The sequence below is a fragment of the Solanum verrucosum genome, unplaced genomic scaffold (assembly GCF_900185275.1).
Source record: "Solanum verrucosum unplaced genomic scaffold, falcon-dt-bn FXZP01000094.1, whole genome shotgun sequence".
In the NCBI taxonomy this organism is placed as follows: Eukaryota; Viridiplantae; Streptophyta; class Magnoliopsida; order Solanales; family Solanaceae; genus Solanum; species Solanum verrucosum.
The window spans coordinates 2,184,636-2,256,724 of record NW_026019970.1 but is presented as its reverse complement, the minus strand read 5'-3'; the positions used below and the strand labels follow the sequence as shown (position 1 = coordinate 2,256,724).

At 35.1% G+C, this 72,089-nt stretch overlaps 2 protein-coding genes and 2 pseudogenes across 2 annotated transcripts; 1 reads left to right on the top strand and 3 right to left on the bottom strand.

Annotated features, from left to right (window-relative positions):
- Positions 1 to 19,023: 19,023 nt before the first annotated feature.
- LOC125817020 (putative pentatricopeptide repeat-containing protein At1g12700, mitochondrial) lies at positions 19,024 to 26,328 on the bottom strand. The gene is given in 5 exon segments (XM_049496608.1): positions 19,024 to 19,259; positions 19,262 to 19,820; positions 25,374 to 25,873; positions 25,876 to 26,254; positions 26,257 to 26,328. Coding segments are annotated over 5 exon segments (1,686 nt in total). The 3' UTR covers positions 19,024 to 19,083.
- A 9,444-nt stretch (positions 26,329 to 35,772) lies between these two features.
- LOC125817116 (uncharacterized) lies at positions 35,773 to 36,381 on the bottom strand. Its single transcript, XM_049496688.1, has one exon. The coding sequence runs from the start codon at positions 36,379 to 36,381 to the stop codon at positions 35,773 to 35,775; it is 609 nt and encodes a 202-aa protein (XP_049352645.1).
- Positions 36,382 to 39,411: 3,030 nt separating this feature from the next.
- On the top strand, positions 39,412 to 44,329 carry LOC125817115 (TMV resistance protein N-like; annotated as a pseudogene).
- An 8,972-nt stretch (positions 44,330 to 53,301) lies between these two features.
- LOC125817114 (uncharacterized) lies at positions 53,302 to 57,778 on the bottom strand (annotated as a pseudogene).
- Between the last annotated feature and the right edge of the window lie 14,311 nt (positions 57,779 to 72,089).

The window sequence follows — 72,089 nt, the reverse complement described above, 5'->3', positions numbered from 1 at the left end:
CTATAAATAGAGGGATTTCCTCTCATTTTAAAACCACGAAAATTCTGAATGTCTTCTTCTTCACAATTAAATTTTTGTGTACTTTGCTCCTGTTGAGTGGCTCACTGACACCATTGCTTATGTTACAGATCCTGGTATGTCTTTTTACAGTCATTAATTTATGTTTATGTTATTAAGAATAAATAATAAGATGTAATAATTTTCATTTCCCTTTACATTATTAATATTTGTTACTACGCAATTTTGTATGTAAGATAATATAGTGTTTTAGTTTAATGACTGATAGATTTTAAGTATTATTTTATAAATTTTATGATATTAAATTCCCGCGCAAAGCGCGAATAATTTTACTAGTAATAATATAAAAGAAGATCGAACCCCAAATTATCTTCAAGTTACATTCAGTAACTTGAATCGAGAAAACTAAACAATCACCCATTTATACGTATAAACCACCTGAGCATCTTTCCAAATTTCAATTTCTCAAATGGAAAAGAAATTGATCACTAATTAATGATGACATTCAGATCTTGACCCCTAAATCAACAAATCACAAACAAAATTAAATAAATTCGTCCACCCTTATAAATCCAAATTCCAAAGCCATTAATGCCTACACAACTTACTATTATTATTGCCTTATCCATTCCTAATCCTCTATTCTTTATATATGTTACTCCCTCCGTCCACTATTGTTTGTCAGGTATACTAAAAATAATTGTCCAAAATTAATTGTTAATTTAAACAATCAAGAAATAATTAGTCATTTTTTTTCCAATTCTGCTCTTAATAATTACATAACTACTAGTTTCAAAAAGTAGTCATTTTAAAGTTACAAGACTAATTTAATAAGCAAAAAGTTGCTTTTACAATTTTCAAAAAGTACAAACCATTTTAATAATGATTGATAGTAAGATTATATTAATCAAATTACACTTTATATTAATTTTTTCTTAAAAATTGTGCATGATCTTGTTATTAATCTGTGTATAAAAAATCAGAATTACTGATTTTAATAAACTTTGCAGAAACACGAAGTAACCAAAGTTTAATAAACCAGTAAGAATAGATGAACATAAATTAATTGACAAAACTAAAATCTGTAATAAACGTACCACAATCTGGAAAAAACAGAATCAGAAAAAGATCAAGCCCACTGAATGCACAGTGTCCCCTTAAGGAAATTATTCCCCTCTAGTATCCGAGGTTTGATTTGGAATATGTCCTCCCAGGATAGAATGATCTCAATCATCAGTGTATTGATACCCAAAACGCTGGTGTCAGCGAACCACTCAACAGCAGTAAAGTACACGAAGAAATTTTGTGCAGAAGAAGAAGAAGAAATCAGAAAAAAAATTCGTAAGGAATAAATCTGAAGAATCAATGTATTTATAGGCAAGAGGAACTGGTTCCGAAAGGTTGCAATCCTTTCAGAATCCACACGACCATTCATGAAAGTTGCAACCTTTCAAACGGTCATGGCTGTTTCTAACTAATTAATTGAATCGGTTAATTAACTAATTAAAACGTTGGCCATTTAATTTAATTTAATTAATTAAATAATTAATTAACTAAAATAATTAAAACAAACTTTGTCCAAAAAATAATCTCTCGATCGATCATTTTTCCAAATCCAAATCCAAATCCAAAGCCAAAGCCGAAGCCGAAGCCGAAGCCGAAGCCGAAGCTGAGCCGAGCGAGCGACGACGACGACGGCGCGAGGGGGGTCCCTCTTTCCAACCGTTTTAACAATTAATAGGAGTGTTTCTATATTTAAACTCTCCTATTTTTCTTTCCACCACCGATGAGGGACAAATGTCTTTTCAATGTCTTTTCAATAAAGCATAAGAGGACCTTTCAAGTTCTCAACTTTTCAAGTTCCCAACTTTTTCCAAGTTCCTCTTTCATCTTCCCTCAATCTCCCATTAACTCTTGCTACATACCCAACAATCCCCCACATTAATGGGGAATGGTTATAACATAAGGAATGCACGGACGAGTGTGTACTTTACAAGCAAGAATCAATTGCATCTGGATAAGTAGGTTTCCCCTTGGACTTTCCGTAGTGAACATATGTCGGATATACTTGGTCAATCGGTAGATGCGATATCTTTGAACCGTCGAGCTTTGGTGTATACCTAGACAACCATATGTCACATAATTAACCCTTTACTGTTTATGGTTCTTACGGTTGTGTTCGTTTCAGCCATGAACACCTCCTGGTTTCATGAGTGTATAAAGAATAGGCTTTTGACATAAAATTCTTTTTGAAGCGGCTTACACTTCACACTCACATAGGTGATTTTTAACCGTGTCATCTCGTAGATACACTATTTGGTCAAATCTGCCAAACTTAGCAAATCATTAAAAACTTTAAGCTTTATTAACTCATTAACAAGCCTTAAAGTCTTAACCTTGTTCCTGAACATTGTCTTCATCATGAGAATGGATTGAGTTGATTGACAATGTCGAACCGTCAGTCAAAACTTTGTTTTTCTTCTTGAATGTAGCTCTTGGGATCTCCAGTCTGCTAGATAGAGTTACCGCCCTGCTGACTTGTCCTAAGTCGTAAACCCATTCCCTTAGATGATCTTTCAATTGCCTCTCTCACTAGGCCTTTCGTTAGTGGATCTGACACATTATCGCTTGACTTCACATAGTCAATTGTGATAATTCCACTAGAGAGGAGTTGTCTTACGGTATTATGTCTCCGTCGTATATGACGAGACTTCCCGTTGTACATAACGCTCCCTGCCCTACCTATTGTTGCTTGACTATCACAATGTATGCAAATAGGTCCCACAGGTTTGGGCCAGAATGGAATATCCTCTAAGAAATTCCGGAGCCATTTAGCTTCTTCACCGGCCTTATCTAAGGCAATGAATTCAGATTCCATTGTGGAGCGAGCGATACATGTCTGTTTGGATGATTTCCAAGAGACTGCTCCTCCACCAAGTGTAAACACATAACCACTTGTGGATTTTACTTCATTTGACCCGGTGATCCAATTTGCATCACTATATCCTTCAATCACGGCAGGATATTTATTATAATGCAAAGCATAGTGTTGTGTATGCTTCAAATAACCCAACACACGTTTCATTGTCATCCAGTGAGTTTGATTCGGATTACTAGTGAACCGACTCAGTTTGCTAATAGCACATGCTATATCTGGTCGCGTACAATTCATAATATACATCAAACTTCCCAACACTCTGGCATATTCCAATTGAGAGTCACTTTCACCTACATTCTTTTGAAATATAAAGCTTAAGTCAATTGGAGTTTTGACAACATTGAAATTCAAGTATTTGAACTTATCCAATACTTTTTCAATATAATGAGATTGAGATAATGCTAGTCCCTGAGGAGTTTTGAGAATCCTGATCCCTAAGATCAAATCAGCAACTCCTAAGTCCTTCATATCAAACTTGCTGGACAACATGCGCTTAGTAGCATTTATATTGTCAATAGCTTTACTCATTATTAACATGTCATCAACATACAAACAAACAATGACTTCATGATTCAGAACATTTTTAATGTAAACACACTTATCACATTCGTTAATCTTGAATCCATTTGTCAACATTGTTTGATCAAATTTAGCATGCCATTGTTTGGGTGCTTGCTTGAGTCCATAAAGCGACTTCACAAGTCTGCACACTTTCTCTTCTTTACCAGGAACCACAAACCCTTCAGGTTGTTCCATGTAAATTTCTTCCTCCAATTCTCCATTTAAGAAGGCTGTCTTTACATCCATTTGATGGATTTTAAGATCATGCACTACCGCTAGTGCTATTAACATTCTAATTGATGTTATCCTTGTTACTGGAGAGTATGTATCAAAGTAGTCCAGACCTTCATTTTGTCTATATCCTTTGACTACAAGTCTAGCCTTATATTTGTCAATAGTCCCATCGGCTTTCATTTTCCTTTTAAAGATCCACTTTGATCCTAAAGGTTTATTTCCTGAAGGAAGATCAGCTAATTCCCAAGTATGATTACTTCAAATTGATTCGATCTCACTATTGACAGCTTCTTTCCAATAGATTGACTCAGATGACGACATAGCTGCTTTAAATGTTGGAGGCTCATTTTCAAGCAAAAATGCCACAAAATCTGGTCCGAAAGAAGTGGATTTCCGTTGGCGAGTACTACGCCTAGGATCTTCATTAGGTTGTGCATTTTCCTTTGATTCTTCCCGTGGTCGTTTAGATCTTTCACTTGTCGACTCACATTCAGTTTTATACGGATAAATGTGTTCAAAGAACTCAGCGTTATCTGACTCAATTATCGTATTCACATGAATTTTAGGATTATCAGATTTGTGAACCAAAAAACGGCAGGCCTTACTGTTCACAGCATATCCAATAAATACACAATCCACTGTTTTGGGTCCAATTTTCACCCTCTTAGGTAAAGGAACTTCTACCTTGGCAAGACACCCCCACACTTTGAAATATTTCAAGTTGGGTTTCCTTCCTTTCCATAACTCATATGGAATTGATTGCGTTTTGCTACGGGGTACCCTATTGAGTATCTTGTTAGCCGTAAGGATGGCTTCTCCCCATAGATTTCTTGGTGAACCAGAACTGATTATTAAGACATTCATCATTTCCTTTAATGTTCTGTTCTTCCGTTCAGCCAAACCATTTGACTGTGGTGTATAGGGTGCAGTAGTTTGATGGATAATACCATATTCCAAACATATCTCAGCAAAAGGAGATTCGTATTCTCTACCCCTATCACTTCGAATCATTTTTATCTTTAGATTCAATTGATTTTCCACTTCATTTTTGTATTGCTTAAATGCATCAATTGCTTCATCCTTACTATTAAGCAAATATACATAACAAAATTGAGTGCAATCGTCAATAAAAGTTATAAAATACTTTTTCCCACCACGAGATGGTGTCGACTTCATATCGCATATATCTGTGTGAATTAAGTCTAAAGGTTTTGAATTTCTTTCAACAGACTTATAAGGATGTTTAACAAACTTACTTTCCACACAAATTTCGCATTTTGATTTATCGCATTTAAAATCAGGCAATACTTCTAAAGTAACCAATTTCCGCAAGGCTTTGTAATTTACATGTCCCAAATGGGCATGCCATAAATCATTTGACTCCAATAAGTAAACAGAAGCAGAATTCTTATTAATACTGTCAACAACCATTACATTCAGTTTGAAGAGGCCCTCAGTGAGGTAGCCTTTTCCTAAGAACATCTCATTCTTACTTATTACAGCTTTGTCACTAACTAGGACACACTTGAACCCGTTTTTAACGAGCAGTGCAGCAGAAACTAAATTCTTCCTAATAGTAGGAACGTGCAGAACGTTGTTCAGAGTCAACACCTTGCCGGATGTCATCTTCAACATTACTTTCCCAGTTCCTGCAATCCTTGCTGTTGCTATGTTTCCCATGAACAAATCTTCATCAACCTCAGCAGGAGTGTATGTTGCAAAGGCTTCTTTCGCAGAGCAAATATGTCGAGTGGCACCTGAGTCGAGAAACCATTCCTTGGGATTTCCAACTAAGTTGCACTCTGAGATCATTGCACACAGGTCATCTGCATCTTCCATCTCTTCCACGATGTTTGCTTGACTTTTGCCTTTGCCTTTGTCTTTGTCTTTGTCCTTTCTTGGAGCACGACAGTCAGAAGACTTGTGACCAGCCTTACCACAATTGTAACAGTTGCCCTTGAACTTTTTCTTGGCCTGTTCTGACTTTTGTCCGTTGGACTTCTTTCTCTTTTTGTCTTTGGTAGGAGCTTCTTCAACAATATTAACTCCAATTACTGTTGAACTCTTACGAGACTTCTTTTCGACGGTTTTGTTATCTTCCTCAATCTTGAGCCGAATCACAAGATCTTCAAGCTTCATTTCTTTACGTTTGTGCTTTAAATAATTCTTGAAGTCATTCCACGAATGAGGTAACTTCTCAATCATTGTAGCCACTTGAAACGCTTCATTTACTACCATATCTTCAGCAATCAGATCATGGAAAATAAGTTGAAGTTCCTGCACTTGTGATCCAACAGTTTTACTATCTGACATTTTATAGTCTAAAAACTTTGCGACCACAAACTTTTTCAAGCATGCATCTTCTGTCTTATATTTCTTCTCAAGTGCATCCCACAATTCTTTCGAAGTTGTCATTGCACTATAGACATTATATAAGTCATCTTCTAACGCACTCAAAATGTAGCCCTTACATAGGAAGTTTGTCATGCTTCAATAATCATGAATTTTTCTCTGTCTGGCATTTCAGCAGAAGGCACTGGAGTTACTTCATTGGTAAATTTCTGCAGACCAAGAGTGGTAAGCCAGAAAAATACCCGTTGCTGCCATCCTTTGAAATTCACACCAGAGAATATTCCCGGTTTCTCTGCTGGTGGTACAACAGTTTGGGTTGGTGCAGCAACAGCCACCGTAACATTGTCATTAGCCATTTCAGAATCTGTAACAAACAGAAATTGATACAAATGACTGAGTAAGCAATAACTTAAGTTGCAAACTTAACAGGAGTATAAAACCACGAAGGTTTTTCTCTCCACCAGAAACACAGATTAAAAGTATAAAATTAATTTCCTTAAGATTGTTATTAATCTGTGTATAAAAAATCAGAATTACTGATTTTAATAAACTTTGCAGAAACACGAAGTAACCAAAGTTTAATAAACCAGTAAGAATAGATGAACAGAAATTAATTGACAAAACTAAAATCTGTAATAAACGTACCACAATCTGGAAAAAACAGAATCAGAAAAAGATCAAGCCCACTGAATGCACAGTGTCCCCTTAAGGAAATTATTCCCCTCTAGTATCCGATGTTTGATTTGGAATATGTCCTCCCAGGATAGAATGATCTCAATCACCAGTGTATTGATACCCAAAACGCTGGTGTCAGCGAACCACTCAACAGCAGTAAAGTACACGAAGAAATTTTGTGCAGAAGAAGAAGAAGAAATCAGAAAAAAAATTCGTAAGGAATAAATCTGAAGAATCAATGTATTTATAGGCAAGAGGAACTGGTTCCGAAAGGTTGCAATCCTTTCAGAATCCACACGACCATTCATGAAAGTTGCAACCTTTCAAACGGTCATGGCTGTTTCTGAAAGTTGCAACCTTTCAGAACAGTCACTGCGGGAAATTTAAATACAACGGGAAAGATTTAAATTAAACGGGTCGCGCGTGGATCCGAGTCGGGTCGAGTCAATTAACTAATTAATTGAATCGGTTAATTAACTAATTAAAACGTTGGCCATTTAATTTAATTTAATTAAATAATTAATTAACTAAAATAATTAAAACAAACTTTGTCCAAAAAATAATCTCTCGATCGATCATTTTTCCAAAGCCAAAGCCAAAGCCGAAGCCGAGCCGAGCGAGCGACGACGACGACGGCGCGAGGGGGTCCCTCTTTCCAACCGTTTTAACAATTAATAGGAGTGTTTCTATATTTAAACTCTCCTATTTTTCTTTCCACCACCGATGAGGGACAAATGTCTTTTCAATGTCTTTTCAATAAAGCATAAGAGGACTTTTCAAGTTCTCAACTTTTCAAGTTCCCAACTTTTTCCAAGTTCCTCTTTCATCTTCCCTCAATCTCCCATTAACTCTTGCTACATACCTAACAGATCTTACCCTGACAAACAATAGTAGACGGAGGGAGTACTACATTAACAATTGATAAGAAAAAATGAAAATGCTAGATAGAGTTTGTAGTGCCGTGGTTTGTCTTTTTCGAATTACGGCCGATGTCGTCTTCTTCTTTTCCAAGTTACAATAAAAATAAGGACAAATTACATCACTTATTTCCATTATCCCCTATTACTTTTAAAAATCTCCAAAATCTCTTATTTCTTTAATGTATTTGAGCTACATATTAATGTATTCGAGCTACATATTATGTATCCGAGCTAGTTTTTTGTAACGACTTGGAAAATGATAGGTTAAGCAAGAGCCTGTGACTTTGTGTTGACTTTATAATGAGGTTCTATGAGGGGTTTTTATGTAATTTCATTTTAATTGTGTTACATCCGACAATTTAAAATGAATATGAAGTAGCTTGAAATTGGAAGTAGTCACTTTTGGAAAAAGTTCAGAACCTGGAAATTTGGTTAAGTGTGGAAAATCAGTGAGTTTTTGGCCAACTTTGAGCAGTCATAACTCCTAGCTCAGGTTGATCCAGGAGTAGTTCCAGTTATGTTTGGAAAGCCCTTGGAACGATCTTTCCAACGCCACTGAGTTTGCTCGATTCCGAGTTCGTATGAGCGAGTTATGCCCTTTGAAAGTTGGGCAGTGAGCAAGGAGTCCGTCCGGAAATTTAAGGGCATTTTGGTCTTTTCACAAATCTTTTCTTTTGAGGTTATATTATTGTGTTAGGCTGATTGTGGATCATTTTTGTTCCATTTTAAAAGAGTAAGAGTTAGGGTCCTTGAGTGAAGAAGAGAAGAAGAGGGGAAGAAGAAGAAGAAGAAGAAGTTGGAGCTAGGATTGAAGATTTTGAGTTCCGTCTTCTTCAATTCTCGTGGGTTTTCAACTTAGAGGTATGGAGATTCTTTATCCTTGATTATTCTTCCTTTCAAGGAGCTCAATTCAAATGATTCAAAGTTCTTCCAAAAATACAAAAATCCTAATTTCGATTCTAAGCATGGGTTCTTGCATTAATTTTTTTTTTTTGATGATTTACGTTATTAATGGTGTCTATTGATGGTTTTAAGAAAGAAATTTCCATGAACCCATGTCTTGGCAAGTTTCCTAAAGTTGGCTTATGAAGTGGGTTTATTATTTATGATTGAATGATGATGGAAGTATGCTTGGATTGAGTTGAATAGTTTACTTCTATTATTATCTATGCTTATCTATTGTGAATTGTTGGAGAGTTGAGGAATGGTGATTGTGGCTTGGGAAAAAGGGTAAGTGGACCTAACTTCATTGTTAAGGTAGAATTGATATAGAATTGTGATAGATTGATGTGTGATCCACTTATGGTGGAGGTGTTTACTTATTGAATGTATTGTGTTTATGGCCTTGGAGGCATTATATGAGGAATTGAAGTGTTGACATGATATCATATATGTGAATGTGATGTGAAGGACTTGAATGAGAATCAAATGAAGTAAAGACAATCATGTTGTGAATATAAAGGTGTTCATGTGATCTCAAGGTGATCTTGTTTAAAGTGTTATTGTATTGTGATTGAAAGTGTGTCCTCTATTATTGTTCATATGTGATGATGATGGAATGTGAAGGATCTTTATAATGTGATGTGTGTCTTGACTTAGTAGACTTAGGTGCCTCTTCTTGATACATTAGAAGCTTTGTTGAATATGAATCGATAGGATATGGCATTCCTTTCGGATGTAAGTGACGAAACCTGTTTTTTAGCTGGATAGTGTTTGGTATTTTAGGCATATCTCTTGCTCTAGAACTTAGTTTGCAGTGAATAAATATGATTTGGAAAGCTAACTCGTATACCTATAACTTTTATGTTTATGTAAAATTCTAATTTAACTGTTATGGATACGAAATATGGGACGCAACATAGGGCAAGTTCTGCCCAGATTCCGAGAATTGAAATCCTGCATGACCAGCGGCTAGTGTCTTGACTATATCTTTTTGTACAAAATATATTTTGCGGTGATCCTTGTTTGTTTGCAACCCTAAGAGATGTATCTACATCTTTCATGAAGGTTATAAAGTCTAGTTCTGCCATTATCCTTTTCAAATCTAAGATGCAACATGAGGTACTAGGCTGGCCAGATTTCCTGTTTTGGGAGCATAGTTGTATTTGTACATGCTAGGCTTACTTATGATGATGATCCTATTTTACGTCATCATTACTGAGCTAATAGAAGTTAAATAAGTTATGTAATTGTATTTCTAAGGTTGATATACTTAAGAACAAGTTGAGGTATGTGGGTTTGATTGTGGAAACCTTCCTTTCCACAAGTCCAACCATTTATCCTCTATTTCTACTTCAAGTTTATGGGTCCTTATGATTATTTATGAACTCTTGAATTATGGAATTACTACTACACATCTTATTATGGTCTATTTTGCATATTATCATGAAATGGAATTATTATGTGATGTTTATGGTTTTCATGCTTCCATGATCAAATTATGAAGGTTGATATATATGTATGTTGTTGGTGGGCTGATTTATATGGATTTTGGAATTGGTTGCCTAGTACGGGGGGTAGTAGGCTCGTATAACCATATCGAGGGGTTGGTACCTTGGTTGCCTAGTACGGGGGGTAGTAGGCCCGTATAACCATATTGAGGGGTTGGTACCTTGGTTGCCTAGTACGGCGGGTAGTAGGCCCGTATAACCATATCGAAGGGTTTGTACTTGGTCCCTAGCTCGGGGGGTGGTAGGCCCGGGTAACCACATTGAGGGGTTTGTACCTCTTTCGCCTCTCCAAGGGGGTGGTAGGCCTTGGAAATACTATATTGATGGTCACTCACCACACATGTACTACGCCTCACTAAATATGATTTATTTTATGTAAGCATCATTATACATATCATCTCATTAATGTGCTATCTATCGGGTATGATTATGCACTTTGCCTATAAAGTCCTTATCTAAGGTAATCTTGGGGAACACTTAAGTGTGCTTGAAGAGGATTGTGGGGCGGTCACTTCTTGTCTCACTCAAGTGTGTCTTAAGGTTATATTAGGTAGAGGTCCTATGGTAATAAAATGACATGTGTCCTTCTAAAGTTAAGCATGGGTTGTATATGGATTTATGTTAAGTATATGTATGGTTGGCTATGGTCTTATATGTTAATGTTGACTTGTATTATGTCTCTTATACTTGTAACGGAAAGGTTTTATCAAAGGATATGAAAGCATACATTTCTTGTAAATGTCCGTTGTGCATATTTTCTTGCATGGTCTCCATACTTAGTACTTAATTGTGCTAACCCCTTTCTTTCGCTTTTTGACTAAAGTGTAGGGATTTGGAGATGGTGATATGTCATGGCTACTTGTTAGGTTTTTAAGAGTTGAAGATGAAGACTTGGTGAGTCCTCATAGATTCGAGGGCAATAACCAACATGTTCCTTTTTTATGTCTCTCTAGTATTTGCTTAAGTTTTGAGTGGGCTTAGTCCCAATGTTATATTCAGGTATTAGATGGTTTTGAGACATATTGTATAAAGTCTAGAAAGTCTTCCGCTTGCTATTTATTGAAAGTATCTTCGTGTGTGAAGAAAGTTTTTAATTCCTTATGGTTTTGGTGTCTATGCGATGAATGAATGCTAAGAGGCTTGTATTAGACCTCTTCGAGGTCGAGTACGCCGGTTACGACTAGGGGGTGCTCCCGGGTCGTGACATTTTTAATGTATCTGAGCTACATATTAATGTATCCGAGACAATATTTAATATATCCGAACTACATATTAATGTATCCGAGCTTCAATTATTGTATCCGGTTTTTTTAATTTTTAAGGGATTAATGTAATTAAAAACTTATTAGGGATAGATTGTAATTTCATATTAAAACTATGGGATTTATATAATTTACCCTTAAAATAAATGTTAAACCCCACTAACTCTTTAAATAAATGGATCAAGTGATATAGGGTATCAACTTAATACTTGAAATTGGCCCATTAACCACCAACTAAATAAATAAATTATTTAATATATACCCATCAATAAAATAATCGTAGTTATCGAATAGCTTAAAATTCTCAAATCAATTTCACCGATTGATCATAAAATTACTCGGGGCAACTATTGAGAGGGGTAAAATAGTAATTTTATGAAAATTTTCAAAAATGACCTTTCGGATCATTACATTATCCACCACAAAAAAACCATGTTCGTCCTCGAACATAAAGAAGAAGGAAGGAAACCGACATTACGAGAAGCTTGATGTATAATTTTCAGAGTCAATGTTTATCTCTCCATGTGAGCTCATCCTTAAGACTATTCCATCAAGTGCAACTACTAAGAACTAAATTTCGACACAAAGTAGCATATATGAGGGCTTGCATATAAAGGTGCTAGAGATATACGGAGAATTCCATCCTTTGAAGACCAATTTTGAATATGTAATTGGATTTGGTGTAATTGAGTGTAACTTATATACTTATTTGGTCAGATAATTGGGTGTAATGAACAAGTAACTCATTTAACTGACACAATTTTATTTAGACCCAATTATATTTAAGAACATAAATTAAATATTATTTATTACAATTATTATTTTAATTATTCTTCTAGAAAATGTAAAATAATGAAGAATCTCAATAAAACAAAAAAAGAAAAGTCTCAACAATTAACTTAATATGAACTAGAGGGAGTATAATTCAACTAGTAATTAAAACATAAGTAAATTCAACTAGTAGCTAAAATTGTGTTTGTTGACTTCCACTAGGAAAAAAATGTACCCAGTTCGTTGAAAACAATTTTTTCACCATTTTAAAGTTTGAACACCCTTAACAAAATTCCTGATTTTTCCACTGACATGGTGTGATTACAAGTTGATTTTCTTCCATTATTTTATTTTTATTTATTTCATTTTTATTTATTTTTTATTTTTATTATTTTAAATTCTTTTTATTTTTATTTTTATTATTCTAATGTTTTCTGAATATATATTTATATTATTATATTTCATTTCTTTCTCATACTCAACCTTTACTTCTTGTGATTCTATGCAATTTTTCGTATTATCTATTGTTTTCGTTAATATAATTTTGTTAGCATTTTAATTTTTAAATTAAAGTAGAATTCATTGTTGAATAGGGTAATGGACTTATGTTTTCTTTTTCTTTTAAATTATATTTATGTATGCTATTTTGAAATTTGACATAAGGGTATTATGTTAAATTTTTTGTTTTGAATTTAAAACTTATGTTAATTTTCAATTTAATTTGTTTTAGGAGTATTGACTCAATATTTTATATTGCAAGCTATTTTTTTTTTGTTAGACTTGATAAATCACCTTTTTGTCAAATATTTTTATATTTTTATGACATTATATTTATAATATTAATTTTTTTGTCAAACACGCATTTCATGATGTTCATAGAATTTTTGTACTTTTAGTTTTTATGATTAATTTAATCAAAATATGCTAAATTGAAAAATATAAATCAATTATTTTTTATAATATTAGTTAAGAACATATGTTTATTAATTAATATATTTGCAAAAGACAATATATATCTTAAATATTCGATTTAATATCATTTATAAAGACTCTTACATGTCTAATATAATTTTTGAGTATAACCTTATGATTACACTTGTGCAACCAAACTATACACTTGTAATTAAACTGTAGCAAACAAACAAGTCATCATAATTACTAGATTGTGTAATTACCAGGCTGATAATTACTATCCTAGTAATTCCACCGATTCCAATTACTTGGAGGCTTTCCAAACAGACCCTTCATGAATTTTCATAGGTCTTTGGAATATTCTAGTTGGATAGAATATTTTAGAAAAGGGACTTGTTTGTTAATATGTAGAGACTTGTTTAATAATTATTACTTACATATTAGCCCCTAATTAATTAGTATAAATAGATGAGTATTCATTTGTAAAATCATTCAGCAAAAATCAAAGTTTTCTACAATACAACCTTTCTTGTGTGCTTAGTAGAAAACCAAGGATGTGACATTTTTCTTGCATTTTCCAATTTTCGTTTGTTAAAGTGAGACTAATACTACTAATAAATACTCCCTCACATACATTTAAAAAGGGCGAAAAGACTCAAATATGTAGGGGTGTACAAAAACCGAACCGAAAAAATGTTATTAGGTCATTGTTATTGGGTTATTGAATTAACGACTTTTTAATGATTTTATAAAAAGTTTTATTGGGCTATCGATTTGGTATCAGTTTTTAGTATTGGGTTATTGGATAAACCAATAACCCATTAAGACGATAGTAAGTTACTACTATACCCTTCATAAATATTAAATATTAATAATTTAACGACACTATATTAGTACTCCATACTACGGTCTACACACTTCTACTTCACATAAAAAATTTCATATTATGTTTGGTTGTAACGTGTTATTGTAGTCGTACTACATCTACTTTTATTGATGTAATTTCTCATTATATTTCTTGTTTCACTATATCAAAACATTTACAACTGATTTGCTTGTCTCACTATATCATGCCAAATTGTTAGATAAGTGAGAAATCATATATTTGATTTATGAGCATTTTCTTATTGGGTAAATCGAAAATCGAACCGTTAATGGAAAAAAAAACCAATAAAGAATATCTTATTGGTTTAGCATATTTAAAAACTGAAAATCGATAAACTGAACCGATAATACATAAAATCAATCTGAACCGACCGATGCACACCCCTACAAATATGTCATCAAACTTTGAGAAAAGGTTATCTATGTCATCCAATAAAAGTTTGACTAATTTATACCATCTTCATTTGAGAAAAGACTCACAATTTCGATTTTGCAAAACCAGAATTGAGTCTTTCTCAAACAAAAATAGCATAGATGAACCAAACTTCAATTAGATGGCATAAATGAACCTTTTCTCAAAATTTCATGGCATATTTGAGGCTTTTCCCCTAAAAAAAGAAGAAGCAATTTGGTCTAAATTCTTATTGTACACAATCATAGACTATCAACGCTATTTTTATTGAAGCTTGAACTCATAACCTCTCATCCATTATCGCATTGTCTTTACCATTTTTCATTGACCAAGCTTACACAAATTATCAAGAACTATATATAGTTAAAATGTCCGAAGGAATGCCTTTCAACTTCATCTCATTTAAGGTTTATAACAGTATCTAAGTATCTATCTTTGCAACGGGCATCTATGACGATGTTATAGTTGACTATGTTGTTTGATTGACTTGAATGTTTTGGAAAATGTTTTCTAAATTAACTCATTTTCTTCAAATTTAAGGAAAATGACTTGCTTTAAAAAATGAAGGAAAACATTTTTCAAAACTCTACTTGATCCTTCAACATTTTTTCGTACCCTACTCCATACCCCGGACCCGACCCCCATAAAAAAATTAAAATTTTTAAATCTTCTTATTTCTTAATTATCAAGTCTATTTTTACTCCTACCCTCAAACCACCCCCCCCCCCCCCCTCCCCCAAAAATAAATAAAAATTATTTTAAAAAATATTTCAAATTTAAGATTTTTTTTACCTAACCCAACCCCTGTCCCCACTCCCATAAAGATATTGTTTTGGAAAATATTTGAATTAAAGAATAGTGCTCATTAGATGAAATGGATAGAAGTAAGTTAAATTTCAGTATGAACCAATTTTCAAAGAAAAATATAAATGGAAAAGGCTCAAAAATGCCCCTAACCTATATTAGAAATGGTTCAGAAATGCCCTCCTTTCATCTATTGGTTTAAAAATACCCTTAACGTTTTTTTGGGCTCAAAAATGCCCTTTAATTAACAGAAATCTGATGTGGAATTTAACTGAACAAGTGGCCAAATTTCATTGGTCCATCTGATTTTTTTTATCAAATAAAATAAACCCCACCCAGCCCAAACCGTTTCACTGTCAATTTAATTTTTTTTCTCTGCTTTTCATCCTCTTCTTTCTTTCTTTAAGAAAGAAAACTTCCAATCCAAAACCCAGTGTGTTTGTAAAATCTTGTTATTTAAAAAACCAGACATACAAATTAAACAAGATGAAAACAAGCAATTAAAATATTTTCATACGATTATATAAACCCATATGTATGAGGTTTGAACTAATCCTAAATTTATAAAAAAATCTATCTTTAATCCTTTTCAAAAGTGATTCAGTGGAGATGATGAACAAACATTGGTAGAAGAAGGGTTGTAAATTGTCACGCAAGAAATCTATATTTACTCCTACCCCAAACCATCTACCCTCCCCAAAAAATAAAAAAAATTATTTTTAAAAAATATTTCAAATTTAAGATTTTTTTATCTAACCCAACCCCCATCACCCCTATCCCCCACCCCCATAAAAAAATATTGTTTTGAAAAAATATTTCAATTTTTTAAAATTTCAGTTTTTACTTCACCTCATACCCTGACCCCCACCCCACCCCCGGTCAATTATTATTATTTTTTTAAAAAAATTATTTCTGAAAAATATTTTAAATTTATGTTTTTTCGTCATCCCCCATCACCCCCAACCCAGGGCACTCCCATCAAAAAAAAAAATTAAATATGGAAAAAAATTTTAAAAATTTATTCAACAACCAAACATTAAAAAATATTTTCTACTCACCAACCAAACATAAAAAAATAAGTTAGAAATCCACTTGTTTTCCGAAAAAATATTTTCTTGGATAACACCTTCCTTCATACCAAACACACCCTAAACGAATGTCATACTTTAACAAGTAAATGTTGCTAACAGGACATGCCTTCAATGAAAAATTCAGACAATTTTGGGTGCTAGCTATCTATGTATTTGGTCAATTAAAGAATAGTGCTCATTAGATGAAATGAATACAAAGTAAGTTAAATTTCAGTATGAACCAATTTTCAAAGAAAAATATAAATGATACAAACTACATCAGTCCCTGTAACCGCCAGGAATTTCATACCATTGGTAGAAGAAGGGTTGTAAATTGTCACCCATTTTAGATAAAAACTTGAAAAATCATGCCAAATAGTCACATATCTTGTAGAAAAAGAAGTTCAAACTAGAGTTTATGTTCAACCTGTTTCGAATACAGAGACGAGAGATTGAGGAAGGAGTATAAAAGGGGAAAATAGCTGCAAAACAGTCAATTCTCAACTGCTAAACTGACCACCGAACCAGTAAATATTTAGTAGCAGAAATCAGTCAGTAATTCAGGAACGGTATCCTAAGAATGAGATACAGATTCAATCTTATGGATGCAATGAAGAACAGGAAAGATGAGATATACAGCTGAGTTGAAGTAGTTTCATAAAAGGCAAAAGAGGGAGCGAAGCAGATATATCGTTGTTAGCACTTTTGTACTTGTGAATCACTAAAGTCTGGCGGATATCTGATTCCATCCTCAAAGGATTTCTGCTCTTTGCAGATATTATCCTTGTTAGCACTTTTGTACTTGTGAATCAATAAATCCCCTTGAAGTATAAATGCAGCAAGTCGTAAGAAGACAATTGTTGCCAAATATTATAATGGTAAAAGAGTGAAGTATTCAAACTACATAAGACTAGTTATTCTTCAAACTAGATGATCATTCATTTTCATGATTGATCAAGAGGTTGCACAATCAAGTAACGGTTGCTCTTATGCCATTTGGTAATAAACAATGTACTTCTTTAGGCAAATACTAAAAACTGTTATACTAAAAAAGGGCTTTGAAATAGAAGAACGATCCCTCTTCCTGTAGAAAATAAACAAAAATAAAGTACTAAAAAAATCCCAAGTTCAACAGATGATTAGTTTTCTCACACTCAAAGACGCAAAAGAGAATAAGCATTGATAGGCACTGTACAAGTTTTTCGGTTCGTTTGCAGTAGATTATTAAGTAAAATATTGATTCTCTAGTTTGAGCAGTGTCACAACCTATTCAGTCTATTCCGATAAATTGCACATTTAGCACTTCTTTTTATTGAATAAGAAGTTACAGCTTAGGTGATATACCAGGACCAGCTAAATAGAACTTACTGATCAATTCCCGAATCAAGTGAACGACTTGCTGTGAGACAATTTAAAGTACCATGGAGCATAGAATTCAACCAAGATATCCTGTCTCATCTAGCACAATTTCGTCAAAGTTATTTGGATATAGTAGCAAAACACTTGAGAGGATTGAGGAAATCTCGATATTAATCCCTAAAAATAAAAGAACAAGAATGTCAGAATTGCGTATTTGATATCATCCAGTAAGTCTGCATATAATTCAGTTCACCACAAATTTATCCATACTTATTGCTTCTCATAGTTGGCAGACAAATTTGAGAAAAGATGAAACAAAGCATTCTTATAAATAAAACACAAGTTAAGTAGGATCGACGAACCCAGTAATACACTTTAACTTCAAAATTAAGGTCACTTAAACTTAGCACAAGTGTAAATGAGATGATTTAAAATGTTAGTTATTTAACGTCGACGGTAAAGACAGGAAAAAACAGTTTTTTTTTTAGATACGGAAGTGTAAAGTATGTCTTCTTCAACTTAAATTGTAATAATAATGGAAGAAATGAAAATACATCCTAATATCACAACGTATACATTTGCATACCTTATAGTGAGTACAGAGCATAGCACAAACTTCCCTTCTACTGTGTCCATCCCAGTAATTACTTCACTAATTATAGTAAAGTTACCAGCAGTATAACACAGCATTGAAGCATGAAGTTATGGGTACAATAACAGATTGCAGATTTCTCCATCTTCAAAAGAAAACTGCTCCCTCCATCTTCTAAGTTAGTTGGAAATGGTGATATGGAGCACAACCCTATCTAAATTATGGTGACAAGTAGTCAAAGGCCCAATGAACTTATATTTGACAATTTTATTGCTCTATGAAAATGTAAATTCCCAATAAAGCATCCAGTACTCTTGGATCATGTATAAACCTTCACAAATATGCATTCAAAAATATTCTCAAAATAAATAAAATGTATTCTAAATAACTAGAACATTGTATTGACCGTTCATCTGTAGTATATCCTATAAGTTTTGAATAAGATTGTTTCCCTCTTTTGTAATACTTTTTGGAGGTGGCCAGCATGCCCTTAATGCTGAGAAATTCAACAGTACTAATTTCCAACAAAAAAAAAGAAGAAGATGGTTCCCAAAACATTTTAAGTTACGTGCAGTTGTTATTGATTCACAAAAAGATGGAAAATCATAGTACATGAAGACAAACTATATAGCACAGAAAATGATACTCCTAGAGACTTATAACGTGTACACATAAGGGAACTCACATTATCACTCAAAAGTGGAAAAAGAATTGCAATATCAAAAGTGATGTACCTCCTCCGTAAGCCGTAAGCATGCCTGGAAAGCTCAAGTGATGTTCTAATTGCCATTATTCTATCTTTCGTAATTGCATGGATGCCACTTCTCATTGTGAAAGTAAAGCCAAATAAAGCAAGAGAAAGAAATATTCACTTCTTATGTTCAGATCGAAACTCAGGTATCATGTCAAGGACAGAAGGATTCTCCCTTATAACGTTTACCAGTAACTCAGTTGTATCTGCATCGCATGAGAAGCCCTTTCTAACCATTTCCTTCATATAAGTTGCCATTTCATTAACATTGTTTGGCATACAACCGTTGTCCTCCATTTTCTAAGCATATCTTTAGCTTCATTCAAAAACCCTTCGAGAATAAATCCATTTATCATTATAGTGTATGTTCTCACATTCGGAAGCATTCCAATTAAAGAAAGCTTCTCAAATATCACACGAGCTTTGTCGAGTTCACTATTTTTGCACAATCCATTAATGACAACATTGTAAAATTCAATACTAGTATATTCAATTTTTCTTTCCAACTTATTAAAGAACGACATAGCTTCTTCAACAAGTCCATATTTAAAATAACCATTGAGCAAAGTGCAGAGAGTATATAAATCAGGTACGAGCACTGTTGATAGCATCTCAGCAAAGATTTTTTTTGCAGAGTCAATTTTTCCAGCTTCAAACAGACCTTGCAAGAGGATATTGTAGGTAAAAATATCAGGTTTTGATCCATTTTGAGAAATTTCATGAAACAATTGCATGGCCTCGGCCAATGGCTTTTCTTTACAGTATCCATTTATCAGTACACTATAACTAATAATGTCAGGTTCAATTTTCTTATCTATCATGAAATCAAAATGATGCAAGAATGAAGTCGGAAGCTGGGTAAGCTAGTACTGAGTGCTTGAGGGGTTGCACCTAGCCGTTAAGTTGGTTAGGATTTCAATTGAGAAGAATAGTTCATATTGTCAGTTTAGTCCAATAGGTTTTAAAAGTCATTTTATGTTATTGTCAAAATTGCCCTTAATGTTTGAGTGATTGGACACTTTAGGTCCAATGCTGGGCAATTACTTTTCGTACTATCACCAAGGAGTGTCTTGGCTATTTAAGCATTGTAATAGTTCTTTTTGCAGCTATGAAAAGAATAGCTTGTCCTTTACTCTTTTTCCTTTTCTCTTTCTTTCCTTTTCTTAGTTCTTACTGTTATTTACTGTTTCATTACTCTTCTTTATCTTAGTTGCATCATTTGGTATCAGAGCACTTTCTTGAGCTCTGTGGATACACAAAAATGGCGAATGAGGTAAGGGATATCAAAGAGTTGCTTGACAGAATGACAGTGGAGTTAGCCAACTTCTCTGTCAGGCAGAACCAAATAGAGGAACAACATGAGAAGTCTTTTGTTGAGCTGAAGGAAGCCTTGGATGCTGTAAAGAAAAATGACAAGGGAAAGAACCATGAAAAGGCTGAGGGAGCTGGTGAGATCTACACTCCTTCTGGCCAACCCATGGCGTGGGTCTCAGCATCTCAAACAGGAGGAGCTCCAACCATGGTTACCCCTGGTGGTTATCAACTGGGAATGAGGCCTTTACCTCAGTTCCAGTCACCATTAGGGGGGTCTATGCATCATACTCCTGTTATGGGAGGTGGACCTGCAGGACACATGGGGGCTGGAAGCTCAACTCACTTTCAGATGCACACTGGAGGCCAAACACAGATGCCATATGGAGGGTTCCAAGGCCACCAACCATGGGAATCCCTGGAGGAGAAGGAGCTCAACCTCCTGCCCATGGTCACTTCTTCAACTCCATGTCCAGGTTGTCCAAAATAGAGTTTCCCAGGTTTAATGGAGTAGATCTCAGGTCGTGGATCTACAAGGTAGATCAGTTTTTTTCCTTGGATGAAATACCTCCACATCAAAAGGTGAGGGTGGCTTCCTTACACTTTGATGGTCTAGCCATAGAGTGGCACTTAGCATACATAAGGAGTAGGCAACACTTGCCTTATCCTACGTGGGATGAATACATGTTTGCTCTCATGGACAGATTTGGAACTGAGTTTGAAGATCCTATGGCTGAATTGAAGCTGGTCAAACAAACTGGATCAGTTAAAGACTATCAGAATGAGTTCAATAAGATCATGACCAGGCTTACAATCTTGCCAGAATATGCCATTAGTGGGTTCATTACTGGACTCAAGCCGGAGATAGGCTATACTGTCAAGAACCACAAACCATTTTCACTTCATCAAGCCTACCATCTAGCTAGAAACACTGAAGCTCAGGTTAATGCCCAGCTTAAGATAGCTAGACCATCCTCATTTGTTGGTGGTTCTCAATATAGAGGGAGTTCATACAACTCTTCTCTTAAGGGAACTGGTTCCAAAAGAGATTTTGGGCAGGGTAAGAGGGAAGTTTCTCTAAATCTTAACAGGAACACTAACAGAAGACTGACCTCTGCTGAGATGAATGAGAGGAGACAAAAGGGGTTGTGTTTTTTCTGTGAGGAGAAATTCTTCCCTGGGCACAAGTGTGGGGGGTCCAAATCTTTGTATTTGTTGGAAGTGGAGGAAGAAGAAGAAACTAGTGAAGAGGAAGTGGTGGATATACCTTCCCCTGAGCTAGGAAAAGAGGAAGAGCCAGGGGAGGTTTGTGAGATTTCAGTCTATGCTCTACATGGCATTCCGACTTTTCACACTCTAAGAGTGGAAGGGTATTGCCCACAGAGACCTTTGTACATGTTGATTGATCCAGGGAGTTCAAACAACTTTATGGATGAAGGACTTGCGAGGGAACTCCGAGGAAACATTCAAGCTGTCAGAACTCATGCTATCAATGTGGCTGATGGGCATGATAGGCAAACCAAAGAGCTGTGTAAAGCATTTTCATGGATGATGGAGAAACTGACTTACACAGATGATTTCTTACTGATACCTCTCAGATCTTGTGACATGATCTTAGGGGTACAATGGTTGCTTCCTTTGGGAGATATTAAGTTGAACTTTCAAGAGTTAACTTTAGGCTATACTTACCAAGGGCATGAATGTGTGTTGAAAGGTCATGTGGACAAGGTGAGAACTGTGGAAGCCAAAAGGTTGGAAAAAATGGCAAACGGGGGTGCCCAGTTGTTCATGATCAGAATAGTGCCATTGGAGGAAAAGGGGAACTTGGGAGTAACCACACCCAAGGAAATTGTGTTCCTTACTCGAGAGTATCCTCAGTTGTTTGCTGAGCCAAAGGGATTACCCCCTTCAAGAGGGCCATTTGATCACAAAATACCACTAGAGGTAGGAAGCAACCCTGTGAACTTGAGGCCATATAGATACTCATCTTTACAGAAGGATATAATTGAGAAGTTGATAAGAGACATGCTGGAGCAAGGCATTGTGCAGCCAAGCTGTAGTCCTTATGCTTCACCCATGGTTCTGGTTGGCAAAAAAGATGGGAGTTGGAGGTTATGTGTGGACTATAGGGGCCTCAACAAGGTGACAATTAAAGACAAATTTCCCATTCCCATCATAGAAGAGCTATTAGAGGAATTGGGAGGTTCAAAGATCTACTCTAAAATAGATCTTAGAGCAGGTTATCATCAGATCAGGATGGCCAATGAAGATATTGTCAAAGCTTTTAGAACACATGAAAGTCACTATGAGTATTTAGTGATGCCATTTGGGTTGTCCAATGCTCCATCATCTTTTCAAAGTCTAATGAATCATGTCTTCAGAGAGCATTTAAGAAAGTTCATATTGGTATTTTTTGATGACATTTTGGTGTTCAGTCAGAATTTATCTGAACACTTGGTTCATCTTAAAACAACATTTGACTTGCTAATGAAGCACAAGCTCTGTGTGAGACAAGCCAAGTGTTCATTTGGGGCTAGTAGAGTTGAATACTTAGGGCATGTGATATCTGCTGATGGGGTATCTACTGATCTTAAGAAAATTGTTGCAGTTAAGGAATGGCCTAAACCCAAGAATGTGAAGGAGTTAAGGGGGTTCTTGGGATTAGCAGGGTATTACAGGAGGTTCATTAAGCATTATGGGATAATCAGCAAGCCACTAACTGATTTATTAAAGAAGGATGGGTTTCAATGGTCTGAAATGGCCACTCACGCCATGGAGGAACTAAAGGAAGCATTGACTTCAGCTCCTGTCCTTGCCTTACCTAATAATTGTGTTGTTTTTGTTGTAGAAACAGATGCTTGTGACTATGGAATTAGAGCTGTCTTAATGCAAGAGGGCCACCCTATTGCTTACCTCAGCAAGGGTCTTTCCATGAGACATCAAGGGTTGTCTGTGTATGACAAAGAGCTATTGGCTCTAGTTCTAGCTGTTACTAAATGGGCTCAGTATTTGATGGGCAAGAAGTTCATTGTGAGGACTGATCAAAAGGCGCTGAAGTTTTTATTAGATCAAAAACTTCATATAGGTTCTCAAATGAAATGGATCGCCAAGCTAATGCAATTCCACTTTGAAATAGAGTACAAAAAAGGGAGGGAGAACAAGGCTGCAGATTCTTTGTCCAGAGTACCAACGGGAGTGGTAGCATCAATGATGTTAATTAATGGGGTCAGTGAGCTGTTCGAAAAGATCAAAAATAGCTGGGAGAGGGATCCTCTTACCAAAGCCATTCTGGCCAAGGTAGTATCACAGGAGGAAGGGCACAAGGAATTCACATTTGTGAATGAACAACTAGGGAGGAAGGGTAAGTTGGTAGTAGGGAATGAACCAACTTTGAAGAAGGAGATCCTCCTCATCTGGCATGAAACACCTGTGGGAGGGCACTCAGGAATTGAGAACACTTACAAAAGGATCTCAAACCTTTTTTACTGGAAGGGACTGAAGAAAGATGTAACTATGTTTGTGAGGCAGTGTGCAACCTGTCAGAGGAGCAAATATGATAGTGCTGCTTATCCAGGCCTTCTCCAACCACTACAAATACCATCTGTTGCTTGGGGTTGCATAAGCATGGACTTCATAGATGGGCTGCCAAGGTCTAAGGGCAAGACAACTATACTAGTTGTTGTTGATAGACTTACAAAGTATGGGCACTTCCTCAGCATTAGCCATCCTTACACAACCACTTCTGTCGCTCAACTGTACTTGGATCAAGTTTATAAACTCCATGGAATGCCTGAAAACATCATCAGTGACAGGGACCCTATATTCATGAGCAAAGTCTGGCAGGAACTATTTGCAATACAAGGGGTTACATTGAGCACATCTACTGCTTATCATCCTCAAACAGATGGCCAAACAGAAGTACTCAATAGAACCCTTGAGACATATTTGAGGTGTTTTTGTGCTGATAGTCAGAAGGATTGGGTCAGCTATTTGTCCCTGGCAGAATGGTGGTATAACACCACCTTCCACTCAGCAATCCAAACAACTCATTTTGAGGCTCTTTATGGACAACCACCACCTCTCCATATTCCTTACGTTCCTGGGGACTCTGCAGAGGAGGAGGTGGATAGAAGTTTGATAACTAGAGAGTTTAAGGTCGAGTTGCTCAAATTCCACATAGCTAGAGCTCAACAAAGAATGGTTTCCATGGCAAATCAACACAGAACAGATAGGCAGTTTGAAAAGGGAGATTGGGTGTACCTAAAGATCCAACCTTATAGACAACTCAATATCTCTAACCAGACCTTTTTGAAGCTGTCAGCTAAATACTATGGCCCTTACCAGATACTACAAAAGATTGGTCCAGTTGCCTACAAGTTGTCTCTACCACCTCAAGTAGCCGTCCATCATACATTCCATGTATCTCAATTGAAGCCTTGCCTTGCTTTGCCAACAAATTTTAATCATCCTCCAACAGTTGATGTGTCATCTCCTACCTGTGTGCAGCCTCAGGAAATATTGGAAAGAAGGATGATAAAAAGGAGGAACAAGGCTATTCCTCAAATTCTTATTCACTGGGAACAAATGTCAAGAGATGATGCAACCTGGGAAGACTACTCTACTATGAAGCTGAGATTCCCTCAATTCCTTTCTTGAGGACAAGAAGGTTTTTAAGGAATGGGGAATGATGCAAGAATGAAGTCGGAAGCTGGGTAAGCTAGTACTGAGTGCTTGAGGGGTTGCACCTAGCCGTTAAGTTGGTTAGGATTTCAATTGAGAAGAATAGTTCATATTGTCAGTTTAGTCCAATAGGTTTTAAAAGTCATTTTATGTTATTGTCAAAATTGCCCTTAATGTTTGAGTGATTGGACACTTTAGGTCCAATGCTGGGCAATTACTTTTCATACTATCACCAAGGAGTGTCTTGGCTATTTAAGCATTGTAATAGTTCTTTTTGCAGCTATGAAAAGAATTGTTTAGCTAAATAGAGAATAGCTTGTCCTTTACTCTTTTTCCTTTTCTCTTTCTTTCCTTTTCTTAGTTCTTACTGTTATTTACTGTTTCATTACTCTTCTTTATCTTAGTTGCATCATTACTCTCCTCGCTCTATCTAGTTCACCATGCAAACAATAGCCGTCCATTATCGCAGTGTATATAATTATATTAGGTTCTACACCTTTTCTGACCATTTGTCTCATTACTTCCTCAGCGTCTTCTACTTTCCCTTCTTTGCATAATCCATCTGTTAGTATAGTGAAGGTGCGCACATCTGTATAAATATTAAGGTTCATCATTTCAGAGAACAAAATCCTAACCTTTTCCCATTGACCAAACTTACACAAACCATCAATCAATGAATTATACGTGACTATGTCTGGAGGAATGCCTTTCTGCTTCATTTCGTTCAGAAGACTTATAGCACCATCTAAGTTTCTATCTTTGCAAAGTGCATCAACAACAATGGTGTAGATGAATATGTCAGGCTTAGTGTTCCCTTGTTCCATTAACCGGAGCAAACTTAAAGTCTTCTCCGTATGATCCCTTTTACTAAGCCCATTCATGACGGTTGCATATATGACTTCATCAGGTTCACAAATCCCCTAATTAAGGCAGTAAATGTGACAACATCAAATGAAATACCATTCTTCAAGTAAATGGGTAACACCGAAAACCCACAATCAGCACGATGCATCAGCGAATAACTGTTAATCACACTATTCAAGATGACTCCATTAATTGGGATACCCAATTTCTGCATTTCTCGAAAAAGAGAAACGACGGCAGAATAATGTTTCATATTTATCATAGTCTTAAATAATTTAGAAAAATTGACAAGAGAAGGAAGAGGCTTCATTGTAACCATTTGCTTAAAGAGAATCAGAGCATCATCTAAACACTCAAAATTGCTATTTGCCCTAAATTTACTCAGTACCGAAATGGATTTATTACTATAAACTCTGACTGTTATTGGGGAAAAAAACAAGAATATGAAGTAGAAACGAAAGATGTGAAAAGAATACCATTGCCATTTCGGAGAGAAATTCTCTTCATCTTTGATGGAGGAGTGAAGTTTCTTCTTTACTGTGAAAATGATCTTTCTCTTTTGGTGTGTCATGCCTGTTATGATTGACTTATTTTAGGTGCTTTTAAGCAGTTTTAAAATATTTGTATAAAGTTTAAAAATACTTATAAACGATTATTTTAAAGTTAAATTAACAAAAATAAGTCAAAAACTATAGTTTTTTTTTGTGATATTCTACCTTTCTAACGGTAAAGGCACACAAGATTAGTAGGGATAGGTTCACATATTCGGTTCGATTTTATCAAATTTTGATTTTATTTTTTGATATTCAATTTTGGAAAACTGTGCATTAGATATCAAATTGAACGAGTTTGATTTGGTTTGGTTTAGATTGATTTTATATAATTTTGATTTGATTTGGTTTGGTTTAGATTGATTTTATATAATTTTGATTTGATTTGCTATTTTTAAAATGTTTGTTTTATGAAATGAGAAATAAAGTAAGCACCGAGTATAAGATCATTTCTTGTATTTTTAGACCCAATTATTTATATTTTCAAATGAAAAAAATAAACGTTTTCCATGGATACATTAATTTTCGGAAAACTTACATAAATATATTATATTAAAAAAAATATTTACCATTTATAGCAGTAACCTTTTTTTTTTCACTTGATCACTTTTAATACATTTATAATACAATTTGAATACATATTACAAAGAACAATTCATTATTCACGTATAATCCAAGTTTTATTGATGGATAATACATTTATCACACATTTTAATACACTTATAATGCAATGGTTAATTTCTTACCAAACAAGCATAATATATTTTTAAAAAATAATTATAATACATATATATTGCATACATAATTCACTTTTAATACATACTGCAGATTTAATAAGTATTGTTATTAATTGTTATAAATGGTAATAAATAAAAAGTATCGCTAAAATCAGTAATTATTTATAAAAAGATACTCATCTAAGTAATTTTTCCTTAATTTCTAGCCTACCAACCAATAAACCTGTTAATTGGGCCGGCTTGTCCGGTTTCAGCCTATTAAGGCCGGCCCGGTAACGGCCCAAGTCCGGACTGACAGCCGACCACTTTTAATAGTGGGTGGGCCGGTCGGGATATTTTTAATGCTCAGGTCCGGTGTTATTGCAGATATATAGTTGAGAGAAAATATAAAAAAAAGTATAGCTTCAATCACTAGTCGTCTTCGCTTAAGATATATAGTTGAGCGATATAACTTCAACCTTCTTAGCATGACGTAAAAGATCGAAAGAACCTTTAAATTAAAAAAACTCTAACATAATAATATCCATCATTTTTACAACTTTATTTATTTATTTTTAATTAAAATATACTTTTATTAATATTTATACGATATTAAAAATTTGGTACTCATTAATAATTAATATGGAATGCACACACAATGCAAATATATAGAGATAAATACTTAGTGAAAGAGATTTTTTTTTTTTTAAAATTAGAAATTAATTAAAGCAAAAAATAGTCAATTAGATATTTGGATTAACAAATAATAATAGCTAATAAAGAAGAACGGGGAGGGGGGGGGGGGGATTGAAGCCTTGCGCACATTAATGAAACTCGACACCAGCATGGTAAACTAAGCCTTTTACCAGTCACACCATTAAGGATTTTGTTCACAAGCTTAATACATGACCAATTTGTCATACATATACATACAAAGTTTTAACCGAAGTCACTGACACCTCCACCCATGCATATAGATCCTCCCCTGCCTAGTTTCATAGTGAAATAAATTCATAGTTTTTCTTTTGCTAACAAGTGGCTTCCAAAAACCAATTGCAGATTTGATCTGTAATTCATTGTTTCAGAATATCTCATCGTTGCATTATTACATCTCTGATTCACATTCCTTGTCACTAAAAGTGTTTACCAATTTGGGGAAGAATATCCCAAGTTGGTTCCACCATTGGAGAACTAGTACAAGTGTATCAGTCAATTTGTCTGAAAATTGGTATTGTATCAAATAACTTCGTGAGATTTGTTGTATGTTAATCTAACAAATTAATTGACACCATAGCTCACTTGATTCCCTTATGTGATGATGGAGTGTCGTCGACGACCCAAAAACTTGCCTTATCCAACCATTCAGAATAATCTCCACACTATGCTATTCATTTTTTCTTGGTACCTTTTGCTGGCGTATGGGATACATCAAGCCCAAATAGAAAAACACCAAATGACTATGGTCTTATTTGCTCAAGTACTCTTTCTGGAGAAATGAAGGATTTTGGATTTTGGATTTTGTTTGATATACTCCATCTGTCCCTAATTACTTGCCCACTTTTGAATTGACACACCTATTAAGAAAACAATTAATGACATAGTGAGTTTACCATTTTACCCCTATTAATTATGAAGTGGATGAAAAGTTCTACATTTTAAAAAGTAATTAGTCATTTAATTGAGGGTATAATAGGTAAAAAAAAATTGAACTTTCTTAATTTGTTAAAATGGACAAGTAATTAGGGACAACCAGAAAAGGAAAAGTGGACAAGTAATTAGGGACAACTATAAAAGAAAAGGATTGTTAGTATTTTTTTCAGTTTAGGAATAAATCATTTTTTACTTTTATTAGTTTAAAAGAGAAAAAACTTTTTATTTCCTTAAAAGAAGAAAGAGGAAAATACTGGATTTCTTTGTTTCCTTAACAAATGAAAGAAACAAATATTGTTGTTATTGGTTATTAATAGATATTGATGGTGTTTAAATACCCTTGGTGTTTAATGACTGTCTAAATACACTAAACGGTATTTAGTGATTGTTGATAACTATTAATCATGATTGTTGGATACCTTAATGATGTCAAAATACACTTAATGATATTTAGTGGTTGTTGATAACTATTGATCATGGTTGTTGGATACCTTAACGGTGTCAAAATACACTTAATGGTATGTAGTGGTTGTTGATAACTATTAATCATGGCTGTTGGATACCTTAACGGTGTCAAAATACATTTAATGATATTTAATGGTTGTTGATAACTATTGATCATGGTTGTTGGACACCTTAACGGTGTCAAAATACACTTAATGATATTTAATGGATGTTGATGACTATTGATTATGGTTGTTGGATACACTTAACGGTGCCTAAATACACTTAAAGGTATTTAATGACTATTAATTATGACAAGAAACATTTCATCTTTCAAACTTTTCCCTTTTGCTGAAAAGTATAAATAGGAGTGGTGGTTCTCAAGAAAAAATCATCTTTTCTTTTTTTGAAAATTTTCTTCCCCACACAAGACTTGATTGAGAGAGTTAGCCAAGAATTAGTAGAAGGCTGCAATCCTGGAGTCCAGTTACTGAACGAGTTGTGTGAAAGCTTCAAAGATTAGAGTTTCACAAGTTATTCAGTTTACATTATTATGCTATTATGTTTGTTCGTGATCTTGAATAATGCTTCCGCTGTGCATATTCTAAGATAAATATGATGCCGCAACCAATTAATGTCAAATACTCTAATAACATTAGAAATAAAGTCATGGTGTAGGAGCAGCAACTATGACAACATCGACTGCCTATGAAAAGGGGCGGCTCAAACCCGTTGGTGGCCTAAGGCCAAAATCAAACTAGAGGCATTAAAAAAAAAATTAAAAATTTAAAATGTTTTTATTTTAAATCTATTTTTCTAGCTTTTTGAGATGCAAAGTAGTTAATAATTTTTGTGTAGTCAATCTCTTCTAATAATTCTTTTTCAATCAATAATATAGCCAAACCACTTCTAAAATTTATCAAGAGCACCTTTTTGAGATTTTATCAAGTTATCGACTTTTCTTTTTCTTTTAAGTTTTGAATGACCAGATTCATATTTTCTAGTTGACATATTAAAATCTAACAAATATTTGAAACACTATTACAATATCAAATAAAACATATAATAAACATAAGACACACAAAACAAAAATAATATTAGAAATTAAAATGATATTACCAGATTCAAGAACTATGAAGACTTGATTTTCGAAAATGAATTGGGCTGCTGCAATATATATTTTTCTCCAAATTTAAAATATAAACTATCAATATAATAAGTAAATTCTTAAGCTTTGAATAAGAGAGAGATATAAGATTAGAAAAGAGAAAGAGAAAAGAAATAGAAGAGAAGAAGAGAGGAGGATAGAATATATAAAAATAAAATTAGAAAAAGAATAAGGTAAAAAAATAAATATAACTTGTACATTAAAACAAAAGTAGACATCTTTTTATTGGAAAGGGAAAAAGTAATTGTCATATTTATCACTTCTAATGACGTTTGTATTTGTTGTCTTAGTTTTAATTTTTTTTTTTTTTAGTTTAATCCTACCTAATTAACTAAAAAATGGGGCCCTAAGGCCAAGAACTTTTTTTTATACCTTACCAGCCGCCCCTGCCTATGAAAAGCACATGTTTTCTCTGTCTGAGAAAGAGATTCGCGAAAGAACTTGGGTACGCAAGAATCTCAGCCTGAATGGGAAGACTTTATGGATGCTGAAGATTATGAACACAAGTTCAATGTAACTGATATACTTGTACGTTGCTTCAGTTGCGAGCATGTTCAATTCAGAGTAGAATTAATGTTTGGTGCTTCAGTTACAAGCTTGATATAAAAAATTCAGTTTGTAACATTAATTATTGAGCTTTATTATATATCCTGGAGGTGATTAATTAAACTATACTAAGAAAAGCTAATAAACATCAAATTGTCCTTTCTGTTGAAGCTCGTTGATAAAGTCATTATTGTCAAAAATAAAATAAAAATAGTATTGCTTTAAACTACAAAGCTTTGCCTAACATGATTTTGAAATGCCAAGTCAATTGCAAAACATAAGATATTTTCTCATGTCTTTTTTAGTCTCAAAACTTGTGGCCAGAGCAAAATTTGTAACAATGCACTAATTTAAGAAAGTCAGAGGTCTTATATCATTTAGTGATTTTAGCATGCAACAAGAAAAGACATGATCCATACAAGCTTATTATGGCTAATTTCTAAGTCAAAATACTATGAAATTTATTCAATTTGAATATTGCTTTCAACTGGACTAGAACAATATTGATCAGTATAATATATTTTACATATTTGAATCAAAATCTAGATGCCCAAAAAACTGAAGTTTGAATTTTATTTTGTGGTTATCAAATTTTGAGTAGTTTCCTTCTTTTATATACTCGAGTGACTTTTTACTTACAAAGTTTTGCTCTTTTATTCTCGTGTTATCATTTCTCCATTCCAGTACTAAGTGTCATGTTGCCAGGAGTATTCAAGAATGTGTATCTCAAATATGGTCATTTGATTACTGTTCATTTAGAACAAGTGTTTGATTAGAATACGGAAAAAATTTATGAACAAAATTTGGAAAGGTAAGTGAAAGATTTGTAGAATTTTCCGTGCCCTTCTCATTGCTATTCACAGTAAATATATACAAGAGATTAGCACTATCCTAGGCTACAAACTAGGAAACTAATTACACCAAAAACGTATAACAGAAGCTATAAACTAGGAAGATAATTCTTAGAGAAATTATCTCCTTTGACTAAAAACAAGCTATAAACTATATATTTAACACACCCCCACAGTCGTAGTGGGAGGGCGACGGACGCTAAGACTGTCCCGAAATTCCTCAAATAAAACCCGCGGAAGACCTTTAGTGAAGATATCCGCGATCTGATATCGTGAAGGCACATGTAGTACTCGAACTTCCCCACGTGCAACCTTCTCTCGAACAAAATGAATATCCATTTCTATGTGTTTTGTTCGTTGATGTTGAACTGGATTTCCTGACAAATAAATAGCACTAACATTGTCACAATAAACAAGAGTAGCCTTTTTAATCGGACAATGTAACTCCAAGAGAAGATTCCGAATCCAGCATGACTCGGAGACAACATTCGCCACCCCACGATATTCGGCCTCCGCACTAGACTTGGACAATGTGGGTTGGCGTTTAGATGACCAAGATATCAGATTATCACCCAAGAAAACACAATAACCAGACGTTGAACGTCTTGTATCAGGGCACCCACCCCAATCTGCATCAGTATATGCAACCAGAGAAGAAATAGAGGATGGATATAAATGTAGTCCAAAATCAAGAGTACCCTGTACATACCGAATAATCCGTTTGAGAGCAGACATATGATCAACCCTCGGGTCATGCATATGAAGACAAACTTGCTGAACGGCATAAGAGATATCCGGCCTGGTGAAGGTAAGATATTGTAGAGCCCCCGCAAGGCTCCTATACAGAGTCGGATCATCAAAATGAGCACTAGTAATAGCGCCAACCTTCGGCTTCGTGTCAACCGGAGTCTGAGACGGTTTACACGATGACATCCCTGCACGGTCAATTATTTCCTCGGCATATTTACGCTGTGAGAGAAACAAACCACCCTTATGTCTAGTCACAGCAATACCCAAAATATAATTCAGAGGACCAAGGTCCTTCATAGCAAACTCGGAGTTAAGACGAGCCATGATAGAACATCGGAGAGCATCAGAAGAAGCTGTCAAAATAATATCATCAACATACAATAAAAGATAAGCCATGTCGGACCCATGACGATAGATAAATAAAGAATTATCCATCCTGCTGTTAGTAAATCCAAGAGACAACATATAATCAGCAAATCGCTTGTACCAAGCCAGGGGCGCCTGCTTAAGTCCATAAAGAGACTTACGCAAGAGACAAACATAATCCGGATAAGTCCGATCTCTGTATCCAACAGGTTGATGCATATAAACAATTTCTTGCAGCTGACCATGTAAGAAAGCATTTTTAACATCCAACTGATGAATAGACCATGCCTTTGACAAGGAAAGACTAAGAACAGTACGGATTGTAGCCGGTTTGACAACCGGACTAAATGTCTCGCCACAATCGATGCCAACCTGTTGAGTTTTACCATCACCAACAAGACGGGCTTTATGCCTCTCAAAATCACCGTTAGCCTTGACTTTATGAGTAAAAATCCACATAGAACGAATAACATTCACATTAGGTGGACGGGGCACCAACTCCCACGTCTTATTTTTAATAAGAGCATCAAATTCATCATCCATGGCCATTTTCCAATTTGGATCACGAAGTGCATCAATGGGATTTCGAGGTAAAGGAGACCGGTCAACCGTAGTATGCAAGTTTGCATATTTCGGATTGGGTTTAAAAATCCCATGTTGACTACGTGTGACAACTCTAGGCTGGGAAGAAGGAATGGGCGGAGAATTTGTGGGGAATGGGGCCTGCTGTGTTTAGGCTGAAGGGGAGGAAGAGACTGGGCTTTGGGTAGGAAGAGGCCCAGAGAGAGAAGGAGATGGAGATGAAGGAGACACGGGCTGGTCTGCCACGCCTGGCCCAGCCACCGAGGCACCTCCCGTACCGGCGTCCGCTGGTAACCCGGCGGGGCTGGCAGTTGGTGGTGCAAGACCACGCTGCCGGACGCAAGTTTGGGTGGCAGGTGGTGGTTGGTTATGGCGTGGAGAAGGAGAAGAGGTGGGGCTTTGCTGCTGGGCCGTGTGTGGAATGGGCCCATTAGGAGAAATGGGTTGGTCAGAAGTAGGAGTAGTAGATTGCTGCATATGGTGGATAACATATGATGATAATCCATCATCAAGAAAGTCATATGTATGAGAAGTAGGAGTATGCACACTAGCAAAAGGAAAAGTATGTTCATTAAACAAAACGTGACGACAAATAATGATTTTCCTAGAAGACATATCATAACATTTGTAACCACGATGGTTAGTGGGGTACCCAAGAAACACACACGGAGTTGACCTTGGTTGCAATTTATTAATAGTGGTGGAGGGAATAAGAGGGAAACACAAGCACCCAAAAACCCGGAGATGATCATAAGAGGGAAATCTTTGATAAAGAACTTCAATAGGAGACTTATTATGCAACAATTTACTAGGAAGAACATTAAGAAGATATGTTGCCATTTGAAGAGCATGATGCCAAAAAGATGGAGGAAGAGAAGCATGAGCTAAGAGAGTACGAGTGACATTGTTAATAGACCGAATTTTGTGTTCGGCTTTCCCATTTTGAGAAGAAGTATGAGGACAAGACAAACGGAATGACATGCCATGTTTTGTACAAAAATCCCAAAAAGAATTGTTATCAAATTCCCGACCATTATCACATTGCACATTTTTTATATTACGTTCAAATTGAGTCGAAATATGGGCTTTAAAGGCTAAGAAAATGTCATAAACATCAGATTTTCTACCCAATGGAAAAGTCCATAAATACTTTGAAAAATCATCAAGAAACAAAACATAATATCGATGTCCCGCAGAACTCAAAACAGGAGATGTCCAAAGATCACTATGTAATATATCAAATGGCATAGTAGTGCTAGAAGAGGAAGAAATAAATGGCAACTTAGTTTGTTTCCCAAAAACACAAGAGCTACAAATACTTGAACTAGAGTGTTTTTTACAATCAATGCCTTTATTTTTCCTAAGCAAATCTAAAATAGGTGCCCCCGGATGACCCAAGCGGTCATGCCATATTTGAGGTGAAATAGCAGCAAACGAGAAAGGTTGATTGTTGTAAGAAGGTGAAAATGGATAAAGATCACCATGACTATCACATCTCATGATTGGCCTCCCCGTCCGAAATTCCTTCACAGAAAACCCAAAAGGATCAAACTCAACTGACACGGAATTATCTTTAGTAAATTTTCTAACAGAAATTAGATTCTTAATCAGTTTAGGAGCATGAAGGACATTTTTAAGAGACAAAGATTGACACGGGGAGGGCAATTTAGTGTGACCATAGCCAAGAATCGGAATTGAATGACCATTACCAACAACAATATTATTATTTGGATGATTGCTCAAATTAAAATAAGACGAGAGTTTACCAGTAGAAGACGTCATATGAGAGGTAGCACCGGTATCCATGTACCACGATGGGTCGGGCATTTGAAGCGACATCGTGTGCATAGCTGCCTCGATATCCGTAGGTGTGTAAGAACCGAACTGCCCCTGCTGTGGATTGGACGCCCCTGCTTGCTGGAAATAGGCCTGCTGAGGTCTGGGCCCAAGTAAACCGGCCTGACGAGGCTGCTGTGGAGCAGGAGGCCTGGCCCATCCTTGCGTTGGGTAGGGGCAAGGAGGGATGGGCCAGCCGTGATTGTACCAGCCCCATGGAGCTGATCCCGCAGGCTGCTGTTGCTGCCACTGTGACTGGTGCTGCGGTCCACCGTGGCCGCCGGACTGCTGGTCCCGGCCACCACCCTTGTTGCCGGCGGAGTTCTTGCCACCACCTGTACCCGAATTTTTCCGGCCACCGTTGTTGTTGCGCCGGCCAGAATTATTCTTGCCTTTGTTGTGACCCTGTTTATCTCCATGGTTTGGACCACTATCACTCGAGGCCACCATAGCAGACTCAGTGGCTGCTTCTTTTGCTAACCCAGCTTCTTCTAAAGTGAGCATGGATCGAGCCTTGTAAAAGGAGGCAGAGGATTACTTTGGCGAATCAACGTACCCACACCTCGGTACGGCCGAGTAAGACCTCCAACCAATTGTAAAACCATTCTACTATCGGACACTGGAGCCCCAACATTCTTCAATTGATCCGCAAGGGATTTGAGACGTTGACAATAAGATGAAACATTTGGGAAATCCTCCATAGAAGTGGTGGAGAATTCTTGTTCCAAAGCCACGGCACGAGAATGTTCATTATCTTGGAATATGTCACGCAACCTATCCCAAGCTTCCATAGCCGTAGAGTCGGGCTCAATAATGGTGTTCAACAAATCACGAGAAATAGTAGAATAAATCCACGAAAGAACCGTGGCATCCAAGGTTGCCCACAATTCCGTTTCCGCATCCGTAGATGGAGGAGGTTGCTCCTTGCCCTTGGCCGAAGGAATGATATGGTGAAGAACCTTGTTTGATTTTGCGTGAACCTTGAATAATTCCGCCCACGTAGAATATTGAACATTTTCCATCTCAAGAGTGATGGGAATATTGTTCTTGATATTAGAAACAGCAAGAGCCGGATGGAAGGACGATTTAGACTCCCCCATAGAAACTGCCGGTGAGAAGAGAAAAGAAAAAATAGAGGAAGAAGAAGAAGATGTGGGCGGAAAAGCAGAGCGTAGGGTGCAGCGGAATTAGAGAGAATACCCTAGGCTAACTGATACCATGAAAGATTTGTAGAATTTTCCGTGCCCTTCTCATTGCTTTTCACAGTAAATATATACAAGAGATTAGCACTATCCTAGGCTACAAACTAGGAAACTAATTACACCAAAAACGTATAACAGAAGCTATAAACTAGGAAGATAATTCTTAGAGAAATTATCTCCTTTGACTAAAAACAAGCTATAAACTATATATTTAACAGTAAGTAACACAATTATGTTCTTTCTACAAAAGAATTATTATGTTCACTATATATAGCCTACGCTTCTCATTGGATCTTGTAAATTAGTTACTTAATATTGTTCTATGATTGAATTGATTTATAAATTTCTATGAGCTCACTCCTATTTACAAAAATCAAAGAAACTCTTCCAACATAACTTTCAATAGGTTTACGCAAACTGAAGAGCTCATTGTTGACACTTTCTATTACAAAACACATTTCTTTCCTTTTATAGTACCCTTAATCACAAGGTTTACAACACTTTGTAAATGTCACAAGTTCTTATACTCCACCTTTAATTTGTTGATAGGTAGCGCTAGGTCTAAAAGTGGACAGAGAGCTCCCGTTCTAATAAGACATGAAGCAATGTGGACACAAAGGAAACCAAAGAGCAATACAAAAGTTTGAACACATGTAAAGTCAAAGCTGCATCACTCCTTACAATTACTAGATGAAAAAAATACTTGGGCTACTAATGATACGTATATACTATATGTATTTAATTTCATTGTGGTTTGATTTTATAATAATGGAGTCCGGATAGCTCCGAATTTGATAAAATTCTTAATAGAAATCACAGGTTTCTTGGTAGTGCAGTAACTAAAGCAATATATTGAAAGGGTCATAATATGATATTTGCAGGTTCTGTCGATTTTTAAAAAATTGTATCTCATGTATTGAAATTAAAATTATTTTTCATGTATTGCGATTATTATGCGATAGACGTGTTGTGAGAGTTCTTTAACGATGTGAATTTTTGTATGCTTTACATGATATATCTATTTGAGTAGCCTTTATGTATAACTTTTTTTCTTGTCAATTACTACTACCCACCTTCATTTTGTCCCTTTATGATAAAAAGTTATACATTAAATAAAATTTAAGATTTCAGAATACATTAGAAAAAAAATTGTTGGGCCTCGTTTCCCATGCGATGCATGGGCCTCCCTTCTAGTATATTAGTAAATGTGACATGACACATTTCTTACAGTAGAATACCACGTTTCATTATAAAATAAAAGCACATCTTAACATTTGCTAATGAGTAGCCTGTCCAAAATTCAATTGCAGATGAGCATTGGAACTATTAGTACGTCGCTTCACATCACAAAGCTAACGGAGCAAAGGGAACTATTTCTTCCAGTGGAGTCGGAGTTGGAGTTGGAGTTGGAATTGGAGTTGTGTGATAATAGAGAATTAAAATTAGAGTTGTCAAAAGAGAGGAACATGTATATCTTCTGCTATAAAAAATATTGAATTATGATATTGTATTTTCTCCTCTTTTTTTAATTATTCATCTTTCTGGCAAAGCTAAAAGGTTACGTTCATTTATCATATCATTCAGAAGGTCAAAGAGGTTTGGGAAAAGGTCTGATATACCCCTTAACTTAGTCATTTAAAACTGATATACTCCTCGTCACACAAACAATTTAATTTTCTAATGTAAATTTGCTAATTATTGGAATATCAGGTCATAATATTATTTTTGAGTTATCCAACATGATAGCTAAGTTTAATATAACATGAAATCATACTAGTTTGTCATGAATTTTGTGCCAGCATTCTGAAACCAATTCGGCTTAAGGAGATCATAAAAGTGGGTTATTTACCCAATTTCATATTTTACCCAACCCAATTTTATCGGCATTTCATGGACTTTATGACAAACATTGTAAGGTAATAATATTATAACAATTTAATTTCTTTGTAACTTCATTGCATTGAAGATAAATAAAAAGTCAAAAGCAATATAAAATGTAACGTAACAGAAGTAAGTAGGAAATATCTTGGAAACTCCAATGTAATATGCACACAATGGACCACTAAAAGTACAAGCAAATAAAGGTGCAAAAGTAAAAAAGAAGGCTAATTTCTTTGTCAACGCCACTTGGCTTCATCCATTCATTGAGATGGAAGATTGCCATGGTAAGAAAAATTACCTAATTACACAACTGTAACGTTTGAATTAACGAATAGAATTACAAGGTAAACCCAATTTCTTCTTTTGTTAGATTCCTCTTTTCCAGACATCCATAAATTAGTTAGGGCCAACTGATTAACTGTCCATCGTTTATTTATCACAGTGGAGTTTTGGGGTCTTTGAAGGAATTTCCTACTTCCTTCTATTAAATTTGGATGAAAATACTAAACAAACTGATTCTTTTATTTCCACTCTTTTTTTACTCTCTTGTTGACTTGAACTCATAACCTTATGATTTGAAGCAAGGGCGGAGCTAGGTAGGGGCAAGGAGGTTCATTTGAAGCACTTTTAGCAAAAAAAATATTGTATATTTTTTTATGCATATACCATAGATGTTGAATCCTCTTGATTTCTTTGTGTATTTACTTCTCTATGTAATTGAAGCCCCTTAATAAAAATCATGATTCCGCCCGTAATTGAAAGTGAAGAATGCTTACCATCCCAACAACTTGATTTTTTCTTTAATAATAAATAGTTGTTGAATTAATATATTTTACAATTTATACTTTACCAAAACATAATAAAAAAAAATTCAAGTAGGACCACAGAGTTTTTGAAGTCAAGTTGTGTGCTTAAAGAACATGGCCATGTGATTTACTTTTTCTTCTTTTTTTCCCCCAATAATTCTAATGACAGGTGGATTCTTTCTATTTCTTTCATATTGTTATCACCACACAATTTGTGTTTACTTTTTTCAGATCAACATCCATGGCATCTTCTTCTTCTTGCGCAAGTGATCCAAAATACTATCCTCGATGGAAGTACGATGTATTTCTAAGTTTTAGAGGTGTTGACACATGGAGAACATTTACGGGTCACTTGTATGAAGGTTTGAAAAACAGGGGAATATTCACCTTTCAAGATGATAAAAGGCTAGAGAATGGCGATTCCATCTCAAAAGAACTCTTGAAAGCTATAGAAGAGTCTCAAGTTGCCATAATCGTTCTCTCAAAGAATTGTGCTACATCACTAAAAAAAAGAAAGAGCTTCGCTCGGTTGGCCTTCCTACGCTGACAAATGCCTCTTTTCTCTTCTCTGAAGTCTACAACAAACAAGTGGGGAGGCAGGATTCGAACCTACGTAGAAAAACTTCAACAGATTTACAGTCTGCCGCTTTTGACCACTCGGCCACTCTCCCCTTCTCGGGTGTTTGAATGAACTAATGAAGATTATGGAATGCAAGGATGAAGAAAATGGACAAATGGTCATTCCGGTCTTCTATGACGTGGATCCATCACATGTTTGATACCAAAGTGAGAGCTTTGAAGAAGCATTGCCAAACACGAATCGAGGTATAGGGATGATGTTGAAATGATGCAGAAGGTGCAAGGATGGAGAACTGCCCTAACTGTTGTCTGAAATCTAAAAGGATATGATATCCGTGATAGGTGAGTTGAAAACACATGGATTGAATCATAAATTTATTTATCATGAAGACTAGCTACACATACTAGCTAATTCTCTACTATATAGAGCAAATCTGTATCTAAAAATGTGCAAGAATTTATGATTCTACTATAGAACAAATCCTACTTGTGCACACCCAAAATTGGAGGGCACAGATGCTAGCTGAAGTTAAGTTAAAGGGTATATTAATGTATTATGCCTTATTTCAATCGAGTAAATAACTTTTATGGTCATCCAAGTATACTAAATTACTTGCTAAAGTCACTTATGTTGATTTTATATTTTATATCAATTTAGTTACTCAATGACATTGTTACACAAATAATTTATTGAGGAGTTTGATTTATGCGTACGTTCTGTTCCTTTTATCATGATTATGCACTTACAATGTGAAGTACTTCTTGTTCTTACTTTTTGTAGGATTGAATCAGAATGTATTCGGGAACTTGTTGACGATGTTTCTTCAAAATTATGCAGGACTTCTTCATCTTATTTGCACGATATTGTGGGAATAGATACTCATTTGGAGAAAGTAACATCCCTTCTAGAGATGGAAACTAATGATGTTCAGATGGTGGGGATCTGGGGAATGGGGGGAGTCGGTAAAACGACTATAGCAAAAGCTATTTTTGATAGACTCTCACCTCAATTTCAGGGTGCAAGTTTCCTTGCAGAATGTAAAAGAACTAACACAAATGAAATCCATTCTCTGCAAAATACCCTTCTCTCTGAGCTGTTAAGGAAAGACAAAAAATATGTGAATAATATGAAGGACGGCAAGGTTATGATAGCTCATAGACTTCGTTTTATGAAGGTTTTAGTTGTGCTTGATGACATTAATCATCATGATCATTGGGAGTATTTAGCAGGGGATCTTTGTTGGTTTGGCAATGGCAGTAGAATTATTGCAACAACTAGAAACAAACAAATTATAGGGAAGAATAATGTAGTGTATGAAGTGACTACACTTGAACGTGATGCTATTCAGTTGTTCAGTCAATATGCTTTCAAGGACAAAGCTCCAGATAAGCATATTAAGAAGCTGGCATTGGAGGTAGTAACTCATGCTAAAGGCCTTCCGTTAGCGTTGAGATTGTGGGGTATTTTGTTACATAATGAAGATGCAACTATGTGGAGAGATGTTGTAGATATGATAAAGAGAGAATCTAGTCCAGACATTGTTAAAAACCTCAAAATAAGTTTTGAAGGGTTGCCGGATAAAGAGAAAACCATATTTCTAGATATCACATGCTTCAATTTAGAGGAAGGGGGAAAGATAAGACCATAAAAATTCCAGAGAGCTATAATTTAGGCGCTCGCATCAGATTGCATGGTCTAATTGAAAAATCTCTTGTGTTCATCTCTAAATATGATACAATTCAAATGCATGACTTAGTTCAAGACATGGGTAGATATATGGCGAAAATGCAAAAAGATTCCGGAAAACCTAGCAGACTATGGAACATTGAAGATTTTGAAGATGTGGTCAGAAATACTGTAAGTAGGCTGAATACTGCAATATAATATTCAATTTTGAGTTTTCGTATATCAAAATTCATTTATCTTACGTTATCAAGTCATGAATTAGTCTAGTAGCCGCTTAATATGTTAAATCTAACTTTCATTATATTCTTTGGATTAGATTGAACAAATAACTCAAATAGTAATTTTTTAAGCTTAAATTACCCAACTATTTACTCTGAGGAACCTTTTGTTGATAAAAATTCTCGAATGGGAAAAATACAATTTTATTGATTTGTCAAACGCCTTATTTTTCAAAAAAGTGTTTTCTCAAAAATTGCATGAGAGGAGTAAGAAAGCAAATTTTACACGACATGTGAAGTTACAATTTGTGGTTTTTAGCATGGGACCATGTCAGTGGAAGCAATATGGTGTAGTTATATTTAAAAACTATGCTTTAGCAAAGAGGCAATGAAAACTATGAAAAAGCTTAGGATATTATGCATATGTGATGGGAACGAATTTTGTGGAATAACCTCCTCCTCCTCCTCATCTAACTCCAATTGCCATGACGGCTCCATTGAGTACCTGTACAACGACTTGTGTTGGTTTATCTGGCATGAATATCCTTGGAAGTTATTGCCAAAAAATTTTAAACCCAGAAGGCTTGTTCATCTTAATCTCCGGTGGAATTCGTTACATCATTTATGGAATGAAACAAAGGTAATGTTCTATTTGAGATACTTTGTATATCGTCTTCTCCTAAAATTATGATTCTAATATGTTTATTTGGTTGATATAATGTTTATTGACTTTTCACTTCAAAAGCAAGAACTTGTTTTTATTTTTTATTTTCTTGAATTGGAATTCAGTTGTGGTGGTGGTGGTGTAGGAAGTAGTGGTGATGGAGGAAGAAGAGGAAGAAGTGGTGGTGGAGGAGTAAGAGGAGAAGGTGATGGTGATGGCGGTGACAACGACGGGAGAAGGGTGTTAGAGTGGGTAAAAGTCCCACATTTGTTGGGGAATGAATGAGTGATCCCCTTATATGGGCTTGGGAAAACCTCCCCTGATGAGCTAGCTTTTGGGGTTGAGTTAGGCTCAATGTCATATCTTTACATAGTATCAGAGTCAGGTCCATCTCTGTTTTGGCTCTCAGTCCACACTCCAGTCGGACCTAGGCGTGAAGTGGGAGGGGGTGTGTTGGAGTGGGTAAAAGTCTCACATTGATTGAGAAATGGACTGGTGGTCTACATATATCGACTTGGGCAAACCTCCACTCATGAGTTAGCTTTTGGGGTTGAGTTAGGCCAGGTGTCATATCTTTACAAAGGGGAGGGGATGATGTCGACAGAAGGATGGGGAAGATAGGATCTTTGTATAAATAACAAAAATTGAGGGTTTTAAATTAGTTTCATTAACACTAATCTTAAGATTATTGCATCTACTCAATGATTAAGACTTGTGTCACTTTCTTAATTTTGAAACTCTTTTGTCACCCCTAGTTATTTTCCCTGGTAATATGTTGTCTCGTGTTTGTATGATAGAATTAGTCACAGGCTAGTCTACCGTATATATACTCTTATCACAATGCATTAATCTGATCACACTAATGTTATGGTAGTATTGATCCCTCCGTCTATAATTAGAAATAACCTAACTTTAAAAAATTATTTAAAAAGATTATTAACACTCTTTCCCACATCAACAACCAGGAATAAATGAGAAAAGATAGTCAAGGTTTAAGAGTACAATTGCAATATTCAAATGTGCACCGAATAGAACATGCTAAATATTTTACCTTTTATTTATAACAAAAAAAAATAAGTTTTATATAGTTTTTGATCATATAATTTCCATATAAAGTAAAATAAACAATATCTAATATTCCCTGTTGAGTCATAATCTAAAAATGTGTGTTTACTACGTTACTCATTTTTCATCATTCTTTCTGTGTTTTGAATAGCAGCAACTGCCGTGTCTACGGAGTCTAGGTCTATGGGGCTCCAAAAGCCTGAAGATAACACCTGATTTCAGGGATGCCAAATTTGGATCTAAGAGAATGTACGAGTCTTGAAGAGGTTCACCATTCCCTGGAGTATTGCGGAAAACTCATCCAGTTAATTAAATTTGAATGAGTGTATAAGCCTTAAGAGGTTTCCATATGTTAATGCAGAATCGCTGAATCTAAACTCATGCATCCTATAGAGATTACATTGTCATTCTCTGGGATAAGGGACTTGTCATCATTATCGGTCATTCATCTCCAAACTCATGCATCCTATAGAGCTAGATTTGAGTGGCATGAATAACATTGTATCTCTTCCAAGTAGCATTTGTAAGTTGAAAGGTTTGGTGAACCTATATGTGTGGAACTGCGCAAAACTTGAAAGCTTGCCAGAAGAGATAGGTGATTTAGAAAACTTGGAAGAGCTTGATGCCAAAGATACTCTAATCTCACGACCTCCGTCTTCCATCGTCCGGTTGAGCAAACTTAAAATATTGACTTTTGAAAAGGAAGAATCAGAAGATGGAGTGTTCTTTGTGTTCCCTCAGGTGAATGAAGGGTTACGTTCATTGGAATATCTGGATCTCAGTTACTGCAATTTAATAGATGGAGGACTTCTGGAAGATATTGGATCCTTATCCTCCCTCTTTGAAAGAGTTGTATCTCAAGGGAAATAATTTTGAGCATTTACCTCTAAGTTTAACTCAGCTTGGTTCTCTTCTATTCTTGGACTTATCATTAATTATATTCTAAAATTATATTCTGATAACATTAATTATATTCTAAAATTCACTCCTTCTATGAGCTACAAAGTCTTCTTTCGAAACCAATATTTTTTTCTTCTGAATTCATTCGTTTGTTTTTCCTTCTTCGTTTCCCTATTGACAGAATGGCTGATGCATAAAAACTTGTACTGAGCCATGATTAACCGTTGTGAGTTAAAATGAAGTTAATTACTCTGCCATTTGGAAAAAGATTTCAGATACAACTTCTTTTGTCACAAGCTTCTACTTCTACATCAAACATTTTCATGTCGAAAGGTATTGATCATGCTCTAACTTTAGCTATATACTTCTTTCCGGTGCCATTTTCATATTTGTACCAAGTAAAATGTGGAGGTTCAATCTATATTCATTTACTGCTATGCAAGCAGCCAGTATTCTGCTTTTCTGAGTACCGAGTTTCAGATTGGGACTTTGTTAAATGATTTTGATTTTGATGCTCTCTCAGATTGTTATATTAGCATAAATATCTGTTTAAACATGTAAGTATCTCTCTTATTATGGCAGGGAGGTTGGGAATACGATGAAACAATCAAAGACGCATCACAGGAAGCTGGAGTGAAGTTCAGGTTCGTCTTTCTCGTGATCTCTTTCAGTTCTCTTATGCTTCATTTGATGGAAAATGTGAATTAGGAATACAACATCTTTTTATCTTACTTTCTTCTGTCTAGCTTGTTGACTTCGACCTTTATAAAAGTAATAAGTAGCACCTATATCTCGATTACGTATTATAAGTGGTTTTTGCAAGTTTCACTCTTTTGGTACTTCGAGAACAACGCTGGTAGCTCCGCCTATGTAGCAGAAAAACTTGAGTCTTGGCCTGTGATAATGCAATAATCTGTTCTATTCAAGTCTACATATATAGTCAGTCTCACACGTTTATCCCAAACAATAATGTATTCATCATATCTTTCACATAATCTACAAATTTTAAAAGCTTAGAAATAGATATTATGCAACATAAAAAATTTGGTGTAAAGAAAGAAGAAATTCTTACCAACCAAATATAATGAATCATCAAACTTCTCACATATAATCATAGTTATATTTTGTCTATAATGCCATAAAATTTGAGAGAGGATAAAAATTAAAAACGTAAATACAATTAAATGTGATAATACAATAGATGAAGAAGAAATCAAATAGAACAAAGAAACTTTGAAATCAACAATTGATTTATCTCATATTATTCATGTCTTAATTTATAGTTTACAAAACCAACTTTTTCCTTAATTCAATATGAGAAAATGAAAAGATAAGAGTTTTAAAATTTAATTTTTAGAAATGAAGAGTTTTGAAACAATTATCTATTCATTATCATCTTTCTTAATGTCTTTCTCATTTAATTGAATTTAAAAGTTGATTCAACTTTTGACTTAACACCTTCCCACTTTTAGAATTTAGTATAATATATATGATATTATTTAATATTTAATTAATTAAATATTTTGTTTAGTATTGAAATAAAATGGTAATCCAACATTGTATTTTGGAGTTTCCCACTTTTAATAATACTAGATTCACCACACGTGTGTTTTGCACGTGTATGATTAGCTTGAGATTCATATAACTCTGGAGTAGCATCCATACGTCTTTTCCAATGTTTGTTATTAGTGCCACCAAGATCTTGGCGTCGAAGCTTCGGGCAATTTGTAAGTTTCTAATTGATCTTGAATCATCATTTGTGACTCAGATTTATGCCGTCAAGAAATGCAGGCTACATTTCAATAGTACTCAGGCACTTGTAATATGTCTAAACGATTGTAGCATTTTCTTCCAAAGTTGCATGGTGATTGTTGGCACTCTACAGTTAACTCAGTAGTGGGTGAAACTATGAATTTTTTATGTCAATAGCATTTAGAATGAGCATGTTGGACGTAAGTCGTAAACAAATCTTCAAGTGGTCTGAGTAGTATTAGTTGGATGTTGCATTGGCATGGTAACACCTCGAAAATTTGTAAGTTAAGACCCAAATCATTCTATAACACCTCACAACTCTACTCTTAAAATTTGAGTCGTTCGTGTAACACCTCAAACTTCGAAAAGGACTAAAGAGAGGTAACAGGCAAGTCCACGAACCCAAAATGGACCATGGACCCTTCACGAAACCCTAGACGGTTTGTTTAGGGGTCCACAACCCGTTTAGGGAATGGTGGATGACCATCCAAGGCTGCCAAAGTGGAAGTCACCTAGACGGGACCCTAGACGGCCCGTGGTGACTTGTACGGTCCGTTTAGGGGTCCGTACATGTCACCCATCACTTTTTATGTTTTTGCTCAACTTCAAATGACCATATCTCTTAGCACAAATTGAATCAGGAAGCCCATGACCTATTAAATTAGAGGTCTTTGAATCCTCTTTCCAACGCAACCAAGTCTGCCTCATTTCAAGTTTGGAGTAAAAAGTTATGCCCGTTTTAGTGAAGCCCTGTCGGGCAGGTGTCACGACCCAGACCATCATGAGTGATACCAACACTAACCCTCCGGTGGGAGAACCAAAACTACATCCCAACTAATCAACTTAACCATAGTACTACACATTTAAAGCTACGGAAACATGTTTAAATAACTATATAAATAATACGGAAATACCCCTAGAACCTGAAAGTCATTGTACTAACACTCTACTAACGACAAGTCTAAGAACAAGGGGTACAACTGTCACACCCCTATTTTTCGCGACAAGCGGCGGAAGGGTTTTTCCAATTTAAGTGACGTTATTGATTAAGGGATTATTTTTTATTTTTTTCAGAGTCGCCACTTGGAATTGAGTTGTGGTGTTCCAAGTCACCTTTTTGTTTAATCCCTTATCAAAAGGAAATGACTCTTTATATTAGTCTGCGAACCAGAAATTCGGATAAGGAATTCTGTTGACCGAGGGGAAGGTATTAGGCACCCCTCGAGTCCCGTGGTTCTAGCACGGTCGCTTGTATTGACTTATACTTATCTTGATATGTTTTTGGATAATTTGTGTCTATACGCCATGATTTACTTATTTTTTAATTGTTGAATTTTATTAGTGTTAAATCGGATGCATAACTGCATTCTCGATCTTGACATTTGGAGACATAACTGTCTTCTTTGCATCACACCTAATAATCTGTTTTTTTTTATAAGTCTCTACTTTAGATTAATAAAATTTAATTATATTATTGGACAAGGTGCATCACTGCATCCTTGATTTTTTTTATGTCTCCAAAAAAATGCGCAACCGCATTCTTAATCGAAACAAATATTTTTAATATTTCTAAAACTCATCTAGTCATTAAAAAAAACAAATATTTTTTCCTTTATACATAAAACTAAATAAGGTAAAATGAATCTAAATGCCTAAGATACAATATAAAATTTTGGATTATTTTGTATTTTTTTTAATTATTTATTTACTCTTAAATTTAATATTAAAATTAGACATACACATATTATATATTTTATTTTAATCTTAAAGTTAATGAAAAAAATTAGGCATACACATTCTAATCAAACAAAACAACAACGAATTATAAAAAATAAAACTCATTTTTTTTATAAAATAAAACAACAATAATTTATTTATTTATTTTTTAGCCTAATTATACCTACTTTATCATTAATATCTAAATGAAAACAAGAACGATGTTACGACCATTCTTTTTGAGAGATCACAACTAACAAATAAAATAAATAAATAAATAAATAAATAAAATCATCGATTAAAGCTACCTTATTCATGAAATAGAGAAATAACAACTAACAAATTAATCATTCCAATCAAATTCATGAATGAAATAAAATATAAAAATAACTTGTCATAAAATTACATCAAATTCCATAAATAAATAAATAGAAAGGTAAGGTAAAGTTGAATACCGCAAAATCTTAACCGAAGCTCAATTAGAATACTCACAAATTTTTATAGGTGTGTATGGTGGTATATGTATGGTGTTTATATGAAAATAATAATGAGAAAGGAAGAGAAATATGAATGTGTTGGTGAATTTTTAAAAGGATCATGAAATAAAATGGAAACTTTTTCTTTTTATTTTCTCGAGTGTAGTACTTTTTTTCTTCTTTTTTCTTCGTTTTTCTGTCTCTGTACGTCTTTTTTTTTTCTTTCTTCTTTCTGTTTTTCTTCTTTGCTTTTTACTTTAATTTTTTGTTGTGCTATGTTTTTGTTTTCTTTTTTTCCTTTTGTTTCATTATTTTTTTTTGTTGTTCTTTTTTATATTTTTATAATTTTTTTTGTTTGACATTTTGTACATTTATTTTCTTTTTCTTTTTAATCTATTTTAATTTAATTTGTCTTCGTAGCTTCTCCTTATCCTAACAAGTTTATTATTATTATTTTTTGTTAGAATCCTAAATATCACGACAACACACATATTATAGCATAAAACATGACTTAATACTTTTCTAAATACTATCAAACAAAGAATTCATTCAACTTAGTAAGACACAAACATAAAAACTTTGATAATTAATTAAGGAAAAAGAGCGAGGAATGGACTCTTAAGCATGTAAGAAATACTCACATGTCATATAGCATGTTCGAATATATTTCAGTACACAACATTAATAATATTAACAGATTAAACACATACGAAATCTGAACAACTTCAATATATTGAAATTAATTCTTGCACAATAATGACATAAAATTATGCAAGCATAAAATACAAATAAATGTTACCTCTTGTGAAAATTAGTTAACGAGAAGAGAGGACAAATAATCAGGAGCCACGAACTTGAAACCGCGAAAGTAGATTTTCAGATCTTCAATCACAATGTGAGAAAGTACAATATGTATTGCTTTTTAAAAAAAAAAATATGTATCTCTGTGTGTGTCTTTTATGTGTGTCCTTTTTTTGTAGTATGTGGGTGTATGTATATAGGTGTTAGGATAGGTGTAGGTGTGGGGTAGTGAGTTGTATTGTGTGGGGTGTGGAATGTGGAGGAAAACGTGAGGGAGTGGGAGTGTGGGGAAGTTGAGAGAAAGTGGGAGTATAACTTGATGATGGTTTTATTTTATTTTCTTATTTATTTTTTAATTTTTGGAAGATAAGTCAAAAGCTTTTTTTTTAAAAATAAAAATAAAAATTTGTTCTCCTTTTCCCTTTTTGGTTTTGTACGTGTAGTATGTTTTGGATAGGAGTAGGAGTGGGGTAGGTTTGTTAGATTATTTAGGTTATTTTTTATTTTAATTTTAGTTTTACTCTACTTTTAAAAGAATAATAACTAACTACAAATTATAATAACATATAAACTAATTATTAAAATCTAAGAAAAAGTCAACTAGCTATATATATATATATATATATATATATATATATATATATATATAAAACAATTAAATAATACTAGCTTATTTATAAAAACTTAATTTCAAATATAGATTTTTTGTAATCTTGCATTTCTTTTTAGACAATTGACAATAAAACTTACCTTAAAAAGTGATTCTATTTTGTTGTTTTCAAATCTTTTAAAATAAACTTAATAAAAAATAAGAGAAAAGTCAAAAATGTTTAATTTATATTTATAAAAATATTTCAGCTCTAAAAATGGTGTAAAATTTTAAGTTCGGTCAAAAATTACGTGTCTACAGTTTACCCCTCTTTGACTGAAAACACGAAGTGTTTTCAGACAAAGAAGTAGACAACGTGACAAGTTTTGAACGGACTCTTATTCGAAAAGAAAAATATGCGACCGAGTCCTAGTTTTGGACATCCTACATATCCCGGGTTATAAGGGAATCAGGTCACGTGTAGTTCAATGAGATGAAATGATGAGTTGGAAGTCAAGTGAGGTCCTCTTGAGGCTCTAGTTCGCGACTCCTATTGTTACATGAATATAAAAGACGAAAAATTTAATGGAAATACAAATACACGACCCTATCTATGTAGCTTCTCTTGAACCTTGACTTGAGTCTTCGTGCTTCTTGAGTTATGAGATATTGATTTTCATCTCAAATGAGTTCAAAGGTAAACGTCTTTCTCCAGGTAGGTTCCTTTTACTGGTACTTGGTTATTGACTTTTTTTTTTTTTTTAGAATGAGTTGTTGCTTCTTCAATCGAAATTGATCTTGAAAATTACACTTTTTCCATCCAAGATCATGAGCTGGAAATGTGGATTGACCCCATTCTATCACTAGATTCCTGAATTAAAACAAACAAAAAATAATAACACAAAATTTTGCCCCAGTTTAATATAAGAAAATTTTGTGAGAAAAATAAAAGATGGTGCTTAGCTTTAAATCGAGACTTTGAACGATTCGAGCTTTGTCGCGATGTACTCTTTAGAGGGCTTATGCGTGTTTACACCAACTCCATTCTTTATGATGAACCGGTTAAATAAAATTATGTTAGTCTAGTCTTATTATCCAGGAGGGTCCTTGCTATACTACGTCCCATTATTCAGGAGGGTCCTTGCTACACTACGTCCCATTATTCAGGAGGGTCCTTGCTATACTACGTCCCATTGTTCAGGAGGGTCCTTGATATACTACGTCTCATTATTCAGGAGGGTCCTTACTACACTACATCCCATTATTCAAGAGGATCATTGCTATACTACGTCCCATTGTTCAGGAGGGTCCTTGCTATACTACGTCCCATTATTCAGGAGGGTCCTTGCTATACTACGTCCCATTATTCAGGAGGGTCCTTGCTATATTACGTCCCATTATTCAGGAGGGTCCTTGCTATACTACGTCCCATTATTCAGGAGGGTCCTTGCTATACTACGTCCCATTATTCAGGAGGGTCCTTGCTACACTACGTCCCATTATTCATGAGGGTCCTTGCTACACTACGTCCCATTATTCAGGATGGTTCTTGCTATACTACGTCCCATTATTCAGGAGGGTCCTTGCTTTACTACGTCCCATTGTTCAGGAGGGTCTTTGCTACACTACGTCCCATTATTCAGGAGAATCCTTGCTATACTACGTCCCATTGTTCAGGAGGGTCCTTGCTATACTACGTCCCATTATTCAAGAAGGTCCTTGCTATACTACGTCCCATTATTCAGGAGGGTCCTTGCTATACTACGTCCCATTATTCATGAGGGTCCTTGCTATACTACGTCCCATTATTCAGGAGGGTCCTTGCTATACTACGTCCCATTATTCAGGAGGGTCCTTGCTACACTACGTCCCATTATTCAGGAGGGTCCTTGCTACACTACGTCCCATTATTCATGAGGTTCCTTGCTATACTACGTCCCATTGTTCAGGAGGGTCCTTGCTATACTACGTCCCATTGTTCAGGAGAGTCCTTGCTATACTACGTCCCATTATTCATGAGGGTCCTTGCTACACTACGTCCCATTATTCAGAAGGGTCCTTGCTACACTATGTTCCATAGACTAATAAGACAAACAAACACTTACCCAATATGGACTATAATTCGTGTGCAATGTTGCCATTTAGCTCTTCGTAGACTAAATTGAACATCTAGGTTTTTGGATCTTTGATCTCGAAATAACTTGTGCCCCTGCTTCAACAAAGAAAATTTGTGAGTTTAAAAACGTGGTGGTTGGTTTGTGGTTCTGCCTTTTGACGAGGATTGCTCCAGTACTCATCGTGTTTTACTTTTTCCAAACACCCAGTGCTCGTTATTGATTGATTGTATTTTCACCCAAATTTGCTCATTTTGAGAGACTTAAATCCAATATCTGCCTTTATGTCATGACACTCATTATTTACCCTTCATCAAATCATGGACTTCTTCTGAATCCAAAACTTGCCGACAGATGATAACTCATTGGCCTGATGCTTTGCATTGTACAAATTTAGAATTGGTAACAAGTCTTGAAATCCTTTCTTACTTTCTTGACATAAACTTGACTCAAGGACATATGAAACATAGCGATGAAAAGTGAAAGAAAAATATATACTACACGAGAATAGCAAAAAATGATTCGATGAAGACTCTCTTTTAGAAAGAGAAAGAAAGAAAAACTTATCTGAGTGAGGTAGCCGACTCTACTGATCATGACATGCAATTTGAATTGATTACCCGATTTGTCCATCCAATCTATTCATCGACCATTATTGATCATCTAATCTTGATGTGGAGTTCCAACTATTTGACGGAGTCATAACTAATTTCAAACTCTTATTCGCCTTATGATGTCCACGAGAGTTTTTTTTTCACTAAAACTCTTTTACTTTGAATCCTTCAACTCTCATTCGTCTCATGGTGCCCGTTAGGGTTTTCACCAATAAAACTCTCTCATTTTATTTCTCTCAACTCACATTCGCCTTATGATGCCCAGTTAGGGTTTTCACCAATAAAACTCTCTCATTTTTTATTTTATTTTTTCTTATTTTCACAGCTCACATTCGCCTTATGATGCCGAGTTAGGGTTTTCACCAATAAGACTCTCATTTTTGTTTTTCTCAACTCACATTCGCCTTATGATGCCCAATTAGTGTTTTCACCAATAAGACTCTCTCATGGTTTCATCATTTGTACCCTTAACATACTTACTCTTGACATTTCAAAGGTTGATCCAAAGGTCTTTCTTTGATTGAAACACAACTTTTATACAAGGTTAGAAAGAAATGACAAGATGAAGGCTCAAATACGACTTTAAATGATGGGATTGACTTTAGCTTTGGGATAGAAAAAAATAAAAATAAAATAAATAAATGACTTTTGCCCCAGTTTTTTACAAATATGGAATTTTGGATTTTTTATTTGGTTAGACCGAACCCCATACAGGGTTGCCTACGTATCTTATCGAAACAAGAATCAGGTCAAACGTAGTTCATGATGATTGATTTTTTTTTTTTTTTTTTTTTATGGAAGAGCCAAGGAAGCACAAGAACCAAGGAAGTAAATTAACTCTCAACAAGGGTGACAACATATAAATTAATACTTAGACACAAAACCAAGAATTTCATTACATCAACCTTTGAAATGTCAAGTCCAAACATAAGGGTTTCTAATACCGAAAAATCACATCATATATAATATCTCTTCACAACATCAGCATTGATGACCATTTCTGTCATTTTGCCTTCTATATCTGCTAAGTAAAGAGCACCATTGGATAATACCTTCTTTACAATGAATGGTCCTTTCCAATTTGGAGAAAATTTGCCTTTGACTTCAGCTTGGTGTGGCAGAATACGTCCCAACACTAATTGACCCTCTTCAAACGTCTGGGACGCACCTTTTTGTTGTATGCTCGTGCCATTCTTTTCTGGTACAATTGTCCATGGCATACTGATGTCATTCGCTTCTCATCAATCAAACTTAATTGCTCCAAGCGTGTTCTGACCCACTCATCATCATCAATTCCACCTCTACAACAATCCGCAGGGATGGAATCTCAACCTCTGCAGGTATAACTGCCTCAGTCCCATATACCAGCGAATAGGGGGTGGCACCCACTGACGTACGAACTGTAGTGCGATAACCCAACAAAGAAAAGGCAACTTTTCATGCCATTGTCGAGAACTTTGCACCATTTTACGAAGTATCTTTTTTATATTTTTGTTGGCAGCTTCTACAGCCCCATTTGCTTTTGGGCGATAAGGAGTCGAATTTCGATGTTCAATCTTAAATTGACGGCATACCTCTTGCATTAAGTGACTGTTGAGATTTGCAGCATTATCGGTAACAATTGCCTTTGGAATACCAAATCGACAGATGATGTTGAAATGAATGAAATCCACCACGACCTTCTTGGTCACTGACTTGAAAGTTACTGCTTCCACCCACTTTGTAAAGTAATCAATGGCCACCAGGATGAACCTATGACCATTCGATGCTTTTGGTTCTATTGGTCCAATCACATCCATTCCCCATGCCACGAAAGGCCATGGAGCAGACATCGCATGCAACTCGGAGGGAGGAGAATGTATCAAATCACCGTGTATTTGACATTCATGACATTTACGAACAAATTGCATAGAATCCCGCTCCATGGTGAGCCAATCATAACCTGCTCGAAATATCTTTTTTGCCAGAACATATCCATTCATGTGAGGTCCACAAACTTCTAGTGTACTTCAATCATGATTGTTGAAGCCTCTTTAGCATTTACACATCTTAGAAGACCCAAATCAGTTGTTTTCTTGTACAATATGCCTTGCTTAAGAAAAACCCGCTAGCTAGTCGCCGAATAGTCCTTTTTTGATTACTAGTGACATTAGTAGGACATTCTCCGGACTGAAGATATGTTTTAATATCATGAAACCAAGGTGTACCGTCAAATTCTTCCTCCACCAAGTTGCAATAAACATGCTGATCACGAATCTGTATGTACAAATGGTCGATATGAGCTTCGTTAGGATATTGAAGCATCGAAGATAAAGTTGCCAATGCATCAACAATCTCATTATGAACTCTAGGAATGTGTCTAAACTTTATTGACACAAACTGTCGACAAAGATCTTGTAAACAATGTTGATATGGTATGAGCTTTGGGTCACGAGTCTCCATTCTCCTTGGATTTGATGGACCAGTAAGTCTGAGTCTCCTAGAACTAGCAACTATTGGATGCCCATGTTAGTAGCTAACCTCAAACCCAAGATGCAAGCCTCATACTCTGACATATTATTGGTACAATAGAATCTAAGTTGGGCTGTTATAGGGAAATATTCTCATGATTCTGACATAAGAACTGCTTCTATCCCAACTCCCTTCTTGTTAGCAGCACCATCAAAGAACAACATCCATCCTTGGTCCTTATCATTAATAACTTCATCGATATATGATACCTCTTCGTCTGGAAAGTAGGTCTTAAGTGGTTCATACTCATCATCAATATGGTTCTCTGCCAAATGATCTGCCTAGGCTTGAGCCTTTAATGTGGTCCATGTCACATAGATAATGTCAAACTCTGTGAGTAATATTTGCCATTTCGCAAGCATGCCCGTGGGCATGGGCTTTTGAAAAATGTATTTTAACGAATCCATACGAAAAATGAGATAAGTAGTATAAGACGAAAGATAGTGCTTCAACTTCTGTGCTACCCAAGTTAGGGCACAACACGTTCTTTCGAGAAGTGTGTACTTCGATTCATAAACGGTAAATTTCTTACTGAGGTAATAAATGGCCTACTCTTTCTTCCCAGTGCCATCATGCTGACCCAATACACATCTAAAAGAATTATCCAGTACTGACTTATATAATATCAATGGTCTGCCCGGCTCGGGAGGAACCAAGACAGGGGGATTCGATAAGTAATTCTTAATCCTTTCAAAAGCCTTTCGACATTCTTCGATCCATTCGACTGTGACATTTTTTTTAACAACTTAAAATTGGGCTCGCAAGTTGTTGTGAGTTGAGCAATGAATCTACTGATGTAGTTTAACCTTCCTAGAAGGCTCATAACCTCAGTTTTATTCTTTGGAGGTGGTAGTTCCTGAATGACTTTTATTTTTGAAGGATCTAACTCGATACCTCATCGACTGACTATAAACCCCAAAAGCTTTCCTGACGGTACTCCAATTACACATTTTGCAGGATTAAGCTTGAGATTATACCTGCGAAGCCTTTCGAAGAATCTTCTTAAGTCTTGCACATGATTTGACTGCTTTTTTGATTTAATAATCACATCATCCACATAAACTTCGATTTCTTTATGCATCATATCATGAAACATGGTTGTCATTGCCCTCATATAAGTTGCACCCACATTTTTTATCCCAAAAGGCATAACCCGATAACAATATGTACCCCTTGGAGTGATAAAAGACGTTTTTTCTGCATATTCATCATCCATAATAATCTGATGGTAACCCGCATAACAATCCACAAAAGATGCAATCTCATGTTTAGCACAATTATCCAACAAAATATGAATGTTGGGCAAAGGAAAATCATCTTTTGGACTTGCTTTGTTCAAATCACGATAATCAATACACATTCGAACTTTGCCGTCTTTATTAGGGACAAGTACGATGTTGGCTAACCAAGAAGGATATTGAGCGACTCGAATGACTTTGGCCTCAAGTTGCTTTGTGATTTCCTCTTTAATTATTACACTCATGTCAGTTTTAAGCTTTCTCAACTTTTGCTTTACTGGAGGGAACTTAGGATCAATCGGCAACTTGTGAACCACCAAAAACATCCTTGTAATCAAACAGAGCCTGGATTATATCCTCTTTTTGATGTCGAGCATGTATGCTTATCTTAGTCTCTTTAATATTTTCATGATCCCCTAAATTTATCGTCTCAGTTTCACTCATGTTTGGGTTTGATTTATTCTCAAAAGATTTGAATTCCCTGCTTACTTCTTCAAATACTTCGTCTTCATCATATTCAATTTCTTGATTTATTATTTCAGGATTAGGTCGAAGATTATATTGGATTTTAAGATCCGGTGAAAAATTCTGCATGCATGTCATATCACTAGAATCGGTATAGAAAGAACTGTATAAAGAAAACAAAATAAATATATTAGACTGAAATAAAAACACAATTACATCCTATTGAAAAAGAAAATAGAGAGTTTAAAATAAAACGACGAGACAAAATCTGAATTACAACCCTTGAATAAATCGGATGACAAAAAGAAAAACAAGACATACTACCAAGACTCATTCTTAATAGGGAGAGGAGTGGCCTCCCAATTGTTCAGTTGGACATCTGGACCAATGAATTGCACATCTCTGTCGCTAGTGCCTTCTCCGAGTTCAATCATATCAGCCTCGACAAATAAATCTTGAAAATAGTTGATCAATTCTTCGCGAACCTCCAGCATTGGCTCTGGGAGTGGTGACTCAGAAGATTCTGTTGTGCGGGCTTTGAGGAAAGATTTGTATATGGGTGGTATAGGCTTGGTAAGTGACCATACATCTCTCTTCTGCTTCTTGGCCTTCATTTTGTCCTCGACTTTAGGCTTGTCTCCTAAGACAAAAGTACCAAGACTCTTTCGTGGACTCACCGGATAAGCTCTCCCTTGCAAGAAGATCCCCATGCCTTTACCTGGTTCAAAACCATGCTTCAGCATTTCATTTACCATCATCACGGATGCCATGAACAGTTGTGGTTTTGAAATGAGATTCCCCTCTGGGTAGTGGTATTATCTCATATGATAATAATGTAGAAATGTCCCTATGGGGGTTTCACATTACCGCTTCTGATATCGACGCGATTTGTGAATATTCTTCAAATGTTCTTGATACTGAAAAAAATATAATTTGATGTCATTGTAAATGCTTGTACATGTTGAGAGTGATGATTTCACTTGTTCATATGTGAACATTTGCACTAATTGTGACTTATGCTTTGCTGGGAATTTGACTGAGGTGTTGTTCCTTATATTCTAAATTGTTTCTCTTTTCTTCTAAAAAAAATTCAATGACTTTCTTACATCTACAAAAAAAATTTCAATTTTGGGGAGCTCCTCGCCCCTTTCGACTTTTCACTATTTATTGAATGGAGGAATATGATGATCTTGAGGCAAACTTACAAACCTGCATCCATAGAAATATTGTTAGTTTTAAAAACAAACTGATATGTGTTGACTTCTTCAAACAGTTGCTTCTTTTCTTGCTATCCTCAGTTGATTGCTCTGATCTCTTGCTTCTCGATAGACAAGACAAAACACTTTATGCAAAAAATTTTTGAAACATATAGATAAAATCTTTAAGAAGAAGGTTTTCAAAAAGCTGTAATTGAAAATGGTCACTGTCAAGTATCATATCACGTCAAGCCTGATGAACGCATTTAGGGTTGATGTTTCGAGATCTATCAAATAACCTGATGGAAAGATTTTAAAGACTGTTGAAGTTTGGGCGATCTGACTCTTCAAATGTCAAAGATTGTTGAAGTTGACTTTTGATCTTAAAGCAATGTTGGAGATCACTTGAAGTTACTTCTAAACTCCTGATCATACCGAAGTTATTCATAGCTGTCTTAAATCTCTAATGAAGCTATGATTAAATTGTTGAGGTCATCCTAAATTTTTTTTGTCCCAGTTAAATGCCTTAGCATATCTTGAACTGTTGATAAATGAATTGCGGAATTTTTGAGAACTTCTCAAAATTCTGTCCCTGTTGCGATTCTCAATGTGACCTCAGTCTTGACTTGTTGAAAAAAAAGATCTTCCTCTTTAGAATTTTTGAGTCCCTCTCAAAATTCTGTCACAGTTTCTATTGTAAAGGAAGAAATAGAAATCTTACGGGAAATATAACTGAGACGTTGTGGCGCCTACGTATTCCGTTGAGGTAAGAACCAGGTCAAACGTAGTTCCCCTCTTGAGGATCAACGAAAATAGGAAAATGTAACTAAGGAAACGATCGAGGCCAACATAGGCCGCTTACGTATCTCAATTTTGAGAATTCAGGTCGTACGTAGTTCTGATACAAAAGAAAACATTAAAAGGGGTAAAAGGATGATCGAGGCCGACATAGGCCGCCTGCGTATCTCATTCTTGAGAATTCAGGTCAGACGTAGTAATTTTCTAACTACAGAACATAAGATGATTACAGACAAACGATGCGATTACAGGAAAATAAATAAAAGAAACTTTAAATCTTCAAATATAATAGGTCTTGATAGCATCTGCGGCGATTGACAACTTGAGATGAATATCTATGTTCAACCATGACATGTGATCAAATAAATACATCGATGTATTTTCCAAGTAAACTATTGAGTTCTCTTTTTCGAGTTTCTCTCAGATGAACCCTGATTCTGACTTCTTTAACACATTCATCATTTTCTGGATTCACAACTTCTGTCTTATCCAGATTTGACTTATCCTTATTCTCGAATTGTTTCAATTTTTTGGCAATATATTCAGATATCATGATCTCCTTATCATACTTTTCGAACACATCATCACCTACCTCATTTGTTTATTCAGCTTGTGACATGACATGATATTGACAGGTTTAAAAATTATTTTTACTGAAACAAAAACAAAGATTGTTAGATAGCAAAAATTAAAGCAGGTGAAATAAGTTTTTGCAATAGAGGAGGCTTTAATTAAAAATAAGGAAATACAAACTTTGGCCATGACTATGAGTCATTTTGCCTTTTTCAAAACATCATGAGGGAAATTAAAACTTAATTAATTAAAATGACATAAAAAGTGGGTTCTGAGCCTCATTCGGACTACCACCAATTTTAGAAATAACATAAGATCCATCCTTGTCTATCGAGATGAGCGAGGGATCAAGAGCGAAGTGGAAGTCCAATTAAGAACTTGCTCCATTGGCTCAGCGTCTCGTATGCCTGGTGTCTCGATCATCTTTTTGGGAGCAACATCACCTTCTTCAAAAAGATTTCCAATTCCTTCATTGGCATATTCCTCTACTAGAAAGGACTGACATAGATGAAGCACAAACTTTGGTGGAACATGATTAATCCCCTTCTTGTTCTGACCCTCTCTTGACACTAAAGCAAAAGCTTGATGGGGTGTCATGCTCGTAAAATTGAGTTTCTCACTTATACTCGGAGAAACTACAACTTTCTCAAGTTTGTCAGAACCATCCGGAACTATCACCTTTACCATGCACCACACATCCTCCGTCTCTATCATATTGATAGTGGCACCTTCATGGTTTGGCAAAGGGTTACTGTTAACATTGGGTATAGCGGTCCTGACCACTTTCTGGTTGATCAAGTTCTGGATCATATGCTTCAAATTAATACAGTCTTCAGTATCATGCCCAACACTATTGGAATGATACGCACACCTTCGATCGGCTCGGTAAAATCTTGAGCTAGTATCGACTGACTTGGGCTTGACCGGATGAATAATACCTGCCGCACTCAATTGCTCAAACAACTTCGTCCGGTTTTCAATGAGAAGAGTAAAATTTCGAGCAGGTCTCTTCTCAAGACGTGGACAAAGAGGATCATAATGGCCTTGTTGAGGCGAAGGCATTTGACAATAGTTTCGAGCGTTTTGATGGAGAGGTGCCTGAGACTTTGGTTCAGTCATATTAATGGTGAATCCTCAACGATTCAACAGTGAATCCCCATTGTCATTGGAAGTGACATCTTGAATGGTGACAATTCTTTGATTAATCAGGTCTTGAATTTTATGCTTCAAGTTTATGCAATCCTCAGTGGTATGTCCAGCACCTCCTGAATGGTAAGCACAATGAAGATCGGGCCTGTAAAGTCTGGAATTGACATGGACATTTTTTAGATCAATTGTTCGTATTAGACCAGCCACTTTCAATCTCTCAAAGAGTTGGGTTCGACTTTCAACCAAATGAGTAAAGACTCGAGAAGGTTTCTTCAAAACCTCATGACAAAAAAAATTGTAATTATTTCGTGAAGATGGAGGTACTTGGGAGGATTTTGGCGAGTAGGTGCTGGTGTTTGGAATTTTTGGTATTGTGGAGCTTGGTAGCTATGAGGGGCATTTGGGTAATTTGACAATGATACTAGGTAACTTGATTGAACATTTGGGTAATTTGGCAATAGAGCTTGGTAATTTGGATGATTTGGTGGTGGAGTTTGGTAATTTGATTTGATGGGGTAAGGATTTTAAAGGGTAGATTTTGAATGGTAAAGACTTTCGAACATTGAGACCAGTATGCCTCTTCGATTTTTGGCTTGATTCAAATTAGATAGAGGAGACATCTTCCCTCTTCCTCCTCAATGGTCCCGAGGATTCATCTTGGGGAGTCATTCGGGTGATTTTTCTGGTCTTGAGACCGTCTTCAATAGTTTCACCAATTTTTACTATCCCACTGAAATTTCCTCCTAAAATGAGCAACATCCTATTGTAGTACTCCGGCTCTTGATTGCGCACAAAAACTTCAATAATTTCTTTCTCGGTCATGGGAGGCCTAACCTTTGCAGCCTATCTTCTCCAATGATAGGCATTTTCTCAGTAGAATTCTGTTTAATTCTCTCTAAAGAGTATCGATCAGGGATGAATTCTTTATTGTAACCAAACCTTTCAATGAAGTCTTTAGCCAAATGGTTGGACTAAAAAAAAAAAAGTCTTTAGCCAAAGCGTTCCAACTTGGCCACTGCTTGATTTCTTTAGAAATAAACCATTCCAAAGCTTCTCATTTTAGACTTCGACTAAAGAGTCGTATTAAAAAAGCTTCATCTTTCCCAACTCCAATAAGTTGATCACAATAAGCCCTCAAATGAGTCAAAAGATTTTCAACTCCACTAAAAGTGTCAAATTTTGGTACTTTAAAACCTTCTGGAAGCTCCAAATATGGATGGCGACACAAATCTTCATAATTCAACCTCATAATGTCTAGGGTGTATTGAACATCCTTCATTGCATTCATAACTTCCTCTCTGATGCTTTTCTCAGCCTTTCATTTTATGACCTTCCACTCATTCTCCTTCTTCTCACAATCATCGAGTTCAAAATGTGTAGCAGAGAAAGGGTATGATTCTGGCGATATTGGAAAATGAAATGCGATTTTTAGAGGTATGAGTTGAGTGGTAGGTAGATTTTGGACAATTTGAGTAAGGATTTGATAAATCAGAGGAAAACATTGGTATTTAGATTTTGAGGAGTAGGTAACTTTTGGTGTGAAGAGCTAGGATGGTGTGGATTAGGGGTGGTTAAGTCGATGAAGGGAGGTTTTTGAATCATAGTGGTGATTGAATTGTTTGGAAAATGTTCGGATGTTGGATTCGAAGTAGGAAAATGGAGTGGAGGTCTTTCATTGTCTGGAGTAGGAATGTTGGCAATAATAGCCAAATTAGTCAAATCTCGGGTCTTATCCATTTCAGCCCTCACTTCAGCAATATGTTGGAACAATTGTGCAATCAACTTGTTCTGTTCAGCTATGATAGGGTCATTCCAGTAATTTTGATCAACTCAGTATTCTCAACATTTTCAACCATTTTCTCTTTGCCATTTGACAAACACTGGTCGAAGAAGGAATCTTTGGTGTCTTTGGACCTGTGAAGTACAGATGTTCAACCATTTTACTCAACACAGATCAGTTTTGAGTACCTGACAAAGAAAAATAACTCAAAGACAAATGTGTTAGTCTGTGTCGATGATAATAGACACATTACTGTAAACACATAATAGTTGCTTCATTTGAAGATAAACTAGCCCACATATAGAAAAGATGGCTAAAAGACATAAATTTGTCTATTTAACTTTGGGATTCGTGACAGGAAGATTGACTTGCGTCGAGCCAAGTTTTTTATTTTTGCATATTTCATTAATTTTCGATTGAGATGATTCCAATCTCATTGTAAGAGTTGGAAAAGATAGAATTTCTCAAAAATGGGGTATCGAGCCTTGAAAGGTTGCCTACGTATCTCACGAAGATAATTCAGGTCATACGTAGTTCAACCCACTTGAATCTCTTTTCGATTTGAGATGATGAATCTCTTTTTGATATGAGAGAGTAAGATTTGAAAAATGAAGTTCGAATTTTGTTGGAAACTAAAGACTCAAAATATTATTTTGACGCACTTTCGATGGTGACTTGATATTTACGCTTAAAGGGTTCTAGAAAAATTCCAAGACGAGTAGGCTAGAACATCTTCAAATAAAACAACATATTCTCACAAACAGTTATAACACATAAATAGTTATTGCGCGTTCTAAGCAGATATGTGACCCTTTTGTGCCAAGGGTAGGTCTAATGATTTTAAGGATGTATAACGTCATTTGAAACATTTCATTGACCCAAAACCCAAATTTATATAAGTTTTATAAATAAACTGAATGGGGATACATAATAGGGAAAAAGAGATACAAAATAATTAGTCCCGCATATGGGTACAATCCTAAACTAAGCTTCCATGGAAGGATTCTTCGTTCTTGAGCTTCTTGCCATCTCTGAATGCCAACATCTTCAGATGCAATGGTAATTTGATTATTCTTCAATTCGAACAAACTATTAAACTTCCAACCCCAAGAGACAATGTTTTGCCAAATGATGTATACATCCTTCCAATTTAAACACATAAGCATGATTGTCTTTTATTGACCAATGAGCCAAATAGACACAAGGTGGGCTTCTAATGTGCCCAACACGCCTTGGGTGTTAGGTCAACTTAGTTCAAATGCGCTAAATTGGGGAATTGGTTTCCCTCTACGCTAGTTGACTAAGAGTGACTTTTGAAAGACCGGGAACCCAAGTGGACAATTTAGGCTGGAACTCACGACAATCATTGGACGCATGACGTACCAATAAATTACCGATCATTCCGGAAAAGGATCAAGTATAAAAAATCCGATAGCGATTATGCAGAAACCGTCCTTAATATACTATACATACAACAGAAAATGTCATGAATACAATGACAGTTATAACAATTTAAACACATTAAACACAAATAAAAAATTCAACAATTAATAACAATTAGTCAAATAGTCAAATTTTATGGTTAGAACTTAATTAAATCCCAACAGAGTCACCATTTCTGTTTTACTCAAAAAAAATAAAAGAAAAATGATTTGTTTCGAAACATAGACTAAACTTATGTTTTGAAGAGAAATCAATTTTTCAAATAGAGTCGCCACTTAATTTTTTTAACAAATTGAGAAAAATTATGTTTTTTTAAAAGACTTAAACAGAAAAAATCAATTGAAATAAAAAAGGGTTCAAGTTCAATGTACATTCCGAGAAGGTATTAGGCCCTCGAAATGTCCGCTAACTTGCGGTTGACCGATGATTTGACTAAAATGAATTTTCAACTAACTTTAAAATATTAACTAAATAAAAAGAAATTCATTTTTTATTATTAAGGGAAAAACTAAAGGAAACTTTCTAAGGAAGATAATTCAAGTGTTGACAAGACCATAAATAAAATAAAGCTAAGTAATAAAATACGAATATTTTAATTTGAATATAAAAGGAGAAACGACTATCTTTAGGGAGTTAATTAAATTAAACAAAAATCAAATAAATTGTTAGTCAACACAATAACAAATAAATATAAGAGAGAAGAAATAGTGAATTTGGGCCTTTGGCCTAAATCCCATATCTTGATAAATTGTCATATTCTAAAATTTTAAAGGGAAAATTTTCAAAATGTCAATAATTTTAGCATTTAATGGACCCTCTTATCAACATTTTCAATATTTATTAATAATGTCAATATTTTAGTTTGTTATTGTTCTGATTTATGTATTTCTTTTTGTTTGTTTGATTTGAAAGAATACAATTATTTAATAATAGAAAGGAGAAAATCATGGATAGAATATTTTAAAAAAAGGAACATATATATCACTTAAAATTTTCATCAGTTACAATTTCAAAAGTAATTGATTTTATTCATTCCAATATGTATGAATTATGATATGTGTATTTGTATTCATTGTGGTTTTCATGTTTGGATTTGTACAATGACATTTGTATTTCTTTATTAGTTTGTATTCATTCCAATAGGTATACCAAATTTATTTGTAGTTATTAAGAAACATATTTGTATCCATATACTTATGTGAACTCGTGTTCATTCAGTATAGATACAACATTGATTTGTATATTTTTCAAAAACGTATATTTTTTCTTAAAATTTCAACAAAATTTGTATTCCAGTCATCAAAAACATACAAATTTACAATCAAAATTTGTATTTAAAAAAATGTATTTCTTATCTGTTATGTATTCCAAAAATATATTGTTTTCAAAGTTTATTTTATAGAACATCTACTAAATCAGATTCCAAATTATTTTGTATTCCAAGCATCCAACATACAAAAAAAGTCAATAATTATTTTTTAACTTTGAAATTTGGCTGATGATTTTGTACTTGCATTTCCTTTGGGTCCTTCTGCATGTGAGAAAGATGCAAACATACTTCAATTTCTTGAAAAGATAACTAGAATTGTTGATGTCGTCCAACAAAGTGTCTTAGATGAGATATTGATCCGAAACTCCCAAATTGAATACCTCAGTGACTGTCTAACCTTTAAATTCAATAATCAGATATTAACTTATGAAGATCTTCAAATCCAAAATATAAAGTACGATCCAGATCCATTTTCGAATCACTTTTTCAATAGCCATTTTCGAATCACTTCTAAACAAATTAAAGAATCAACAGTTAATGAATACTCGATCTTTTTGTATTTCACCGACAATCTCAAAGTTCAACGAAATCAATCCAATTCACTTCGAAATCTCAATCGATTATTTCAAAATTTTCTTCCCTAATGGAAACAATTGCAAATCAGTCGAATTCACTTTGACAAAGGTTGGAAATCTTTTGAATGATTTCTGAGATTTCTTAGAAAAATGGAGAAATTTGATTTAGAAAAGGCAAGGCTTAAGTTAGTTGATGATATAGAATAATGGAAGAAATTGTGACAGAGAGAAAAAGAGAAAGGATAGAATTTGAGTAAAAAATTTAGAGAGAGAAAAGTGGTAATGGAGTCTTTGTTTTTAACTTTCACACATAGTGAAGTAAAAAAAATCAGTAAATTTGAGAAATAAAAGGAAGGTAAATGAATTATATTAGGATACACTTTCTTTGCTAAAATATTGACATTTTGACATTTTTAATATTTATTTTAAAGTGTAGATGCTTTTAATAATTATGTTAGAAATTTTGACTAGTTAGCTAATTTATCCAATTTTAAAATCATGGGTTTTGGCCCATTCTCCTGCTACTTGGACCTGCTGTAATTATCTTGGGCTTTAGCCCCCTTTTTCATTCTCATTCGTCATGATATACACCTAGTGTATATTTGATGTATACACCATATATACAACTATTTCTCGAGCTCCCGGACTTGTATTTTTATTTGAATTTTGTATTTCTACATTTTCAACCTGCTTTGACATATCTTGAACCTGCATACTCTATTTTCCGACTGTATACCAGTGTATACAACAGGTATATCATCTCTTTTCGAGTTTTTCTAAGCTTGAAAAATTGATTTCCAGCCCACATCTATCATCTTCAACCTATACGCATGTTTCACAGCTTGTTATGGGGGCTGACTCGAAGGAAAATGAGGATTTGGGGCCTTTATGGCCCATTCGAAATATGAAGGAAAGAAGATAGGAGTCCAATATTTGCAACAAAAATGATGATAAGAATTAGTGCTGAATAATAATATCTCAGATATCGTAATTCTAAACAATAACCGAACTCACAAAATACGAAATGGTAAAGTATCGGAAGGAACACAAATAAACATGTTAAACAACACAACAAAAACAGTCGGCAGTGACTACACATTTAGAAATCATGTTGCAAATATTGGAGCTTTCAAGCTAAGAGTCATACTGATACCAATTTAACACTTTTTTTTTTGATGACTACAATAGGTAACAAGGAAGTTGATAGCTCAGTAAACCTAGAATTGAAAGCATTTGGAGAGTGGCTCTAATACGAACTTTATTATGACCCTAGTTAAGACACGATACCTCAAACCATGAATGATCTCGGGCTATCCCTTAACATATTAGGCATATCATATGCACTATTGCGGAAACTTCTGAATAAAGCATATACTACTTTAGAATTTAAATATAAGTCTATTGGGACATGGCCCTAACTACCTTAAAACAAAGACAACATACAGAAGAAAGTTGACAGTCTAAAACATCAGTCTCCAATAAGAAGGGCTCACCAAAAGCTAACCAAGAGTGCTGCAACCTCACTAGCCATGAATTTGAGTGTGAATATCATAATCTACATCATAAAATATGTTGTGCATACAAATATATGTGTCAGTACATGGAATGTACTGAGTAAGTATGGAAAGATACTAGCTAAATCATTTAAATAATTATGAACAAGATAGTGAAATAATATTTCCAAGATCATATGTATACATACATATGATCTTGGAAATCTTCTTTTACTATCTTGTTCATGATTCTATAAATGGTTTAGCTAGTTTTCTTCCTTACTTACACAGTACATTCCACATACTGACGCATACATTTCTCAGAGTATCCAAATAAGAAGGGCTCACCAAAAGCTAATCAAGAGTGCTGCAACTTCACTAGCTATGAATTTAAGTGTGAATATCATTATCTACATCATAAAATATGTAGCGCATACAAATGTCAGTACATGGAATGTACTGAGTAAGTATGGGAGGAAACTAGCTAAATCATTTATAGAATCATGAACAAGATAGTGAAATAATATTTCCAAGATCATATGTATGTATACATATGATCTTGGAAATATTATTTCACTATCTTGGAAATCTTCTTTTACTATCTTGTTCATGATTCTATAAATGATTTAGCTAGTTTCCTCCCATACTTACTCAGTACATTCCATGTATTGACATTTGTATGTGCTACATATTTTATGATGTAGATTATGATATTCACACTCAAATGCTTGGCAAGTGAGGTTGCAGCACTCTTAGTTAGCTTTTGGTGAGCCCTTCTCATTTGGGGACTCCATTGTTTTAGACTGTCAACTTTTTTCCTTATTCTGTCTTTGTTTTGAGGTAGATGAGGGTCATGTCCTGGCAGACTTATATTTTCATTCTAAAGTAATAGAGACTTTATTCATACTAGTAATGTAGTATCACGAAGTTTATTGAATTCTTTATTAAGCATATGTTTCAGTCTTGCAATAGTTTATATGATATGTCTACAATGTTAAGTCAAGGGTTATCCTGGGATCATTGATGGTCTTAGGTACCGTGTCTCAACTGGGGAATAGACTCAGGTCATAACAAACTTGGTATCAGAGTCGCTCATATGTCAGCATTGTCGATATGGGTCAAAGTTCAATTCAGTTTAGGAAAATCTTGGTAAGGCGAGGAAAACCTCAGTGCTGAGTCTAGGCAAATTATATACGACGAAGCAAAACTTAGTGAGGATTCTAAGTCAATAGAGGGGTATATGTGACACCTCAGCTTAAGATTATAAGTCCCACATCGTCAAAATATATGAGAGACTTTGGGTATATAAGTAAGCAGGCTTTACCAATTTGTGACGCGTTTTAAAGTCGTGTGGGCCAATACCCAAAGTGGACAATATCACTTGTTGGTTGGGTTGTTACAAATGGTAGATGTGGGCTATAGTTCAACTAAGTTTATGCAAATCCCGATAAGACGGGGAAACCTTTATGTTGAGTCAAGGTGAATCCCATATGGTGGGAAAAATCTCATCGATGACGTTGAGTCCATAGATGGGGTATATGTGACACCTCAATTTAAGATTATAAGTACAACACCGCCAAAACATAGGAGATATGTTGGATAGATAAGTAAGTATGTCTTACCAATTAGTGACATATTTTAAATTCGTGCGGGCCTAGGCCCAAAGTGGACAATATCACTAGTTAGCTAGGCCGTTACAACGGGTTTTCAAGATGAGGGGAGAAACCAAACAAGCTAGTGTTTCCTAAAATCGGACTTAGGAGTTCAATTGGGGTCCTTTGGTGGTGGCTCATCCCTTCTTGCAGGTCGGGTGGTTAAGGGATTTTTATGCCATTCTCCCTACTGTTCTATGGGATTCTCCCAACCCCACCATCCGTATTTGAGGAGTGTGTCCCTCTAGATGCCCGGTCTATAAATAAAGCACTGGGGTGCCAAAGGTCTTTAATGCAGTATATGATGTCAATCTTAGGGAGATGCATATGACATGGTTGCATAACACAATGGTGGAAGAGAAGTACTATGGGAGGTCTTTTGGCCTACTTTAAAGAGGTTTATCATGCACTACTATTCACCCAATGATCGGAGGTGGCTATCACTGGTTCACTACAAGAGATTATCAATAATACTTGAAACCACAAGTAAAGTAAACAAATTCATTGCATAAGATTATCAACATAATGTCGTTTCACTTTCTTTCTTACGTTTTCGCCGACATGCATTGCACAAGTGATACTATAAAGTGGTAGACATGCATACATACATAACTTGGAAAACACACAACTATCACCTACTGAAAGGTAGGCCATAACTTCCCTACCCAAGACAACACACAACCATATCATAGAACAACCTCAAATTACTAACTGCCATTATCGACCTAACCACCTTAGGCACAAGCCTAACTATCCAACTCAGAGAATGAAATCTTATGCATGCAAACCCTGAACATACACAAGATATGATGTAGGTAAAGATGGGTTTTAACTTCTCAATTTCAAAAAAAACCCAGCCTACCTAGGTGCCAAGCAACTATTGAGGAACCTTTACTATGAGCTTTCGACTCAATGAGAGAAAACTGTGACAAACAAGGATTGGAATCCCTTGGGTTTTCACCTCTCTTGTTGTAATCTCTCCCCTCCATTGCTCACATGCCTTGGGTGCCTACATAGGGGTATTTGGAGCAGTCCTCATTTATTTCGTTCTTTCAAAAGTGGGAGGAAAATAAAATAAATCACATTAACAATGATCTAATTTCACACAGTCCACTATAATGGTCGTGCATGCCCTATAGCAGTGATGCCATAGTGGAAGGCTTACCGTTATGTTAGGCTTATGTTAGCCTGATCAATATAAAATAAGTCAATTTTCTTGTGTGCTCAAATTTTTAAATTTGGCACTATATTTCAAAAATTTTGGGATTTCGCACGAGATTTCGTTGGGTAATGACAAATTGGGTCAGAAAGTCCCAATAGTAGCCAAGAAGATAATAAATTCTGAAAAATGTAACACTCCATACATAAGAATTAAGCAGACAGACTCTACGAGTTCTAATTATATTTTCACGGTTCACTAGTACCAAATAACAATTAGATATACAAGTATCGATAAGAAGCATGCAGGAGATCACAATTGATTCTGAAGCAATTTTTGTTGGTTAACAGTATCACATATCTGGTTAGAGCATAGAGGTTTCAAAAATAGTACAAAATCAGTACTTGAAGGTTGTTAGTGGTGTATTTGACTTTTGATCCCATTTCTTTCTCCACAAATGCAATCTCTCTAAAAGGTTTGTGCAGTCTCATAAATCATATAAGCAAAATTGAGTTAATTTTTCAATACAAAGGTCTAAGATTTGAATGGAGATTATGGAATTCAACCCATTAAATATAAGACTCGACAAAATGATTTATAATTCACATACACTGATTAGAAGGATAACATAACAACATAATAAGATTGAGTTTTCTTTTGACTACTAGTCTACGAGTAAGATGCAAGGATCTGTGAAATCATTGAATAGTGTACAATTTATACAAGATATGAGAGCTTAGAATATATCTATTTCTACAAAAATATCAATTGGCATTAATAGAAGTTTGGATGAAGAAAGGAAAGCTACCTCATCAGTAGATTTTCTTTCTAGCATCTCACAGTTTTTCAAATTGATTTAAGAAGATGCGGACATAATGTCACATTCGACGTGATCTTGAAGTTCATATGAAGTGGAGCTTCATTAAAGGGAGCTTATGTCGATATGAGACAGGGAAAGCTGAGATTTCACAATTATGGTGGGAGGCTGATCAGAGTTCAAGCCACAGCGACGAAATCGATAAGAAAACTCTAAGAAGCTGATATCTTTTCCTTTCCACTTTGACTGCCTTTTTAGGTTTTGTTGTCTTTTTATCTAATTTTGTATTGTTATTCTTTAGCCCTATCTATTGTTGGATTGGGCATGTACTTCATTTTTATTTCAATAATATAGCTTATGGGCCTCACCATTTACATATGTAAAAAGTAATTGAAGGAGTGCTTTTACAGTCTTCAGTCTCAAAAGGGCAAGAATTAGTTCAACATGCTCCAACTATTTCTATTAATAATAATTAATATTTAATCCATTGGAATACTTAATCCCCACCCAAATAAAGTATTTCAATTGAATGGCAAGATCAACTTCCACTTTCACTCTGATAAAATTTGGTCTAGACTTAACATTAGTCGCCATGTCAATGGTTAATTAGATTTCGATTGGTGAAACAGTTCTATAAAGTGGTGATGAGTTGTAAAATGTCATGGAAGACTCGGTAGATAAATCCATATAGAAATGAGGGTTGTTTTCTCGTTTGGCCTAAAATCCAGAGTCCATCTTTGTAGTCGCATAGTAGTACCCAAAATCATAATTTTTTTCTATAAAGTATATATTTTTGAAATTGTCTTTATCAAAGAAATTTATAAAGATATGCTTAGAATCAAAATGCCAAATTTTAACTGTACCTCTCCCAGAGAATCTGGCCCCAAATTCTCTTTGAACGTCTTCAAATGTGCCTCTGCCATGTGCAAATTTGCCAGTAATGGTTAATCTGTAGACATTTGCAAGCTCTTCTTCTTCATTCAGAGTGAAGAAAACACCATGCTTTCCTTTGAGGAGCTATGTGGTCAGACTTTTAGCACGGACTTTGTCGTAATAGGTTTTTGAGCGTCCAAAGATGTGTCATATGTACCCTTTTTTCAGTTCACACACTATATTATCCATGGTAGCTGGCGAATCATTGAGGTATGTTATATTCAGATATTGGCCGGCCATGGCCGGTGGCAAAAATGCCCACTAACGGTTCCATTGCCGTCAACGGTTCTTTTCTTTAGAGAGAGAAATATAGTGTTTTGTCCAAGTTGAAACTACTAGGATTGACTCAATAGAAGAAGACTCCGCATTAATAGCCTGAAGATTATTCAAGAAAGCTAAACAACTATTTTCCACTAGCTTTCTAGCCCGAATAGAGGATATGCTCTTTCTTAGCTTGTGAATGTACACACATTTCCACTCTAGTTTATCCGTACTTGAAATTTCTAGAGTTGTTGTCCTAGAATTACAGTATAACACAATATGATAAGAAGACAATCAAGTCATACCTAAAACCACATCTAAGTCCAGCATATCCAAAGTGGCCAAATCTATCCAAGTATGAAAACCCACAAACACCACAAAGCGTGAACGATACACATGAGTCACTACCATTGACTCCCCAACTAGAGTAG

Coding starts and splice junctions, on each gene's coding strand:
- LOC125817116 (XM_049496688.1), bottom strand. CDS start 36,381: ATGGGGGAGTCTAAATCGTCCTTCCATCCGGCTCTTGCTGTTTCTAAT.